Source organism: Mustela erminea, chromosome 13 (genome assembly GCF_009829155.1).
Source record: "Mustela erminea isolate mMusErm1 chromosome 13, mMusErm1.Pri, whole genome shotgun sequence".
Lineage (NCBI taxonomy): Eukaryota > Metazoa > Chordata > Mammalia > Carnivora > Mustelidae > Mustela > Mustela erminea.
This window is the reverse complement of record NC_045626.1, coordinates 32,645,244-32,717,332: the sequence shown is the minus strand read 5'-3', so window position 1 is coordinate 32,717,332 and position 72,089 is coordinate 32,645,244. Positions and strand designations below refer to the sequence as shown.

General features: G+C 37.4%; 1 pseudogene; it reads right to left on the bottom strand.

Moving 5' to 3' along the window:
- Positions 1 to 53,743: 53,743 nt before the first annotated feature.
- Positions 53,744 to 54,522, bottom strand: LOC116571477 (annotated as a pseudogene).
- Between the last annotated feature and the right edge of the window lie 17,567 nt (positions 54,523 to 72,089).

Here is a 72,089-nt window from a genome sequence, read left to right as displayed (position 1 = left end):
CTCCCTCCAGCACATGCTCTCTCTGTCTCTCAAAAAATAAATAAAATCTTAAAAAAAATAGAAAGTTAAAAAAAAAAAAAAAGAAAGTTAAACAGTGTTGTTGTATTTGTGGTATGTGCATGTTTGTGTAGGGAGAGAGAGAGTGAAAAAGAAAGGCTTAAAAACTGGGAAAATAACTTAATTTTCAAAAGGCATTGAAATTTAAAAAAAATTAAAAACTTAACTTTAAGTTAAGTCTCATTCCAAGAGAAAGATGCTAAGAGTAGACATTCTCTCCTCACTATGTTAGGCACATTTCAGAAACAGAAGAGCAGAGGATGCATGTATCAACTTTCTGCCACTGGCTTTCCATGCTGATAAAATCAAATGCTTCTGCGCAATTTTACCCTCAAAGTGGACACTGTTTTCTCTTTTTCTTCCCTTCTTTGTCTCTTCCTTTTCACTTCATTCACTAACACTAAATTCTATAACCCTTATTCAAATTACAGAAGAAATAGTTTAGTTGGTACTGCACTTCTGGCTTTGAACCATTTCTCCCATTTCAGAGTTGCTTTTTTTCCATTAAAAAATAAGTAAATAAATAAACCTTATCCATCTGAAGCTGACACTTTAAATAATTGGGTCTTGGGGATGACATGACCAAACAAAGAGTATATTGATTCTTCTAGATGGGATGGAATGGTATGGAATGTACTTTGGCCTGATTACACCACATAATTTTTCAAGGAGTATATAAACAAATTAGAAGGATCATGCGGGCAGGGTATTAGTATAAATAGGCCTTTCACAAATTAATGTTCTAAGGATAAAACCCATCATCACAGATCTATACATTCCAGCTTAAGAGTTAAATACTTAGGAGACTGGAGAAAGCCTTATATCTGGAATAAGAAATTCTTAAGAGCAGTGTTTTCAGTGTTAAGAAACCCAAATTCCTCCTGTTTAAAACTAATATTTTCTAAAATCCAGTGTAGTAGCCTTAAATGAGATTCAAGAGTATATAACTTACAGCATACAGAGCTTCTTCAAAAAACAATATAATATCCAAACTTCAGTTTTAAGACTAATAAAAGGAATATAATATATAATAAGATAATATTTATTACAGTATTTAAATGTACAGGCAGAACTACACTAGGAAACATAATAAAATGGTTGGATGTTTCCACCTATAGATAGAATCTTTATGAATGAATCAAGTACAAATTATGTTAATACAGCATGTGGCACTGGCATTCAAATACCAGGACCGGTATTGTCATCAGTGAAATGATTTTCTAAAATGACAGAAAACTCTTGATAAAGTTCTGAACAAAACAAAGATGATCTTTCTTTGATTTGCTGGATAGTTGCATTTATGGAAAAGACAGTGTATATTAAAACTGATTTTGTATATGTATAACGCAGGTGTCTACACATGAAAGACTAGCAAGACATTCAAAATTTCTGTGGGATCTAAGATCTGTTTGTTTTCTTTTTTTAAAGATTTTATTTATGTATTTTACAGAAAGAGATCACAAGTAGGCAGAGAGGCAGGCAGAGAGAGAGGAGGAAGCAGGCTCTGCTGAGCAGAGAGCCCAATGCGGGGCTCAATCCCAGGACCCTGAGATCATGACCTGAGCCAAAGACAGAGGCTCAACCCACTGAGACACCCAGGTGCCCCTAGGATCTGTTTTTGCATGTGATTTTCCACACACAGCGATAGATAAGTTTCTTTTGGTTTCCAACAATTAAACTTCAGTAACACTCACCAATATTTTTAACAACAAAAATGTCCCCAGGGAGCTATATTGACTTTATGGAGAATCATTGTTTGGGAGAGTGGAAAACCCATGGAAGGACACTGTACTATAATTTATATGTGGGTAGGAGCATTTCTAGGCTCTCTAGGGTCAATAAAAAACATCAAGGTTTTAGAGAGTTGGAAGAACTAGAAACAGGGTAGATAAGTTCATCAAGACATGGAGGATAGCTGTGAGACTCCTGGTCCCATCTCTTAACCGTACTCACGCCCACACTATCTGACAAAGGGTTTACAGAAACTACATTCTCCAGACAGCGATCTCAAACTATCGCTGAGTAAATTTGGGATGCTCAGCTGATCTAAATAATTCAGATCAAAACATAAGCAATGAATATAATTTTTTCCTAAGAACAGGATTATATTTTTGGTTAACTTCTTTGAGTTTTTATTCAAGCCCTGTACTTCACTTTGTGATAAATGGTAATCATAAGATCTCCCACTAGGGTCAATCCAAAGTGAACTGAAAAATTGTTTCCTCAGGACACTTTCTCATTCCTTTTCTCCATCTTTAAGAGTAAAACCATCTCACTGAAATGTCATCCAGCCCAGACTCTTCTGCAATAGGATTTGCTTTATACCACCAGTCCCAGTACCTCTCAGTTGAATATCTTCTGGACCAGGAAACTCGCTTTTTTGATTCTGATCAGTACAACACACATTTGGGAAAGCCATTTACTCTTTAACCACTTGCTTAATTGAAGTTAACTCTAGTCTCCTGTCTTAGGATCTCAATCAGTAGCATTTTGCCATGAAATTTTCATTATACTCCAAACATCACAGTATCGTGTGCTCTTTCTCTTACCCTAGCCATAACCTTCAAGGTTCAATCTTTGCACTAGCCATGCAGGAATGAAGATGAATGAGTTGTATCCTCTACTTTATTTTCGGATGCCATATGTCAGCAAAGAAAACAAAACAAAACAAAAAAAATTTTTTTTTTAAAGCTAAGACAAAATCAGCTTTCTCTAGTTTCCTTCTTCCTTGGCAAACATAGGCATTACATAGCATAGATATTGGGTAATAACCGTCAGAATCTTTATGGAGCAAATTTTATACTTTTGATGCTTACCCCAGTTCTAATCATATTTTTTTGTCCCTGGAAGAATCTTTTTTAATGACATAGAGAACAGTCCAATGAAAGGTCTTTCACTTGGACATTTGCCTTTGGTAGGCGTTTTCAAAAGATTCATCTGAGGGGCCTCTTGCATGTCCCAAATGTATCTGAGCTTCTACCTGGCATCTGCTTATTATCTCTTTATTTACAGCATACATAGCATAATTCAGTAATTAGTAAAATAAATTGACATTTTATTGACCATGCTTTATGTTATTGAATACTGTAAGATGTAATACATGCTATGCATTCAATTAACCCCAAAATATATATTTGAAAAAAAAATATGTATAATTTGTTTGTTTTAGCTTGCCTCTGTTTATTTTACATATTGATTCTTAGACCCTTTGCAATGGTTTTCCAGCTTTCTCAGCTTTCTCTTTCCATGGCCGCCCTTAAGTCACTCTCAGGAGGGTCATTATGCCATGAAATTCATGAAAACAAGGAAGGTTGAGGAGCAGTCACCATACATGTATTTCCTACTCTCTTTCATTACACACACACAGAAGCTTGGTTTTTGATTCACCGTTCTCTAGCCTCAGGAAAGATTATAACCACTACCACCACAAATGTTTATTGCAAAGTTATAGCATTTCTGGCACTGTGATAAATTATCCAAATAGGTTTATTTTTTCAATTCTTATAACAGATCTATTAGGTAGGTTTAATTATTATTGCCAATAAATAAATTGAAGTGTAGAAAATATAAATAATTTTCCTAAGGTCAACTGCTAATAAGCTCAGGAGCCAAGACTGGAAACCTTGTTCATGCAAGAATCTGGTACTTGACCTCTTTCTTCTGCTTCTAGAATTCTCTAGCAAAGGCAAAGGTTCCACTCATACTAGAAATTTCACTGGGGAACCTCTGCAGGGCTTTTCACTTTTCCTTGTTGATCCAACCAGAAAAAAGATGCAAGAAGAAATAAAATTTAAGTTACCTCTAAGCGGGAGGAGAAAGGAGGCCTGCAAACGGCCAGGAACAATACATCTTTATTAACTAAATGCTCCAGCTTCCACAGGTAGCTGCCTAAAATTTTGGTACGTCCTGGAGAGAGCTTCCATGAGATTTTGACCAAGAGGGAACCATGATATGTCTTCTGGGACTATTATGGAAGGCCTTACATAAGATGTCTCTAAGTTAGAAGTTTCTGCTTATAAAGTTCAACCTGAGATGGAATTGAAATCTAGACAGGATTTAATTTGACACGGTTTGACAAGAAAGTTATTTTGTTTTAACAATGGAAATTGTAATGATAAAAAGAATAACCTGTTTACTCCATTGTCTGTATTCTGAAGTTTTGGTGATTCATTGCTCCAAATCACACTCCTAATTTTGCATATGTCTAAATTTTCACACTTTAAAGTAGGATAGATAGCATGATGTCCTTCGGTAAGTGAACAGGTAAATAAACTGTGGGCATCCAGAAAATAGAATATTTTTCAGGAGTAAAATTAGCTACTAAGACATGAAAAGACATAGAAGAAACCATAAGGAATATTACTGACTGAAAGAAGTCAGTCTTAAAAGGCTACAAACTGTATTGTTCCAACTACATGACCTCCTGGAAAAGGCAAAACAATGAAACCAATTAAAAAAAAAAAATCGGTGGTTGCCCGTGGTGGGGAGATGAATAGAGAGAGTACAGAAGATTTTTCGGGTGGTGAAAATACTCTGTACGATATTGTAATGATGAATATACATCATTATACATTTGCCCAACCCATAGAAAGAGTGTGACACACTGAGAGTGGACCCTAAGGAAAACTACAGTCTTAGAGTCTTAGATGTGTCCAAGTCAGCTTCTCCCTGGTAAACAACATACTGTTCTGGTTAGTAATATTGCTAATGGAGGAGGCTATGCTTATGTGGGGGCAGGGTGTTGTGGGGAAATTGCTATACCCGCCTCTAAATTTTGTCATAAATCTAAAACTTTTTAAAAAAGTTAAGTCTTAAAAAATAAGGTTAGAGGAGTTGTTTCTAACCTCTACGGCAAAGTATAAATAACTGTATTGGGGCAGGTGTTTTGGTGAGCAAGGTACATGCTATGGGAAGGAAGAAAGATAACTTCGTGAAGAAGTGAGACTCTGAGGAGAGGTTGGGCATCAAGAGCAGAGGCATTGAAAATGATTCATAGTTCCCTAACCTTTTCATGAGCTCTCTATAGTTTAGACTAAAGGAAGTCATGAACTTGGCACATCTGAATTATTGTCATCAGCCTCTTTTCCACAAAGATTTGTACTATGTTCATTACTCTCTGATATCTCAATGCTTCCTTATTATACTATCTGGACTCACACACAAGCCTTTGCATATATACTTTGTGATTCTTGGGTTTATATTTTATCTAATGAATTCAGTTTCAAGTAGAGTAAGGACAATGTCCTCTATCTTTTTATATTCTCCACATCATAAAAGACACTACTTTAAAAAAATCAATAAAGTCTTCTTGAATGACTTCCTGATAGAAACAACAAACCAAAACAAAGAATGTGAAAACCAGAAGTGGATTTGAAGCCTAACACAAACCCATCCCACATTTTAAAATTCAGAAAAGTTAAACAACTTGCCCAAGGTCACACCAGCAGTTGGTAGCCATCCAGGACAAGAACTCAGGTGTTCTAACTCCCAATCCAGTATCCTCCATTATATCATGAGCTGTCTCACGGAGCCTAACAAATTAGGCTGCAGGAATGTTATATGTTTTCTATTGTCTTCATTTTTCTTTTAAATTTGGCACACAATTTTTGTTCATTGGACCATCTAAACTTCTACTTTTCATTGTTCAAGGGAATTGTCCCTAGAACTATCAACAAAAATGACAGGGATATCTATCCATCTACTCATTCATCCATCACACTGTTATTTACATAGCACAGTGACACTGTGAGCAAACACATGTGGAGAAAAAGAGAAAGAGGAGAGGACAAAAAAGACATCTGGGATTTTTATGAGCCATTTTCCATACAGTATGCAATACCCAATAAGCATTATGTATACAGTAGGTGTATCTGTCACGGTCTGTATGATGCTTTGGTGATAGTGTATTAGCCATTATCAGTAGAGCCATTACAAAAGCCACTACCCCTACTTCTGCTGAGGTGCATACGTTGGTACATTGCCAAATAGTTGCATGTGATGTAGAAATATGCAACAGTTTATTAGACATTATTACACTTACAGAACATAGTAGAAGCTTCTTGCTAAAGAAGCAAATAGATTTCCAGAGCTAGTGCTTCTAATTCATACTCATAAACTGACATCTTGCACCAAATTATTAATAAAAGAATCTGATAATGTGGTTCTGCCTTTGTTTCTTTAATACCATTCCACCTACACAAACGTACTCACATGTATATATCTGATCACACACTAGCGTGCACACACACACACACACCTACGACATACACTTCCAAAGGCTTAGGACTAGAATTTAAGAAAGTGAAGCTAGTATTAAACTCCAAATGCAGCCCTCAGTAGATGGGGTTTTGTCTCTTGTATTTTCTCAGAACACCCATTAAATAACTGAGCACATAGTCAGTGCTCAGCAAATTGACTGAAATATTGATTGTTCTTTAAACAAAAACAAAACTGTCATAACCTCTGCAGATCTGTTTTATAACCAGGGAGAAATTCTAATACCATTGGATGATAATCAATTTCTTCAAGGAAATGAATTAGATCCTAAAGGAAAGGAAGATGATTGGGCAGTTCCTAGATTTTATATTGCTATTTTGTCTTTTTTTTTTTTTTTTTCCCCAGACAGTGTGTAAGGTGGTAGTTGGAGAGAATGGAGCTTCTATTTCATTAATGATAATTGTATTTCTGTCCTATAAATCTGAGAAGGAACAAGTTAGCGCTCCCTCACATACCTCCTTCTACTCTCTCCCACATCATTTCTTCCACCCAAACGTGAGCACACTGGGGTCCAAGCTGGACTTCAGTCAGAAAGACCCAGGACAAAGACTTTCAAAATCTTCCAACCCTGGATTCCTATGAAGAGTCAGAACAGATGCCCGCTTCTCACCCTAATCCCGCTGAACAAAACAAAAACTGAAAAACCCAAACCCCTTGTTTTTATCTTCATATATCCCCTTCCCTTTCTCTTCCTTCTAAAAAGAAAGAAATCTTTATTACTGGAAGGAGTAAAGGAAGAGGAGAAGGAAAACAAAAGTCATATGTGGCTGGTCCGGAGCAGAAATATCTACGGTTTTTTTATTTTTCACAGTTATGGGGTACAAAAGTATTGGAGAGAGGAAGTGATTTTTTACAGTTTTTTCAGGGGCTCATAAATTAGATCTCCTTAACATTCTTTAAGACATGAAATTAAACAACAGAATTCTTTTTAAAAATTTCTTCTGGCGGGGCGCCTGGGTGGCTCAGTGGGTTAAAGCCTCTGCCTTCGGCTCAGGTCATGATCCCAGGGTCCTGGGATCGAGCCCCACTTCGGGCTCTCTGCTCCACAGGGAGCCTGCTTCCTCCCCTCTCTCTCTCTGCCTGCCTCTCTGCCTACTTGTGATCTCTCTCTCTCTCTGTCAAATAAATAAAAAAAAAATCTTTAAAAAAAAAAATTTCTTCTGGCTCTTGAGCTGCTTCTTGTGTGCAGTATTTTGTAAAGGCTCAAACATGTGATTTCTAAATTAATAGTATTTAGACATATGGACTTAGAGGTTGACCCTTGTAGGCATCTAGTCTTACCTCTCATGCAAAACTCACATCTTGACTACTTGATTGTTGAAGGATTTTTGGCAGACCTCCAGTTGGGTACTTCCAATGTTGATATTTCATAGTCACCTGAAAAAATTGCTTTGCTACAACCTCCATGCAATAGTTGTGGTATTCTCTGGAGATGCATGGAATGATTCCACTTCCTTTTTCTCTGTCTCCCACTAGGCTACATTATCGGTAAGTTTGTTCTTATATCCTTCAGTAAGTATGTTCTCCTCTAATCTGAATATCACTGGTTCTTTTAATATCTCCTATGGCACATTTCCAGACCTTCTAAAATGAATTTCCCTCTCATCTGAACATATTTCATGTGAGTATCATACCTAAGCTGTGCCATATAACTAAATTTAACACTCTAGAAGTTGTCTAAGTATGATTGCAAGGGCTCACCAGATTATTATTTTCTTTTCTATTTTATTATTTTTTCTTGGTCTTATACCTCATTTCTCCTCTCACATGCTGTTCGGCTGGGTCAAATAACCTTCCTTATCCTATGAGAAAGCTTTTACACATGCCCTAATCTGCACCCTTTCAGCGGTAGTTTTCACAGTCAGGATGATAATGAACTCTGCAGTGGGATCTAAATGGGTTTAGATCTCAGCTGGACCATTCATGGGCTAAAAGACTGTGAGATCACTGTATTAATCAGTTTTTTTACTTATGCATTGTTTTAAACAATCCACTACACACCCCTTTATGTATTCTACTCGATTAAATGTTATCTTTCCAGTTTGGGCACTTTACAGCAGATATTTAAGGTGTTTTAAAATTTTAATTAAGCCATTCAAAGCTTTCATAATCGAAATTGTTCTAGCATTCATTCTTTCACCAGCTTTTCATCATCTGCCTGGAAGAATAATATGTCTTCTACAACCTCAGTATGTAGAGTGGTCTGGGGACCAGCAGTTTCAGCACCACATGGAAGCTTATTAGACATGCCACTTACTCTCAGTGTAACTTGGGCCACTTGCTTATGTTCCAAGTCTTGGTCTTCTCATTTGTAAGAGGAGGATAATAATAGTACCTGTCTCTTAGCTTTATTGAGGAGATTAAACAAGGTAATCCATGTAAATAATTTAACAAAATGCTTAAAGTGTAGCAAGTGTCCTGTTCCCCTTTTGAATTCTTAAAATGTTTGCTATTTAGAGAGTTTGCTTTGGTTCATAACTGACTTTTTTGTACATTGTCTCCATATTTATACTCTAAGTGTCTTGATAAAGGATACTATCCTATGCAGGTATTCCTTAAGCCATGAACAAGCTGTTTGTCTAATGTTCATTGGTGAGGCATTTTGGGAGTTGGAATGCATTTTTCAGTAGAATCTTAACCCAACCCACAAATGCCCAACTAAACAATGATCAGGCTGATAACAGTCATACTATAGTACTACTACTAATAATAATCATATTATAGTGTCTAACCACCACCCATAACAATGTATCTGTTGAAAACCCATTTACTGTTCTTATGTGGACTCCTTTTTGTTCAAGTGGATTAGTGCCTTTCTCTAGGGAATTTGGAAGGTAGCAGGCAGTGAGGGTGGGGTTTAGAGGCCCAGAAACCAAGCACATCTTTCTGCTATGATTTCATGTATTTTCTGGTTATATCTATATTCCTCTCAATTCTGAGGAGTAGGTGGCAAATTCCTATATAATAGATGGAAACCCCAGCTTTGGATGATAAAGTCTTGGACTCAAGTCTCAACTTTCATATTTACCAAACTTTGAACTTTATTCAATTTAGATATCTGGGCCTTCATTTCCTCAGAATTGTCAACATTCTCACCAAGTGAGAATAAATATCAAATAAATATCAATGAATATTGTTTAAAAATATCTTTATAAACCCTTAATATCTAGGAAAATGAAAAAATAACAAGTGATGCTGATGATACCGTGACTCTGGTTCCTTTTCTACTCTTACAAAAATAATTATGCACAATCTATGCTTTGGATATGCTTTATGATTGTTCATGGAAATTCCTGAGAGAGGTATTAGAAGTAACTAGTGAAATTGATTTCTGTCAGCACCACAATTGTTATTTATTTCCACCATTGACCCAGTGGCCATATGATATCAAGGATGCTAAAAGCTGCCCTTAAGTAGCTCCCCCACTGGCCTGCTATGGGGTTAAGTTGCTCTAATGGTATTATTCCTTAAGGGCTTCTAGTGAAGCTATAGTTCTTTTTTTCTTTTTCTTTCTTTCTTTCTCTTTTTTTTTTTTTTTTTTTTTTTAAATCTGGGTCAGGGCTAATGTGTTATCCTAGGAGGGTTCATATATTAGCTAGTTAACATATTAGCAGGGGTTATTGTCTCTGATTAAGCCATTACCACCCACTGTCCTACAGCAAAAAGAAGGATCCTGGGGGGATGGGGCACATGATGTGCTCATTTTGATGAAAGAGAGGTAAAATTAAAAGTTTGAGACTAAGTTTGGGGCTAGCTAAATTTTTGGGACCATGGCTTCCAGGTACTAAATCATTGAGAGTGGGTGTCTAGAAGGGGCTTCAAGAAAAGTAAAACTCAATTTATTATCTTTTTCAAGGGTCAGAATTTGCTTACATACTGAATTCCATATGTAGTTCAGCATAGGATTTGTATAAAAATATTAAATAGTAAAACCCTTTATATTCCTTTAAGACTTAAAATTAGTGCCTAAACCTCCTATCAAAGAGATTGCTTCCTTTATCATCAATACTTGGAACTCGTTTTGGGAAATTTGTTTCAGTTCTCACTTAATTTCATACACACACACACACGCACACACATTCATATTCACATACATCTATTCTAGAATAATTTTCAATTTAAAATAAAACATCACTTCTTCATGTTTTCTAATATTTTTGGGCCCTGGAAAAATTTCATCTCATAGACCTAAAGCTGTAAGATGATAATATTGAAATGCAAGTCACAAGCTTCAATTAGGTACAATCAGAAATCATGCGGTGACTTCATTAAGTATCATTAAGAATGATCAAAATATTGCTCTTAGGAAAAATACATCAAAAGCATTGCATTTACACATTGATTAAACAGGATCTGCAATTTCTAAAATCTGGTACGAGAAAAAAGAATGGAGTAAATTAAGTGCTCATATCCCACTTAGCAACAAGGGAGTGCTTAGCAACTGGAAAAGGAAGAAATAAAGGGAGATGGTGGAAAACAAAGTATGATCAGCCCGGAAACTGAGGGAGGAATCAAGAAATGACAATGTAACTAATTGGGGCTGGAGGAGAGGTTGCTGTCCCAGGAGCAGTGGGCAAGTTGACATCAGCCTGTTTTGTATACAGTTTTTATTTTTATTTTTAGCTTCAGGAAATTAAGTTCATAATGAGGAATCAGAAGCACAGGAAGGACTCTTACCAAAACCATGAGTGTGGCTCGAGTCATCTTGGTGACGTGCAGGTACCTGTTGATAAATCCTTTTCCTTTTTACTCAGAGACAGGTGCATAGCCCAGGTCTCAGTTCTATAAGGTCTTAAGCCTTAAGGAGGCTTAAGGTAGATTTGATATTGTACCCCTTTGAGAACCCTTTAACAGTATTACTGTTCTGATTAGTCTCCCTGATCTCTTTGCTTTGCATTCGATCTGCCCTCTCTGGGTAATTTCATGTACCCCATAGCTTCAGTTCCCAAGGTACACTGATAATTCTCAACCCTTCTATTCACTCAGAGACTTCCCTGTGCTTAAACCTGTGCCCATGACTCTTTCACGAGGCACAAGGCTTAATATGACAAACGTTATTCTCTCTGTACTCTTGCTTCCTATCTGCATTCACCATTTTAGGAAGACCTCATGCATGCAGACACCCCATCCAGGAACCTCCCTATATCTGCCTCCTCTCCTCCCACATCTAGTTTTTAGCTAGTTGTTGTTTCTTTTTCTGAAATGTGTGTCAGACCTACTCTCCTTCACAATCAATCTGAGATTAAAAAATAAATAAATAAACTCATCCTCCTTCACCATGAGCAAATCCAAATTCTTAACCTCGCATGAAAGTTCTTCATCATCTGGCCAAATTGATTTTTCCTTTTAACCTTGGCACTGCCACTTCTGTTTATACATAACTCATGTTCAGGCCATATCAAATGTGTCTTCAGTCCTGGAAGGTGCCATGTTTTCTGACAACTTTCATGTAAAACTTACGGCATGCTCTTCTTTTAGCCCATCCTTCCCCTTTTTTGAACCTTAGAACCTTTCAAAGAGTCTTAGTACTTACCTCTTCATATTATTCCTAGACTGGATTTATGGTAAAATCCCAGACTAATTTTTGTTTATCAAAGAAATCCCAAAGGAACAGACATTTGTAGTTTAATTTCAAACATTATGGTATCAGTAAAAATAGCAGACATTTCAACAAATATCTGCTTAATTAAATTAAATTTATGGACAAGGATCCAGCATCCTCCAAATCACAACTTGGAGCTGAGCAGTAGGAAATTTTTTCAACAAGAAATCAAATGGTAATTATTTTAGGCTTTGAAGACAATGTAGTTTCTGTTGCAACAACTAAACTCTTCTACTGTATCATAATAGTAGCCATAGGCCAATAAAAATTAAGCATCTCTGTGATCCAATAAATTTTATTTATGGACACTAAAATTTGAATCTCCTATAACTTTCAGTTGTCACCTAATAGTATTCTTTTGATTATTTTTCAACCATTAGAATTGTTGAAGCAATTAGCTCAAGTAGCATATAAAAACACTCAGCCAGTCGGAATTAGCCCACTGCCTGTGGGTTCCTGATCCCTGCCACGGTTTATCACCTGTTTTATCTCCTTATTTGGTCAACACTTTATATGAACCCTCATTTGGATTTTTGCCACCTACAGTTCCCCTAGTACATGTATTACCTAACATAATTCATGTTCATGACATTGCCTTATCTAGTCATCATTTTAGCTGTTTCCCAAACAGAAAGTTGCCCTGGCCACTGGTTTAGATACACCTTCTTTCTAGTAGTGTAACTACTGACCTCCAACACTTGTTAAGATTATGCATGTTGTGGGTGCCTGGGTGGCTCAGTGGGTTAAGCCTCTGCCTTTGGCCCAGGTCATGATCTCAGGGTCTAGGGATCGAGCCCTGCATTCCGCTTTCCACTCAGCGGGGAACCTGTTCCTCCCCAACCCCTGTCTACCCCTCAGCCTAATTGTGATGTCTGTCAAATAAATAAATAAAATCTTAAGAAAAAAAAAAAAGATTATGCACATTGAACAGGCAAAGATCTTGGCCCATTCATTCTAGCAATTTTAGAATGAACATGGAACTTCTGTCTGATCCAGTATTTGACAACCATTTACTACTTAGGCATATCCCAAATTGTCACAGTTAATTTTTCAGTAATGATCTACTTGCTTCCTGAGAATCTAAATTTTTTCCTGAGTTGCCATCTTCTCATCTGTTAAAGCAATTTCTTCCCTTCTCTAAAGCATTTTAATTTTTTAAAACAGAGAATCACTTCTAATCTTATTAATATTACTAAATTGATCTTACCACTCTTATCAGACTTGCCTCCCCTCTCTCCAGTATGAAAGCACGGACTCGCATAATCTCTATGGTGACTCCCTCTCTGCTCCCTTCCCCAGTGTTGTATACCCACTGAGACACATTATGGTTCTGGTGTAGTCCCTTCAGGCTACTCTAACAAAATGCCATTGACTGAGGAATTAGGAACAGCAGAAATTTATTTCTGAAATATAGAAATATGAACTTGAAGAGTCTAAAATCAACATGCTGGTAGATTCGGTGTCTGAAGGGGGCCTGCTTCTGGTGCACAGACAGCCATCTTCTCTCTGTTCTCACATGTGTTCTCAGAGCTCTCACTCTGGGAACTCTTATAAGGGCAATAATGCCATTCATGAGGGCTCCACCCTCAAGACCTCATCACTTCCCAAGGTCCCACTCCAAACGTCGGTCGTAATGTTGTGAGTTAGATTTCAACAAATAAATGGGGAAGGGGTGGGGGACACAGATATTCCATCCATAACAAATACATGTAATTATATTCAAAAGAAGGGTGATGACAAAAGGAAGAAGAAAAGGGGAAATAAGACTAAAAGAAAGTAATAAGAGGTAATGGAGACCAAAAAAGAAACAAATAGGACAGTAATAATATAGTATATATTTTAAAATGATAATCTATAAACTTCTTTTGCAAATTTTATCTCCTATGAGCCAGGAAATGAGGAAAAGTACTTTTCAAGTGACCTGGAGAATTTAATCAGTCAAAAAGAGAAAAGTAGGCTCAAATCAGATTTTTTTTAACTCTTTTTCTTGAATCATATACTCCTTTTGAAACTCTGATAGAAGATATTTCAGGCTGACAGTTTCTCTTCCTCAAGTTCCATCTGTGTTCAGACTCTGGGCATCCTGGGTCTTTTTATCTGGATAGAAATCAAATCCTAGTACAGCATCAGAATGTTCTAGCCTCTTGCAATGGCATTTAGATTCCTCTGTTGCTATTTCAAAAGACGTCCAAACCTATAAATATTAAGCTATGTTTTGGGGCCCTAACCTTGAGGGAGGGCAGATGCCATTTAATATTGCCAAGGGAATAGGAAAGGTGCTGGTGTAGGCAAGGGGAAGAAACAAAACAAAACAAAAACCCCAAAAATGTCAAATCTGATTGATTAAAAATAGGTAGGCAAATCAGCAAGGGCTGGTCTGGCGTCACTGGAGAGTGAGGTCAGACAGGGCTGTTTTAAAATTATTTGGTATTTTCAGAAATTGATTACTTAGGGAGAGCATTAAGAAGTAGCTGTGCACATTCATTTAATGGGCCAGTGCCTCTTGTACAGGGCTAGAGTCGTCACATTCAATCTCATCTACTCCTTGTTAAGTTGTGCTTTCTTCTGGAGCGTGTTTATTTATTACAGATGCTATAAGCATAAACTACAAACTAGAATAATAAATAATTCCCTAAATGGGATTTTGTGAGCAACACCTCCCCGCCCATCTTTCTACTCCCAACACTCAATGTGCCAGACACCATTGCTTACATGCCTGTGAATGTCTGTGAGACTGAAGAACAAGTCCTTTTCTGTCCTGGGGCACACTGCAGTAAGTAGACGGCAACTTACGTGGAGAGAACTGAGGGACACTGGGATGTCCTTCTGTTCTCCCAAAAAGTGCTTGTCAGCCATCCACTTCTTGAAGGAACATCCTGTTTCTTTGAGTTGCAAACACCCTTTGCAAATAAAATGGGCTTGGGAGAAGGGTTGTGCATTATGGCAGTTGTATATCTACAACCTATAAATTAATTTTGTTGATCACTCTCCTACCCTGGCTGTCGACAGGAAACAGGTCCCAAAGGGAAAGATTGCTGTGCTCGAGAAAGGGACATTTTGGAGTATAGATCATGCACCAAGGGGTTGTAGTTGGGTGAAAATTTGTAAAGCAATGTGAGAAGAGAGCAAGTTTAGTGAAAATGCACACACATGCTCTACTCACATGCAAATGTCAACCTTTATCTTTAATTTCCAATCTGATAACTACCCAAAGATGTCTCCATTTCTCCAGAAGTCATTTTGAAACTTCCATTTTGACGTGGGGAGAGTCTCTGCTAGAAACTCTGCTGGTTTACACTCACACACATTTTCTCTTTTACTTTATCAAAGCTAAGAACACACTGTCCACATCCCTCCTTCACAACTCTGTAACTTTTAGAGTTGATCTTTAACTGCAATTCCATGAGACCAGTTGCCTATTTCTTCCACTAAAATTGTCTTTCTCTGATTTCCCATTGATATTTGTGATGCCCAATTCTATGTTTGTACTTGTGTTCCCAGATGATTTCATTTCCCACATATTAGGTTACAAACTCTTTTACAACAAGAAGTACATTATGTTTCTTGGATCCCCAACATATGGCTGCATCCAGGACCCAATACTAAGTGTAAAATTTTAAAAAAAAATCACTTATCCTTTATTAAAAAAAAAAAAAAGCACTCCATAGTGACAGGCATATATTGGAATCACTGACATTTTCCCCACTCACGGTATGGAACTGAATACTTCTTTCAAGACCATAAATTTATGGGTTTTATATATTTCTCCAACGTGCACCTTTCAGGTATCTTTCTAAAAAAGGTAAGAGAATTCCTTTACAATATTTACTTCCTAAGAGTAAAGATATAAAATGTCTCAATGCATACAATATCCACTTGTGAAAAATGCAGTATTTTCTCGCTTGTGTTTTTCAGCCATCCCACAATGCATTTTTTTTGTTTTGTTTTGTTTTCTATAGGCATTCTAAGAATCTAACGTCCTCTTGTGTTTACCTTGCAACAACTGTAACCCAGCAGCCTGACATCACAGTAGTTCTCCCCAGAAATAATTACTCCATGGCCAAGGCAGCAATGTGAGTGTATCCTAAGACAAAACAGAGCAAGGAGGGGGACCCTGAAGGCAGTACTTCATATTCAGAGACAAACAGGGTTCACAATTAACACATCACCAATTTTAATAAACCTGATGAAAGGTAAGGAGATTTGATATGAAAGTCAAATATACTTGAGATCCCCCCCTACTCTAAGAGCCCCTCTTTAAATTAAGACTTTGCCAGGTGATTAAGAAGAACGCCAGCGCTTCAAAGGGAAGCAGAGCCTTGTTCTCTGCGGCTCCACAGGCTACCAGCTCTCTTTCCCTTCAGTCCAGATGGAGGCTTTGTTCTCCCGAAGTTGGTCAGGTGCTATGCCTGTCCAAAAAAGGGAAGCGAACGAAGCTTTAGGAGCCTGCACCTGTTTAAAAAGCAATGCCGCTCCCTCAGCTCCAAAGCCCCGAACATCAAATGCCTCCCTTTGCCAGGCAGCTTGGCTATTCCCCAGGCGTTTTCAATCTAGTTGGGTAAAACAAAAATTGCATAATTTGTCATTATTTTCAAGGAATGAGATGTGCCTTCCACAATCCCTTTCGAGTTAAATACAACGATGCTGAGCTTCGTGTGAATGCCAATGCCTTTTCTCAGAAAGAATAGAAATAAAGAATGGGAAAAGAAACACCCAATTGATTGCTTGTAATTTGCTCTGGTATTTGTTATTGATGTATTCTTTGTATGCATTTTAAGGATAGGTAGCAGAAGAATTATTTTTTCCCGTTCTTCAATAAAGAGAAGCCAAATCATCTGGAAAACGTTAGGACTGGAAGCCAGGACTTCTGAGTAAATGTCAAGATTCAAAACAAATAAATCAAATCAATTTAGGAAAGTTACAAGTCATAATCATTTCATTTCCTCATCTTTAAAATGCGGATTAAAATTATCTTCTCTAAATATATCCATTTAATTATGAAGCTAAAAAGAAAAAAAAGTGATAAAAATGCTTTAAAATGTTTAATATTCTTTATAAATGTAACATAGTTTGAATGAGAAATAAGGAGAGGGGCAAGATTCTTAGACAGGATCCTATCACTCTTTCTAAGGGGAAAATCTTCAAATCCAAGCAGAACGAGGAGTGAGGAGCAAAAAAAAAAAAAAAAAAAAAAAAAACCAACTTGGAACAATCGCCGGAAAGCAAGGGCATCCTAAATCTCATCTATTAAGAGCAGAGAAAAATACCTAAAAACCTCCACCATATTTTTTTTGTGTACAGTGCCTTTCTGCTGCCACTTGGTTACAACAATAGTGGAGAAAAGTAGGCCCATAAAGCAAGATTGATTGCTGGGAAGATGATCAATTGCTGCTGTGAAAGGGGAAAAAACTGATAAATGTTTTTTTTTCCCTCTCTTCACAACCTTTTGCTAAAGCTGTGCAAAATGTGTCATGCATAAAAAGTATGCAATTTTCATGTAATTAGAGGAACACAAGATGAAAATGAGTTCCATCAGAGCAATCAAGGATGGTAATGTGGTATGTATTTGTCAGTGCCTATTTGTCATGAAAGCAAAACCCAACACGTTATATATTTTATTTCATTTTAACTCTGAAAAACATAAATGCCATTTTGCCATGGCCAAATCTATAAATTTAAATAATCCTTTTTTGGGCGGGGGAGTGGGCGAACGGCAGATTAGACCGTTTTACTCTTTTAAAGAATAGAATACTCTCTTATGAAAAACACTGAGATTACAGGACAGATTTATTCCATGGAGGGTCAGATTTACAACAGGAGGTGATAGGTTTACAGTCTGCTATACAAGAAACACACTATAATTTATTTTCTGTAAAAATACACTTGCATCTTACAGTAGCATGTGGTTCTCATCCCATCTCCATGCCTCCAAAACCAATAATGTCCAATTTTTACACTCTTCTTGGGCAAAAGGAAATAAATATTTCTTCTTTACTCTTACTTTTCCCTCTCTTCCTCCTTCCACTCTTCTTTCCTACCTACTTTCCTTCCTTCCTTCTTTTCCTCTCATTCACCCATTTATTTATTCATTTATTATGTTATTTGAAACCATTTACTGAGCATCAAAATGGTGGCAAGCATGCTAAATTCTGATAATATAAAAGTAAGAAAGACCCATATTCTCAAGCTGATTTCACTTAGTGGGGACAGAGTCAAGCAAGCAATTAAGTAGGATAATGTCATAATAGGGCTAGATTCAGGAGTGTATGGGGAGAGTTGTGTCTGCTGTAATTGGCAAAGCTAATGGGAAAATTGTACTCTAATAGCTCAGTCATGCTTTAGGAATTAGGCAGGCCAGGTGTGGGAAAAGGCAGTCCAGGCAGAGGAACAAGTAAGGGCAGAAGCTATGAGGACATTGAAAGCTTTTGTGAAAAGTACAGCTGGTTAATGATTTCTGTGGTGGACATCGTGAGGAGGCGAGTAATAAGGCCCACGAAGTGAACTAGAGAAGGAAAAATAGGGAAGATCCTGATAGGCCAGGTTGATCTGTGTCCTCCGTGCAACAGGAAGGCTTTTAATGTTCCAAGCAGAAAGACAGTGTAATCAAGCATGCATGTAGAAGAGACACTCCAGCAGCAGCAGGGAAATGGATGTAAGTGGGTTATGACCAGTCAGGCATCTATCGCAGTAACCAGCTGAGAGCTGGTGACATTTGGAGCCAAGGTGAGCAATAGCTGGGTTCAAGATACTTCACAGGAGTGTTTACATGGTTTTGACATTGATTCTAAGAAGGGATGAGGCAGAGAGAGGACTTTAGGTATTTAACACAGGCAACTAGGTGGAGGGAGATACTTCTTAGGGAACACAGGAAAGTGAGCAATCTTGCTTGGAAGAGAAATGATTTACAATTTGGACCTTTTAAATTTGAGGTGATTGTGGAATGTTAGAGATAGAGAATCATGGTGTACACAATCTGGATTGTCGGAATCCAGACATGTTTCCCTTCCTGAAATATTGTGAGTTTGTAAGGTTGTCAGATCAAAGGTTGCCCGGAAAACATTCATTAATGCATTCATTCAAAAATGTATATTGAGCACCTACAAAGTCTAGTTCAAGAAATAGGAGGGGTGCCTGGGTGGCTCAGTGGGTTAAGCCTCTGCCTTTGGCTCAGGTCATGATCTCAGGGTCCTGGGATCGAGCCCCGCATTAGGCTCTCTGCTCAGCAGCGAGCCTGTTTCCCCTCTCTCTCTGCCTACTTGTGATTTCTCTCTGTCAAATAAATAAATAAAATCTTAAAAAAAAAAAGAAAGAAAAAGAAATAGGAAAGCACAAAATCTGTCTTTAAAATTTGACATTTTTAAACCAAACGATTTTATCTACCCTATAGGAATAATTACGAGGCTTAAGGGAGATGAAGCAGAATCACCAGCCCAGTTCCTGTCATATGGTTATATAATTAGCATTATTGAGAGTCAAGTCACTAAAATGTATGTGAAGTCAACAAATGTAAAAATATTATAAAATACCTCTAGAAAATTTGAGTCAAGTTATTATCATTACTATTATTATTTGTATCTAGTGGCAACTAATGCTAAATTGATAATTACTGCTTCTAAAAACACTTAGAAAATTATAACTTGATAGCTCAACATAGCAAATAGTCCTCATTGTACACCCACTACTGGGAAAATTTAAGCTATATTTATGATTATGTCAATGATAGTAGTAATGCTAATAATAATAGCCAATATTTGGATAATGTTTTCCCATTCACTGAACACCATAACGTTATTTGCCTCTAATTTTCTTTTCCTATAATGTCCTTTCCTGGCTTTGATATCAGGATATTGTAAACTCAATTTGAAGTATTGCATCTTCTATTTTTTGAAAAGAGTTTGAGAAGGATTGATATTAATTCATCTTTAAATGTTGGGTAGAACTCAATCATAAAGCCATCTGGTCCTGGACTTTCCTTTTTTGGGAGGTTTTTGATTACTGAGTCAATCTCCTTACTAGTAATCAGTCTGTTCATAGTTTCTGTTTCTTCATGATTCAGTTTTTCTAGGAATTTAACCATTTCTTCTAGATTGCCCAATATGTTGGTACAAAATTGTTCATAATAGTTTCTTAGAATCCTTTGTCTTTCTGTGGTGCCAGCTTTAAGATTCCTCTTTTGTTTATAATTTTATTTGAATCCTTGCTCTTTTCTTGGTTTGTCTATTTTCTCTTTTTAAAAAAAGCTCTTGGTTTCATTGGTCTTTCCTACTTGGTTTTTTTTTTTTTCTGTCTTAATATTATTTATTTCTGTTCTGATGTTTGTTATTGCTTTTCTATAACTAACTGTGGGCATAGTTTGTTCTTTTTCTAGTTCCTTAAGATGCAAAGTTAGGTTGCTTATTTGAGATCTTCCTTTTTTCTTAATGAAGGCATTTATTGCTATAAACTGCCTTTTAGAATTGTTTTTACTGTATCCCATGAGTTTTGGTGTGTTGTATTTCCAGTTTCAGTTGCCTCAAGATATTTTTTATTCCCCTTTTGATTTCTTCTTGGACCCACTAATAGTTCAGGAGTATTTCGTTTAATCACCATATACTTGTGAATTTTCCAGTTTTCATCTTGTAATTGATTGGTGCTTTTATACCATCGTGGTTAAAAAAGATGTTTAATATGATTGTAATTTTCTTAAATTTATGAAGATGTTATTTTGTGGCCTAACACATGATCTAGTCTGGAAAATGTTCTATGTGCACTTAAGAAGAATATCTATTCTACTGTTGTTCAATGTTCTGTGTATGTCTGTCTGTTAGGTACATCTGGTCTGATATGTAGTTTAAATCCAATATTTCCTTATTGATTTTCTGTCTCAGTGATCTATCCACTGTTGAAAGTGGGGTATTGAAATACCCTGCTCTTATTGTATTGCTATTTCTCCCTTCAGATATGTTAATGTTTGCTTTATATATTTAGGAACTCCTATGTTGGGTTCACAAATATTTACAAATATTATATCCCCTTGATTGATTGATGTGTCATTATATAATGAGCTTCTTTGTCTCTTTAACAGTTTTTGGCCAATGGTCTATTTTATCTAACATAAGTATATCTACTCATATGATTTCTTTAAAAGTAGGACAGTGATAAAACTCTGGCCAATAAGATTGAAAATGATGTCTGGTGGACAGTTTCTGAGAAAGTTTTTCTTGCTCTTAAAAGGGGAAAATGTATAAGAAAAAGAAGACAGAAAAGGAAAACCTCTCACTAAAAACCCAGGTATAGGTTTTCGAATGGGCAGGCACCCCAATATGTTACTGGTAAAGGAGATCTCATTTACCAGGACCTGCCATATGCTCATTACAAGAGCATTTCTGGCAGATATTTGTTCAGGGCTAACTGTCCTGGCCATCCCGATGACCATTCTTTCAATAATATCATACCCTCTGCTTTCTATAATACCTTCTGACAAGTACTTTGTGCTTGCTCATCATTTATTTGCTATGGAGGAAGGATTTGGAGAGTGGCTGTTTATAACTGTTTTCTCACTATCCAATAATCCAATGAGTATTTGACAATAGAGAGAGAAATTAATCAAGATATCTAGGGAGATAATAATCTATCAAATTGATATATTTGACAATTACCAATTTGATATGTCAGATTATTATCTCTATATTTTAGCTTCCTGTTTTATTTCTTCTTTTCTATAATGTGTGTAACATTAATGTTCTATACTTCGTGAATGCACTTCTCATCACTCTCAAAGTACTTTTTCTATTTGGCATTTGTTTATTCCTCTAAAAAAATATATCTCTCTCACCCTCTTTCTTTTAATTTAGTTCCATTTTCTTTTACTTCTGTAAAATGGGACAAATCGTCCCCAAATTTATAATGGAGCATCCTGAAACTAAGGATTTTGGTGTTACATCCTCTCTTCTTCAAGATTAATTTTAGTATTTTTGTCAAATTACTTATCGTTTTCATTAGCTACTTACATTAAACAAAATGCATGACACTTTTGATAATTTCATTTTGTTATTTGTCCTTATTTTGTACAGTCACCTAAAGTATGCTTAGAGGACATTTTCTGATACCCTCATTCTCTAACATAGGTGTCAGTAAACTTCTTCTGTCAGGAGCCAAATAGAAAATTATTTAGGCCACACGTCTTAACTACTCCACTCTGCAGCTCTAGCCCAGGAACAGCTAAGACAATACATGAAAGGAAGAATGTGACTGTGCCTCACTACTACCTTATTTATCAAAGCAGGAGATGGGTTAGATTCTATGGACAATAGTTGCTAATGCCTGTAAGTTTAATCCATCAGCTTACTATATTCTAGGTGGGCAGAGCATCCCTTTAAGTTCTCCAGGTGATTTAACTATAAGGAGCTCTGCAGTTCTAACAATTTTGGAAAGATGATTTTAAGGTTAAGTAACCCCAACTGTGGTATCTACATTGTGTACACATTCCTAATATCAAACAGCTCATCTAAAAAGCAAACTAGATAATGTGAAGTTTTAAATATGTAGGCTTATTATAATCAAGGTTTTAATAAATAAGATACAATATCAAATAATATGTGCCATTGTGTCTCTTTTCCTTATCCTGTTAATCAGAACTTCTTCCCCTCTTGTTTATTTTTACCTACAGGTATATAGAAGGCACAACTTTATGGTCATAACTGGATCCCTGGCTTCTCACTACAAAATAAGAAAATACCACTAAAGTTTAGCTGAGCATAATTTTTATAAAACAAAGTGGTTAAGAACTGAAGGATACATTGCACCTGACTGCATTTTCTTGTCAAAATTTATTTGACTATATTCATGTGGGATTATTTCAGGACTCTCTACTCTGTCCCATTGATCTATGTCTCTGTTCTTTTATCACTACTACAGTGTCTTGATTACTATAGCTTTATAATAAATCCTGGAGTCAGGTAGTATCTGTCCTCTGATTTTGCTCTTTTTCAATAATTGGTTGGTTATTATGAGTCTTTTGTTTCTCCATATAAACTTTAGAATTGGTTGTCAGTGTTCACAAAATAATTCTCCAAGATTTTGATTAGAATTACATTTAATCTACTGGTCAAGTTGTGAAGATCTGACATCTTGGCAATATTAAGTCTTTCTATCTAGCAACATGAAATATCCCTCCATTTATTTAATTCTTTTGTTCATAAGAGTTGTTGTTTTGTTTTTAGTTTTCTTTAAATATAGCTTGTACGTATTTTGTTAGATTTATACCTTAGTATTTCATTTTGGGGGTGCTAATGTAAATAATATTGTATCTTTAATTTCACATTCCATTTGTTCATTGCTGATATATAGGAAAGTGATTAACTGTTGTGTATAAACCCTGTAGCCTACAGCCTTGTTATAATTGCTTATTAGTTCCAGGAGTTGCTGTTGTTGTTGTTCTTGTTGTTGATTCTTTCAGATTTTCTGCATAGATGGTCATGTTTTCTGTGAACAAAAATAGTTTTATTTCTTCCATTTCAATCTACATACATGTCATTTCTTTTTCTTGTCTTATTTCCTTAGCTAATACCTCCAGTATATAAAAGAGTGGTGAGAAGAGACATCCTTACCTTGTTCCTAATCTTAGTAGAGATGCTTTGAGTGTCTTACGGTTTAGCCTAGTATTAGGTGTAGATTTTTTAAAAGATATTCTTTATTGAGTCACCTGGGTGGCCCAGTTGGTTAAGTGGCTGCCTTCAGCCCAGGTCATGATCTTTGGATCCTGGGATCAAGCCTCGCATCAGGCTCCTTGTTCAGGAGAAGCAGGAGACTGCTTCTCCCTCTCCCTCTGCTTGCCTCTCCCCCTGCTTATTCTCTCTCTGTCAAATAAACAAATAAAATCTTTTAAAAATATATTCTTTATCAAGTTGAGGAAGTTATTCTCTATTCTTAGTTTACTGAGCCTAACTACACTCTTCTCTCTGACTTGTAGATACAGAGCCATAGAAACAGTAACTAGATTATTCTTAAAGCTAAAGTAATTTGCATGGACTCGGAAACTCCCAGTGATTTGAGCCATGTGAAAATCCCCTTTATTTCTAACTTCACAGCAAGTTAACGAGGTACCCTGCTCTGATCCCTTTACCTTTCTTTAATTATCATAGGATAGGACCTTAATTACTGGCCTCTTGTTTATTCTGAAATGCGAGAGCCTCTTGCTCCTTAGAAGCCCAACTATTCACATAGTTAATGGACACAGGCTCTTCCTATTTCTCTTAACTTTCTTGAGTTACCTTTACTCTTTGCTCAGGCCTGTTCACAACCTCTAGAGATGGAAAATTTCCTGGTCTGAGTGTATACCCAAAGCTCCACTTTATTGAAGCTCATCCCTTACTTGGAATTCTCTTGCTGATGTGGTATGAGGGAAGTAGACTGCATCTAAACTGTTCACCTTTCCACTTCTACCATGTAAAGAAAGGCAATTGTCAATGCAACAACAGAAGTTCCAAATAATGAAAGCTGACTCGACAAAAAGTAACCAGAGAAATGAAGAATAGACTCCATTGGCATGCGTAGTGTGATTTGTGTAGTCTGTGTGCATGACAATGTGTGTATGTGTGTGAGTGTGTGTGTGTGTGTGTGTATACAAATGAGTATTTGACTTGAATTTTCAGGATTAAAAGCTCAGTCTTAGATTTTATGGTAATATAACAGTCTTAGATTTTATGGTAAATTATTGGTGAATAATTTATCTTGATGAGCCCTGGAAATACCTTACCAAATGGGAAAGAGGGAGGGTTCTAAAGAACTTAACACAAGGGATGGAAACTAAGACAAAGAATGGTAGGTGAGGGAAAAAAAAAAAAGTAGGTAAAATTTGGGCTTCTGCCAGCAAGTCTTGACTAGGATAATCCCATCTCTTTTGCTATAAATTACAAGCAAATTCATGTCATTCCTCATTTATGCTTAGATGAAACTAGATGGTGTTATATTTGACTTGGAAAGGAGATCAAATGGAGTAGTATAAAGTATAATTTGGGATTTTGAGAGTTGTACCCAGATACAGACAAAAGTCATTAGAGGGCCCTTGCTAACTCATTGTCAGTACCCTAAGTTCTGGTCTTTGGTCCATGCAGGGATTTTAGAGCCATGAAAAGCATGGTTAGCAGGGGTTTTTGTCCAAGACCCAGATGTAAGGTATTAGCAAAATAAACTTGTCCCCCTCCTCTTATCTTTACCCCCTATTGATAAACAAACCTTTACCACCGGGTTTGTTTATTCCAAAGTGAATAAGCATGTGCTCACCACCAACAAAACATTGCCAGTTTCACACTCTAGTGACTCTAAGGCCATCTGTCCAGGTATTAAGTATTTTGATTCTTCCTATAAAATGGTTATCAAGTATGAAATCTTGCAATCTCCATCCACAAAGACTCCTGACTGAGGTAATACAAATAGGCTCAAAGTTTTGTGTAGGAGAATCTAAGGACCAGGAGTGACATAAAGCAATGACATATGACCACGTAGGAGGTAGACTGAAGTGGAGAATGAAAATCTGAGTTCTCGCAGGACTATGCTCCAACATATGTAAACTAAGGTACTTCTTTTAGCTTTAATATTGGTTAAAAGAGGGTAATTGAACACCCGTGTAAACAGAGTCCCTGATTATTCAGTGTACTGTGCTAGGTGTTACAGTACACTTAGAGACAGGTAAAAGTCCTTACTTTAGAGGGTATTCAAGAAAATTGGGGGTGTCAGACAAGTACATGAGATGGGATATAAACGAAGTCCTCGCGAAAAGAGAAACTATGCAGAGAGGATGAGAGAGAGGGGATGAAGAAAATCTGACATTATTGAGGAGGGACTCAAAAGCCAGCTATCCTTCATAGAGTAGGTCCACAATTCTCAGGCTTTTGCCAAGACTTGATATGTAACTTTCATGTATGTTCCACAATGCTACAGGCTATGACTTAAGTAAAGCAGCTTTGGATTTTACCAGAAAACAATATTTTCTTTCCTATTCAAGAATTCATATGAGAATTGCAACTGAGTAAAAATTATAACATATTTGCAACAGAGATAAATTATTTAACATTTTGAGGATTTAAAAATTCTTAATATGACTTGCTGCCCAACTCGAAGTCAAAGAATCCACACCAATTGAAAAAGTTGAGAGTTTTGAATCTTTGAGGGTTTTTTTAGATTAAAAATAAAAAAGGGTAAAACACCAAATAATCATGAAATAATATTACTAGCAATTTTTATTCAGAAAAAAGAGGGTAGAAGATATAATCAGTCATAAATATTCAGCAGTTGATTATCAAAAATGTGTACTAGGCTTCTGGATATAATCTGAAATGTAGTTTTAAGTATTCATATAAAAATGGATTTATAATGTAATGGAATAAGCAGTTTGCAATCTATCTGATGTGATTACATATTGATATTTATTCTCTCTCCTATCTTCTTTATCTTCTTGATGACATTGTCTCAGCTAGACATTAGGGAAATAGAGAACGAGTGAATTCTAGGTCAAGGCTGGTAACTCAAGACACAGTTGGTATCACAACTTGAATATATTGAGTCATATTGGGGCAGTTGGACATAGCTGAGATTCCCTCTACTGAATCCAGCTCACCTGCCCCAGTTTGGCCTCAGTGCCTGGGAAGTCACTTGGGGTAATGAAAACGGCATGCGTCTGTGAGACAGACAGACCTGAGCTAACCATAGTTCATGCCTGGGTCATCTTGAAAAGTTAATTATCCTCTCTGAGCCTCATTTTTTGCTTGAAACAGTAATAGCAACTACCTTTTGGTGAGTATGAGACATTTTGTCTTACATTTGACTATTGGAGCTTTAGACCAGCTAACTCACTGCATCCTAACAACACTGTTTGAAAATTAAATGATACAATGTATAAACACCTATGTAATAAACACTGCTTTTCTCTTACCTTAATTTTGCACTCATATGATATTAACCCATCAATTTGATATGTTCTACTTAGAGAGCTCTGGGAGTTTATATAGGAGTTTTATGTCCAGGACTGGAAATAGTAACCTCACCTTATGATCAATGTATCTGTGGGGCACTAGCAAATATTTAGATTCACTTTGCCTTTACTTTGCTTAATGCACTTAAAACTCTCTTCACCCATACCTTCTATGATAAACAGGCCTACAGCACCATTCATAGATAAATAAATACGTAAATAAATAAATAAGTAGATTCCCAGAGCCAGCTTGGAAGAACGTTTGATAATCTGAACCATTACGGAGGTGAAATTTCATTACACAGATGGTGACATCCCGATGTCTATCATCAAAACACAGCAGGTAGAAACTATCAGCCAGGCCCATTCCCTTCTATAAAATTACACTTATATTAATGTCACTCCAGATTTCATTATGCGGAAAATGATATTGCGCAGGTCTCCAGCACTAGGAGGACAGCGGGTGGTGGGGGTGTAGGGGTGGTGAGGGAAGAATAAGGGGGTAGTGATGGGAGGGTAGCAAAAGAGACTGTCTGTGGAGAGCCCATAGAAACAAATTCAGATGAGGGATGCCCAGGACTGGCAGATAGACAAAAAAGTGTATCAATGTATATATAAATGTATATTTTAAAAAATTCTTGTTGATTCTGCTGCCAGTTCATGCTGCCTCTTGATTGACTCGCCGCCAGACGTCCTCTGCAAGCCCCTGATGGAATGTTTAAAAGGCCCTCCTGTGGGAAGCAAGGAGATTTGCAGTTAATTTTTATTAATGAAGGATGACAGGCATCTCTGTTAAGCCAACAAGATGTTACATCAGTCCAAGATAAATGTCCTGTGTTTGGAGCAGGCATTCGCACCCCCATTTCATGTCTCTTTCTCTCTCTCATCTCTCTCTGCCTTTCTGTCTCTGTCTCTGTCTCTCTCTTTCACACACACATACAAGCATACACATGGGCACTAGGGAATTAAGAAACAAAGGAAAACATCTACTTATTTATAGATGCATACTCTGCTCTCAAAAGAGGGAGGAAATAGGATTACAAGAGAGCCTCCTGGGTGGAGTGGAGATGAATGACAGCAAACCCTACTCATTTCTACTGCTGTTTCCCATTACTCCCCTCTATTCCCACACATTCTCCTTTCTGTTCAATTCCCCTAGAGAAATCACTGCCAGTTCTGATAGGAACTAGGGTATCACATTGCTTTTCTAACTGGTACCACCACCTCCACTTGGGTCTTTCTATTTTCCCTTCCACACTGTGGCAAGTCTAGTCTCTGTATAATATAAATCTATTGTGTTCGTGTCTGATGAAAAGACTTCAGGGCCTCTTCTGACTTATCAGATAAGTAAAAACTCCCTGTAACTCCTGGGACACCTTACAGTATAGGCCCTGCCCACATCTCCAGGTGTAGTTTCTTTCACTGTCTATTTGGTTCACCCTCCCTCATTTTGTTGTTGTTGTTGGAGGTGGTGATGGTGGTTTCTTTTTCCTACTCACATGGATTTCTCACCTTTCTAAGCTTAGTTACAGACATGATAACATTTCCTCCCTAAGTTGTACCTTTCCCTCTACAAATGATCCCTGACCGTTCACTAGCTTTGGGGATGTATAGGACTTGTGTCTCCCTAGAATAATACTTTTAGCAGTTTGGTTTCATGTCCTATTTTAATCCCATTATGTTGCTTTTTGGTGTATGCCCCCTTTACCCCCTAAACCCACAACAGAGGTATTATATCCTGCACTCTGTGACTTGTTTATACTGTCCCTTCCCAAGAAATAGTCATCCCACGTATCTTGGTTTGAATCCTACTCAACCTTAAAGAATAGGTCATTTTTTATCTTCTCTATGAAAATTTCTTCTCAAGTACTTTGACCTCTACTCATCTCTAATTGTATAATATTTATTTAGAGTATACTTTTGCATATAACTTTTGTTGCTTTCTAAGAGATGTATATTAGTCTGGTCTCATCAAATGGAGTATAATCTCTGCTTATGGCATCTTCTTAAAAATTTCTCACAATACTAATCTTAGAGTGTCAGTAATGCCTGAGACTAGGCAGTAAATATATAATGAAAAATGGCTGAAACAAGGAATGAATTAACTAACAGGGCTACTCATGAAGGAATTGTTGGATGAGTGTTATTTTTTATTTTTGATGAACATATATATACTATATTTAAAATATACACATCTATTTATATTATATATTTATTACATATATATTCCTAGTTTCCCACTCATAATGTTTTGTCATTTCAGGAACCATAATACTCTCAGTCACCCCCTTTCCTGAGGTCATTTCATGTCTCAAAATAAAATGATTATAATGTCATTCTCTTACCCTGTGGACTCCTCAGGCATTCTTGCTGGGCTTCCTTAATCACTTTTTCACACTTCTTTGAGAGGACATTGTATAAATAAATGACCAAAACTGGGACTTCACTTTTGTAACATGGGCTGCAAAACTTTAATAAATATTCTCAGTATTGAAATGATGCAATCTTCACTGGGGTTTTTCAAACTTTTGGGTACCCATAAACCAATAACTGAAGCTTGTTGACTGTCCAACAGAAAACTCACAAAGATTTCAGGGAGGTATGCTTGAGGGACTCTCTGGAATCACAATATTGTAATTCACAATGTAATTCTGCAGGTGTAATACAGAGCACATTTTAACCCCACTGAGCCATTCAGGTACCCCAGAGCATATTTTGAGAAATATTAATTAGAGATCCATTAAAAAGAAATGTATGAGTACGTATGTGAAGTTATTAGTAGGCAAAACTAAACACCACCAAGCTGACAATCTAATTTCTTCTACTGTTTTTTGTAACTTATTTTCCTACCTTCACTCAACAAGAAATTCTAGTTTCAAAGCATGTGTCATTCCATTCATATCCGCACTCTTCACCAAAAACCACAGTTATAAAATTACCCACCACTCTAATCAGACTTTTATTTACTAAGTCAAATAACATTCAGGCCTTGTTTTCATTAGGTAGTTTGAACATTAATATTACAATTAGAATGGCTACAGAATGGGTAAAATTGGTATGTTCAAATTGTCCTCTTTAATCCAAATTAATATTCAACTGGCACAGCACACACTAGTCCTTTTTTCGTCTGTAATTCCCCTAACTTCTTCCATTACCCAGTTTCTGATATGACTAGTAAACATGTACATGTACACACATGCACACATACACAGACATGTGTGCATGCATACCCCTGAATTTAAAAGACAAATATATTGTACTCTGCCCTAGTTTTAAGTCTTATCAAACCCCTTGTTCTTGACTAAATTCATAAATAGCTTTAAACTTTCCTTAAGGTCAGTATGATATAGTTACCTGTGAGTAGAATATTAAGTTGACACAATGTATGCTTTACATAAAACAAAACAAAACAAATTGACTTGGACTTATAGTCAATTAACTCAATTAATTTGAATACTACTTCTCTATCACAGAAAATCCAGTTTAACTTATTTGAGGTAAAATGTAGACACAGTAAATTTCATGCATGTTAAGTGTACATTTTGGAGACTTTCACGTATATTTAACTACCAGCACAATTAATTTATTGAACATTTCCATCAACTCTAAAATATTTCTGTCCACCTTTAAATTCACTCACCCCTCCTCCTGGAACACTCTGCACCAGGCAAATACAGACCTAACTGCACTCAATTTTCATTTTCTAGAAAGTTGTATAAATATATATATATATATATATATAAAAGCATAAACACATACACATTTTCATACCTGGCTTCTTTAACTCAGCATGGTATTTTAAAGATACAACTATGTTGTTTTATGTATCAGTGGTTTGTTGTGTTATTACTATACTCCATTATATGAAGGCACAATGTCTTGTTTATGTATTTACCTGTTGATGGAAATTTAGGATGGAAGTTTACTGTAAATAAAACTACTATGAAAACTTAAGAACAATTCTTTGCTTGGAGACGTTTTTGTTTCTCTTAAGTAGATACCTAACAGTGAAATTACTGGGTTATATGCTAAATGTGTATTTAAATTTATGGGAAATTGTCAGTTTTCCTTACTGGTTGCACCATTTGAATTCCTACCAACAGGGCCATCTGAGTGGTGCAATCAGTTAAGCATCTGACTCTTGGTTTCAGCTCAGGTTGTGACCTCAGAGTCATGAGATTGAGCCCTGTGTAGGGCTCTGCACTCAACATGGAGTGTGGTTGAGTTTCTCTCTCCCTCTGCCCAATGCCTTGCACACATATTCTCTCTCAATCTCTAAATAAATAAATCTAAAAAAAAAAAAAATTCCCACCAACAAATATAAAAGTTCATTTGCTCCATAACCTAACCATCATATAGACAATCGTTTTAATTTTAGCAATTCTAATAGTTGTGTAGTTGTATCTCATTCTGGTTTTAATTTGTATTTCTTTGATGACTAATAATGATATTTCGATGCTTGTTGGCTATTCATACATCTCTTCTGAAGTATTTATTCACATATTTTGCACAATATTTTATGGGTTTGTTTTTGGGGGGGGGTTGGAAAAGTGTAACTGACACAGTTTTATAGCTATTTCTTTCATTTTAGTAACTGAGTTTTTTTAAAGAACAGAAGTCTTTAATTTGTATGAAGTCTGCTTTATTCACTGTTTCTTTTATAGCTCATGGTTTTTGCATCCTCAGAAATATTTGCATATCCAAAGATTGTAATAATTTTCTCTTATGCTTTATTTTAGAAATTTTATAGTTTTAACTTTTACATTTAGATCTTGCAACCATTTTAAGTTAAATTTTTAATGTCATGTAAGGCAGGGTCTAGGTTTAGTTTCTTCCTCATGGAAATGTTCCAACACCATTTTTTGAATAAAGCTCTCATTTACCTATTGAGTTACTCTGTCAACTGTGTCAAAAATCATTTGATCATATATGGCTTGTCCTACCTCTGGACTCTCAATTCAATTATTTGTATAATCCTATATTTGCTAATTTGAGTTGAAGAGTTTACAGTTATTTTGACTTTAGGAGTCTAAGGGAATAAAAACTTCCAGAAATCACAAAGCAGTTGTAAGTAATTATCAGCCCAATGATTAGTACAAGAAGACCCTTCTGAAGACAGAGACAGTCAACAGCATTGACTCAGGGCCCTAGAGAACTTGAACCACAGATAAATGTATCTAGTCTCTTCAGAGGAGGTAGAACTGTCTCTTGGGTCAAAATTGGAGAGGTCTGTGTTTGAATATTGTTGATCACTCAGAATCTTCCTTTTCTGAATATCCATAAAGCAACATTCTTAAATATGGGCTCATCCCACCCAACAGGATCCAAGTCAGAGTATGGAGACATGCAAGAATGACAAGATCAAGTGTATTTGGGTTAATGAGATTTCAATATTACCTAATTATCTCAGTCAATATAAATGGGATCAGCTACACTTATGTGTAAGGTCCAGTACAAAATTAAAATGCAAAATTACTTGTTCAAGTATCATCATGAACCTCAAGACTGCAAAAGTAGAACATTAAACAGGGTATAGGCCCTTCTAAATGTGAGATCCTGTGTGACTGCAGAGGTTGGATCCATGTAGCTGACCCTAAACTGAGAGGATGACCTAAATTATCCCCATGATACAAATGACAAAATTGCAGAATAGAGGTGTTAACTGGCTTCCATACGTTTGTGAAGCTGAAGTCATGAAGCTAGAGAGGAAAGGCTTTCTAATTCCAAAGCCTGTCTATACTAAAACTTCCAAACACCATTCCACATGATAAAATAAGTTGAGGAAAGTAGAGAGGACATAGGGAGAAAAAGAAGGTGGGAAAACAGCTCTGAACCTCTTTGGTACAGTTGAACATTTTAAGAACTGGCCTTGCATTTGACAGCCACTTGTGAAGGACCTTGGGTGACTTACTAAGGAATATGAAGTATTCTACTCTAGATCAACATTCTTGATGTATGAATCATCTATATCAGAATTATTTAGGGTACATGTTAAAAATCAGATTTCTGAGGGCTCAAATACATATACAGGACCAGAACCCCAGGGATCTGTCCTCAGAACATGTCTATTTAACACACCTCCTGAGAGATAATAGGTAATTGTCAAATCTGGACTCAAAATCAGCCCCAGTGTCTACAACCAGAGCTCTACATCACAGATTCAACCTCATTCTAGTTCATGTAAGGAACCCAGAGTGCAGAAAACAGTAAGGACCATGACACTTTTAGGCACGGTTCATATTTCAAATACTGAAAATAAAAGTAGATGTTGAGGAGAAAGCAAACCCATGGGAAAATAAAGGAAAGAAATAAACCAATACAAGAGAATTCAAAATTTCCTGAGATGGTATCTGGTCAAAGATCACAATAGGATAACCAGGCTTTAGTATAAGACTCAGATACAAGTGAAAGAAACAAAATTCTACTAAAACTGATGTCAGCAGGGGCAAAATTCGACCCACTGAAGATTGCAGAATTTCCTCTACAACAAGGCTTCAAGCACTAAATAATTCTTTCATCATTTTCTTCAAGACATTCATTTTACATTCAATATTCTCATAATGGAAAATAAAAGTAGAGAAGGAAAAACAAAATCAAGTAAGAAAATAAAATCACAATAGAATCTTTTGCTTCGTTGCTACAGAACATTTTGCTTTATCACTGTGCCTGCCTTTGGAGGTTCCCCCACTCACTGGAGAGAACACAGGGGAACATGTTTTTCTGCCCAATGTGGAATCAAACACTCAGCCTCTCCTCTGAGAGGCTTTGTTGGCAGTCACACATGGATCCGCTCCAGGACGGCAGATTTCAGGCCCCTGGAGAGATGTGAGATTGCAAAGGGCAGGGAAGATTGGCAAAAATATTGACTTTGATATTTCATCACTTCACATTTCCAAAGAGTAGAAATGCACTGACAACTGCACCTTTCTAATCAGATGCTACCAGAGGTCCCCAGCATAGCACACACACTAGAGACTGCAATACCAACAAAGCCCCAAATGCAATGATTTGTATTAGAGCAAAGTCATCAGCAGCATTTCTGCTTCTCTCTCTGCTTGATTTCTCTGTTCATCTGTTTGGGTAGGATTTTACAGCTTCCTATTATGGGCCATCTCAACTTCTGGCTGTTTTCAGATGCTCTTTTGACCTCAGTCATCCTTCTAGGGTATATATAGCTTCCCTGACTCTTAGGATCCGAATGGTAACAAGCAGCACCCCAACTTCTTTTCCCACCACTTGTTTTGCTATTAGAGAATTCACCTGAGCAGAAATAGTGACTATTACTCAGTGCTTGGGAGGATGTATTTATCTGGGACAACCATCAGCTTATGTGAGGTTGTATATTCCAAGGGAAGAGGGCTGTGAATCATGAGGAAAAGGGTATTTGAAGGAACAGTTGGAGGAAACCAAAATCAATTTTCCACTACTTCATATTGTTTTAAAAGAATATAAAATTTTGAGAGAGTTTGATTCATAAAATACTATAGCTGATAAATTGAAGAATAAACATCTTATTCTACTAAAAAGTTATTTTTCCGATAAGATATGAAAGAACAATGTAATTTTTATCTAATCATTTTCTTTAAGATTTTATTTTTTAAGTAATTACTACACCCAGTGTGTGTCTTGAACTCACAACCCTGAGATCAAAAGCTCCATACTCCACTGACTGACCAGCCAGGCAGCCCTAATCCTTTTTAAAATAAGTGCTCTTTCCTGTTTTTGGTTAGGTATTATAAAAGCTTCCTTTTTTAAATGTAGCTTATGCCACCAATAATTTCTGTAACTACCCTTCTATGATGTGTGCCTATGATCCTATACACCCCTCAAAATCCAGACCTATTGTCATCTCCCCTCTGAAGCTGTCCCTAATCCCCATACGCTGAGTTACTCAGCCCCTTCCTTGCACATCCCACTGTTGGGCCCTTACTACACCTTATTACAATATGTGTCTGAACATCTGCCTTTCATAGAGGAAGCTTAAAATTGTGTTTATTTTATATTTTGACCTCCTGTAAAGACTGTAGGCTTTGTCTTGGCACATATTAAGTGTTGAATGTTTTGTTGTTATTTTTTCACTAGAAATATGACTCTTGGTTAGAATTAAAATGGCATGCCTTGGCTTTGACAGTTTGCTTTGCTGACATCTTTCCAAACAGCCTCCCAAACTACTTATTCCTCATTTAAGCATTACTTCTAACTGCATTTTCTCCTTCCACACCAAAATCATTCTTTCTTGGGATCTGTTTTCCTGCCTGATCCTTACTAATAAATGAGAATAGAAATTTTACTTAATTCTTGGTATTGTTATAAAACCAAAAGGAGATAATGCTTTTGTTTAATACATGTCTGGCACACGCTAAGTCCTCAGTATGCTTTCCTAATATGTATGGAATAAACATTCAACCATGATATTAATTATAAGCATTATTTGGGATATTCATCCCATCCCTTAAATCTTCTCTGGCCCTGAAACCACCCATCACCTTAGAGCTATTTCTAACTTCCAGCTAATTAGGAAAGTAGGATTAGGGTCCTGTCTTTTGATGAACTCCTTTAAATCTGTTTCTTGGGAAATGGTGAAACTTGGGAATGGTGGAAGTAGGTGGCCCAGGTTGTCACTTCTTGAGTCAAACCACAGCAATTACAGTTACTTAACCTATTGGTTTATAGTGCTCTTGTCACACCTGCTTTACCATGATTAGTAATCCAAGGCTGCTTCGCGCACACACACACACGCACACATGCGCACATACACACTCACACACTACAATAATGAGGAAAGGGAGACAAAATCAGACACAAAAGAATGTTAACAGTCTATTTATGTACAATATATTTTCTTTTATAAAACTCTCTAAATTCATTCTTACCTAAATTTCAGAAAAGCAAAAGAAAACAAACAAACAGACTGGTCAAATTACTAAAAAAGTACTTTATGAGTGACATTTGTTAGGAAAGCTTATCTCCATCATAGGAGAAGAGGAAATGGGAGGCAAGGATCTATTTCATTTCTAAGGCCCTGACACCTGCCATCAGAGATGGCACTGGGTGCAGCACTCCTTGGCTCATCTGCTTCACCTTACCATGAATCCCAAGAAAACACTAGCTCTGGAGCAAGCCCCAGAAGAATGTGTCAAAGTACATGTGGGGCTTAATGGTTTGGGTTGGTGATATTATGGAGTTGAACTTGTTAAACCTCTGGTAACCAGACACTTAGGGCATTCACTAAACTGTGCTAAGTCACTCTGTGTGTTCTCTTGATCATCCCTTCCTCTACAGTTTCTCCAAATTCTTCTCAGACCCACATGGTTAATGTCTATTTCCATCTTCCAGTTATTAAAATTTGTTCTTCAAGCCTGATCTGGAAAGAATTTGGAAATGCCAATCCCACAGAAATGATACTCTCAGGTCAACCTGCATTTGAACAAGGAATAGTGATGGTGGGATCTCAGAGGTAGCAACTGGCTATAAAGGAGCATTTTCAAACAAGGAAGCTATCTAGGATCCATCATCAGTTCATACCTCATCAGCTGATCTTCCTGGTGTGTGTAGTTGCTGGGACAAGAGTACATGGTCTTCCTAGTGTGTGCAGTTCCTGAGGCAAGAGTACAGCTGGAGAAACATGTAACATATGTTTAAATATTTACATTTTTATAAGTCAACCAATAAACTATTATATTTGATCTTCCTACTTTAAAATACATACTTTCATAACAACGTGGAAGGGCACATTTGAATTTGGAATTCTTTGGCTCTTCAGTGTACTGGACCAGAAGCATGGTAGTGTGGAAAAAGCTGACTATTCCTTTCTCTTCCTATCACTGGCTCTGTCCAGCAATGCAGGTATACACACGTATGATCACTTGAGACTGCATATCTAGATCTATCTACACCTGTTGTAAAGAGTTTCCTTTTGGCTAACCCTTGACCCTAAGAATGAGTATACTGGCCACTTGTTCAGAGGTGAGACTTAGGAAGAGGCCTGCACAGCCCTTATAAAGGAGTGTGGGGCTGGTTTGGCAGAGAATGCCAAAGTCCCAGATACATAGAGCATGGTCTAGAAGAGGAATAAGGGCTCTAAGTAAGCACATTTATAGAGCTCCATGGGCACCTCCCACTGTGCAGAGGCACAGGAGAGAGGAGCGTCCAAAAGATCCTCTCTAAAGCCAGGTCCAGGCTTATGGTTCCTCCTGCCTGAGGCTAATGTGTCACTGTTCATCCACACTTGCTGATCAGCCGGTATCAAGAGCAAGTTTCATGCGTGGTTCAGGATTAAGAAGATATGGTAGTTATTTTGAGAGTCTAAAGATTAAGTTATACCAAACTTGAATGAAATATTGATGTGATGAGATGTCCTTTTCATCTACCAGCTCTAAATCTCATCCATGTTTTAGAGAGTGAGACCCAAAAGGTTGGGGAAGAATTCAAGAGTCTCTCAAAGACTCTACTGGGGGAATTTAGAAGCAACATTGACTGCTGGAGAGGGAGAAAAATATGTTCATGGTCTTCAGGGAAGGTGGCACTTCTGCAACAGATGGGCCGACTGAATTTTTTTTTAATGATGATTTTATGCCTTTGGCAGAAGTTTTCCATGTAATTTAGGAAAGAGGGAAAACAACATAAAGACAATTGATGCTGTTCTATAAGACTGGGGAAAGGATATCAAAAATTAGAGTTGTCAGTGGTACTAGGCTGAAAACATAACATATTTGTGAGCATTTTATAAAAAGACTTGCCTTGGAAATTGGCAGAATGAAGCCAGTTTTCAATTACACATTGTATTGGGTCAACTGTAGTATCTGAAGTTCACTGAAAAGAAAGGGTCAGCACAATAAGGGAAACCTATGTCTTTTATTAGCTCTATCACTTCTCTGCCTTATTTTACTACTTTAACTTCCTGTTTATTGTTTTCCCTGCAACCTAAATCTACACTTTTCTATCCATCCTCTCAAAGACCTTTCTAAATTTGAGTTTGAATGTGTAATCTTTAAGCACCTCTTGCTGCTCCTTGCATTTGAATTTCATACTCCTTAAAGCAACTTGGAAAATGACCCCCAGTCTCTGGTCTTAATCAATTTTTTTTCTAGCATTATTTCCCGTTTCCCCTAAATAATCCCTGGAAAGTTTCCCTCTAACATGATGCTCTTTTACATCTCGTGCCTCTGCATATTCTATTCCTTCTACCTGGACCACCTCTTTTTGCCACACTTGCTCTTGGTGAACTCCTATTTGTCTATTAATTCTTATTTTTAAAAATCACCTTTGCTTGAATATTTTACAACTCTCCAAGGGAGAGTTAGTTACTTCTTTCTCTGAGTTTGCCCACACTTTGGGCACATCCCCAGTAGGCAGTGTCCTTGTTATATAGGTCTGCTGGCTCACCTTCAGTTTTTCTTTTCTTTTCTTTTCTTTTCCTTTTTTTAAGATTTTGTTTATTTATTAGACAGAGAGAGATAGTGAGAGAGGAAACACAAGCAGGGGAAGAGGGGGAGGGAGAAGCAGACACTCCACTGAGTGGGGAACCTGATGAGAGTCTCATCCCAGGATCCTGAGATCATGACCTGAGCTGAAGGCAGACACTTAAAGACTGAGACACCCAGGTGCCCCTTCAACATTTCTTCTAAGCCAGCTACTTTCCTTTAAATTTCGAAGGTCTGCTAAATTTATATAAGGACAAGAAAATAACATCTAGCAGAAGAAAACCTCATCTCTTTCTTGTCACTTTTTTTTTTTTTTTTTAAGAGTACAGATTTTTTTCCTCCTTCAGAAACTTCTCAACAGAGCTACCTATTAGGTCATATGCACAACCCTAAACCAATCACTGGCAACTGTAATGAAATTACCATGCTTAAAGAACTTGGGATAGTGTTATCTTCCCTGAGGAGCAGGTATTTGCACAAAAGCAGCATTTTTCTGAGAAAGCAGGAGAGGAAAATAAGCATTGGGATTGGCAGCAAAAGTATGTGTTCCAGAAGTGAAGTGGCTTGATCCATATACAATTCACTAGTTTTGGCCTGTCATACACAGGTATTGTCATTATAAAACAAAAAAATTAAAACAAAGCACAGCAAAACAAAAATTACTGGAGGATTCCTTAGTGAGAAGATGAGCACTTCTTCTCAGAAGAACTTGTCTTACAAGTTGTGATCTGAGCTCTGAAACATCATCTAATATTTACTGTTGTTTTTTCCTCCTGTAATAACAGGAAATTCCTGAGGCCATGGTTTGGACCTGACCACTTGAATCTTGTGATTACTCTTATAGAATAACTTAAAATCTTTGTTTTCTGGTTTTCTATTAGGGATAAAAGCCCAAAGAAGGATAATTCAACTCAAGAAAAAGACAAATATTTCAATAAGTTGGAAATTGAAACTTCATGTTAGTCATCTCAAAACACTTTAATTTCATAGAAACAGGTTTTTTAAAAAGGGCTATAGTGCTATGCAGAAATGGATTTTGGTGCCAGATTAATTTGGAACTTACTGAAACCCCTATGGAGGTTCTTATATAACCATGATCAATAATGAAAATTAATAGCAGTCTACTGCTACATTCAAAGGCAAGACCTACACAGGCCTTGGATTCCTGATGACCAAGTGTTTCACACCATTGGACAAAAACTTCTGGCCAACTGGAGTTCTGGACTGAGACAAAAGACTATAATATGCCCTGGCAAAAAGAATACCAGCTAAGGTGTTTTGGCACTCATTATAAATGACAAATATTTCTTTCATTGTATCTATTATTACTATTATTGTTCACATGTGTTTGCATGGGTTCTAATTATTCTCTTTTTTACGACACAAAAGATGTATTGGTAGCTAGATTTACTATGTAGTTCATAGCTTATAGATGATCTGGTAACATCTGGGTGGGATTATGACGGAATTAGAGGAGAAATATACAACATATGGAGACTGTGGATTCCAACACAAACAGCATTTAAAGGAGCCTGTGATATTCCCTGTGGATAAAGTAAACCAAGATGTCTTTGAATTGCATCCCTGCTGGAAGGCAATGATTGCGTTTACGTTTGTTCTCATGGATCATGTTAGACAGGAGCATCCTTGAATCTGTGTATGTACCAAGATGGCAGCCAATGGCATGAAGGGTGGAATGTCTCTACATTACTACTCTAGAGAATCAGTGAGCTTGACGGCTGGGAGACCAGAACAGCAAATGCAAGATGGAGCTATCTGAGGCAAATTAGCACCTGTGGCCAGCCAAACTATGCCTGGTATCTCTTTCTTTATGAACTTGCCCTATCCACAGACTAGTGCTTGGGAAATAGGTACTGAAGTGTTCTCTAGGCAGAAATGCTATTGACTGAATCAGGATCAGATCCCGCTGTGAGTCAAAGGGAATTAGGCAGATACTGCATGATGAACAATAGTGTATTCAGTCATAAATGACTCTGTCAAATAAGGTTAATAGTTTCCAAATAGGCCAGCCAGACTAACTTGTTCTGTAATTTGGACTGAAGTATGGAGAATTTTAAAAGTGAGGAAATGGACACAAATAAAACAGAAATGAATACACAAAGAGAAAAGTAAAGTTCCAATGCTCAGCTTGCCTCAGGGATGGTAATTGTGTTGGAGCTAAGATCAAGAATGGATTGGTAATCAGAGACTTCATTTATTTACCTTCTCTAGTAAATAAAAACAAAGAGATATACAGGACAGTGAATTTACATTTTGAGGGGGCTAAATTTAAAAAAGAAAAAAAGGAAAGCTCTGCAAATAATGCCTTGAATAAAAATGGTCACATTAGAACAGCTATATTAAATTGTGCATATCAAATGCCCTGGATGATACTTGATTCCATAGTTTATCAAGAGACTGCTTGGGATAAGTAACTGAATCTAGGACAAAATACAAAAATTGGAGAGATACTGACCCTTCATTTAAAGGACATATATACTTATGTATATCTGTTTGTGTGTATGCTTATGTACACGATTATATTTTTCTCATTTAGTGAGTAGCTTTGGAGAGAAAACTATTTGTTCTCATAACGTGCTGCCAGTTTTAGGGGATATACAAAGAGAGATTATGTCCTCTGACCTCTTAAGGTTGTCTGGATCACACATATCACAAAGAAAATCAAGGCAAAACTAGACCAGTGCATGGATATGAAAGTCATCAAATTATATAATCAGAGATGCTTAGATTTAGAAGGAAATGTAGAGGTCATATCAGTAGATATACATGGAATGAATAATTGGTCTAATGCGTGAAAGATCAAATGAATCTAATAAAAGCCCTACTGAATTGCCTACTATATTGCCTTGAATTGTCATTTACTTTTCATGTATATTAATTAACACATCTGTACCACTTGCTCAGTGTTTGCATCATGCCTTATGTATGGGACATAGTTAAGAAGTCCTTGGTACATCTTTATTGAATTTATACTGTCAGAAGATATCTGTGCTAAATGGGGAGGAACAGATATTCATCTTGTTTTCATCAATCAATCAAAAAAGACTTGTTGAATATTTGGTGAACAGTAAACATGCAAGATAGTATAGGATAAAATGCATTTCACGAATAGATGCCAAGGGAATTCAGAAAAACAAATCTGTAAATTCAGAAAAATTATCTAGAGAATGGTTGATTCTCTATGGATAGAGATTTCTTATGGATAGCTATTATTGTTATCAATAAGTTTCTTCTCCTATAGACAAAAAAAAAAGTATTTCCACAAAACAAAGTATTTCTTTCTAATTTCACTGACTTCAATATCTTTCTCTTAATATTCCCCTTCCTAAAACACCGTATCTAACTTGAATACAGATGAAAATTATTTCTTCATCATATTCCTTCCTATGGATTCCATGTCACTTCTCTCTCTCTCTCTCTTTCTCTCTCTCTCCTTTTTTTTTTTCACCCTGTCCCTCTGACTCTTTCTCCTTTAGCTCCCTCCATAGGGATGGCTTAAAATTCTTTTACCTGTGTTACTCTACCCAAACTCCCTGAGGTCAAGAACTGTTTTTTATGGTTTTTGTTTTTTCACTCTTGGGTCCTCTAGCTCATTTAGGAGCTTGATATGTATATTTTAGTAAAATATAGGGAAGGACTATGTTTTTACTCTTCATCTCCTTCGTGAGCTCCAGACTTGATGTGTGGACCAATGTTTAGCATGGACATCATCAGGCTTCTCTATCAAGATTCCCCAAACCCAAAATTCATCTTTCATTCAAAACAAATCCATACAATTTCCATCACTGTATGTACCCTGATAGTGGAGTCTCTGGATTGTTGATACTTCTGACCAGAGACCCAGAACATCAGACTAGAATCATCTGAAGAGGACTCCTAGTGACCTATCATAACACCACAGAGTTTTCTAAAAGGAGACCTAACAATGGGTATCCTCTTTAGAGTCAGTATATTTTTATGATCTTATGTTCTCTCCACTTCATAAGTGACTTCTGAAAATTGTTCTTACAAAATACTCCATAAACTTTTTGAAGTCAAAATCTATTGCAACTTAATGTAGTTTTTACTGACCTGGAATTGAAAATCATTTAAAAATCATTTGAAGAATTCACTATTTCAAGCAAGTAATCATACACTATTTTTCTGATATGGCACAGAACATCAGAAAATATTTTTGAACAAAAGTTTGAATTTTTTGGCCCCAAGAAGAGAAAACACCCCAGAAACAAGTAAGATGTGTCACAATAATCCATGATTTAAAATCCCTTTCCTGGATCGTCTGTTGCCCTTAGCAATCCCTAAAGCAGAAACAAACAAAACAAATCCTTTCAGCATATCTTCATGAAACTGTCTGGGATGTGACAAAACTTTGAGAAACAGTTTTGTGATAATGGTTTTGCACTTTATTGGTACTTCTCCAGAGGAGGTGGTGAATGGCTGCTTTCAAATACATAGAGCTATCAAAGGCTAAAGTCAATAAAAACCTCTATAGAATAATTGGGGAAGGAAGAAAAAGGGGAAAAAAAGAGCATCAAAGGAATGAAAAGGAAAGAAGGACCTATAAATATAAAAATCTAAGGAGTATATTTTGGGAGAATAGATGATGCAAAACAAAATTGGGAATAGTTATTGGAGGACCAAGGAAGGCAAATAAAACAATGAGATATATGATGCCTGTCCTCCTGCCTCAAGTTTAGCTCATCAAACAGTTTTTCATTCCATTTTGTATATATGAGTTTCATCTGACTACTGCCAACAGAAAATGCTTTGATTTTCTGACTTTTTTTCACTGTCAAAGGAAATAACAGATTGATAAGATTCAAAAGCAAGTAATATAGCATCCTCTTCAAGAATGAGAAAAAGTACAAATTGAGTTGTGTTAATGACTAGATCTATTTTTCATATTCTTGAAAATAATATCACCGATGATAATAAAGTACAGTATTATGTTAAAAAAAAACTTGTCTGGGAGTCAGAAGGTCAGAATTTATTGAAAAAATTGTACTTAATTTTACTGATTCAAATACCATGGACTATACCATGCAATTAAAAGAACTTGGAACTAATCTTCCAGCTCTGGGAATACCTGAGTGACAAATTACCAAAGAATATCCCAGAGAATTACCTTTGGTGTACAAATGCACACATAGGTAGGAGAAACCCACTACCTAGAAAGAATAACTCAAATGAAGTGAGAGGTTAAGTTATCAAATCAGAAAAGTCAAGGAGCCTGCTCTGATCTTCAAAGTAGGCTGGCTTACTATGGACAGGCTAGAAGATGCCAGCCAATGTGGGCACATAGCCACTCAGAGACCTGGCCAGGACTCCAGTTAAAAATTTTAGAAGCCTAGAATCACAGAAGGGTAAAAGAGCCTATATAAATGCCAAACACAGTGATTCTGACCTCTTCAAGGGATCGAAGAAAATAATCATGAACCACAAAAAGTGAATGCATTGGGAACAGAGGATAGAAACAATTTGACAGTCTAAAGAGATCAGGTGAGCTGGAGATCTAGGAGTAGAATTTTAACAGAAATAGAAATTGATGATTCAATCTTCAGGTTCATTTTTTGGCTCTGGCATCAACCAGTTCAGTGACTTTGAACAAGTTCTATAACCTTCTAGTATTCAGTTTACTCATCACTAACGTAAGAGGACAGGACTAAATGTTTTCAAAGTACTGCCCTACTCAGAGACACTATTATTTTCTATTCATGATAGTGTTTGCAATTATATGGTGTTCTGCACCTCCAAAATGTATTTATGTATTAGTGTTTGTTCTTTGAAACAGTCCTGTGTGGTAGCTCATATAGAAAACACTATAGCTCATTTTAAAGATAAGAAAATGAAGGCTTAGAAAGGTAAGATGACTTTCTCAAGGTTGCCTAGCTAATTAGGATCAGAGCAAAGACTAGAAATGTTGGTCTGCTATACTTGTAACTACTTCACATTATACCTTTCAGCAAAACTGTTAAAGCTTTGTGTAAGGAAAACAATTTTCTAACTTGCATTTTCTTCAATCGCCTTATGTCAACAGGGGTTAAGAACTTCCTGAGAAAGAATAGGGGAAAAAAAAAAAAAAGGTCAGGATTGGAAAAAAAGAGAGAGCCTGTACATTTGTGTATTGAAAGAAAATGTAAACAAAGTTAAACAAGCAATTATTTAGCAAATTTACTCTGAGAACAGGCTATGTGCAAGGTCCTGTGTTGGGTGCTGTGGATTTTCAAAAGGCAACATACTTGCCCAGATAGGGTTTCTGTGATCTAGTAGAAATATCAGACATGTCTAAAGGGAATCCTTTTATAAAGCATGGAACATGATGAATGGCTTAAGATATATGCTGCTCAGAAATTTCAGAAAAGGTTTAAATAAAGTCCAGTTACAGACAAGTCAGGGGAAATATGAAAACTTGGTATTTGAATTTGGAAATACAGTGGAACATCTTGAGAACTTCTGAAGATTAGAAATCTGACAAACTAAAGCAATGCATGTTGGTTAGGGATGGAAACTAGGAATGAGTTAAAAAAAAAAAAACAGAGTTTAGTTGGCAGCTAATTATCCAGTGGTGGCCACATAAGAACGTATCCCATCACATCACTCCCATCTTTCCTGGTCTCCCTTCCTCTATTCTTCACCTTTATTCTTTGTCTTAAGTTCTGCTTTCAGCGGACCCAAGATAAGATAATAACCTGTGTTTAATGATCTGGAACATCATAAAGGAAAAAGTGTGAGAGTGAAATGTTTAGTGAAATAAGGTACACTCCACTATAAAAGATTCTCAAAGAATTCTTGTATTAATATAAAATAGTATGGGTTTGTAGAACTAGGTAAATCCATCAGGATAAGTATAATTTTTCCTCAGTTGATAAAGTGTAGGGAAGTCTCATCAACACTGTAGATGTTTTAGGCATGCATAAACGTGTTAACAAACATGTGTAAAACAAGTTGTGAACCTAAATGTGACATAAGAAAAATACATGACGAGCATAGCATAGTTATTCTTATGGTAATGTATATATATTTTGATTTTAAAGAAATAATTGAATGAAATAGAAATATTGCAATGTGGGAATGCACTGGAATTGATATGTTGATTTTATTATCCGACATGTATTGAAAAGAACAGTGAATTGGGGTCAGCAGTCTTAGCTTCAGATTCCAGCACTGTCAAGATTTAGCTCTCTAAACTGGAATGAGTCATTTCACTTTCTGGACCTCAGTCAAATGAACAAGTTGGAGGAGTCACAATTTGCAAATTATGTGCTATGGAGCAAGAGTCCAAAAGATGATCTTTGAAAAAAAGTTCTCTTGTAAAATATATTGAAAAAACACTTATACATCATCTCCAATTTGCAGATTCTTAAGACATAATGCATGTTAAAAGCTCAGAAAAGCCCTATAGTAAAGAAATCTTTTGAATTCCATCATAGCATTTTCCAAATGTAATGTATTTTGAAATTTCTCATTCTGTTTGCATATGAATATCTTACTGACATAGTTTTCCATGGAGCTAATTTTTGGAAATGCAGGAATATGAGATTTTAAAATCCTGGGATTCTATAATTAATTAAAAATAAATAAATGAAATCCTCTGATTCTAATGAATCATGATCTTATTATAAGGATTGAACTGGAATTTGAAATCCCATACACCCTCCTTTACCCAGAGCCAAAGAAAGTAGACAGACTTAAGCAGGGAGCCCCTGAGATATTGAGGGCTTGGGAAGAAAGAAACAAAAGTGTGACTCCTCCTGTGGAAGAGGTGAAATCAAGTTTTGATTGACCAAAAGACTTGAAGTATGGTAGGGCGTCCCAGATATAAACTTGAAAAAGAGCTAGTGATGCATTTTCTAATCATGTAGAACGGGGTTCTTCCACTTCAGCAGTGTTGACATTTGGGGCTAGATATTTCCTTGTTGCAGGGAGGTGGGCCTGTGCATTTTGAGATACTTATTGGCATCTCTGGCCACTACCCACAAGAAGTTGTAGCAATGAGGAGGCAAACTGGAGGAAATTCCCATGTCCCTCCTGTGGGTATGAAGAAAATTCACAATAGATATCAAGGGGAAATGGGAAGGTGGGAAGTGGGAGAGGTGAAATGGGGTGAGAGAGGAAAGGGTTAAGGACAAGAGAAGAGGAAGAGATGAAGGAACAAAGGGTGCTGCGAAGCAAAGGAAGATAGAGGAGGAAAGGAAAGATGCTTGTAATCATTTCAACTCTGTAGTGGAGGAGTTGAAGGATAAGGCTATCTGAGGTCCTTTCTAGCCCATCTATAGGCAGTGTGAGCTTTGAAGACAGTAAGACCTGATTTTATTCATAGTTCTGTATCTTTTGTGTCATCTTAAGTAGTTCAGTTAACCTGAGCTTCTGTTTCTTGTCTGTAAAATGTGGGTTACGGGTGTTGTAGGTTTGTTTTATGAACTAGAGAGAATGCATGTGATGAGCTTAGCACATTGCTAAGAATTTAATAAATGGTAGCTGCTTTTATTATTGCTATTTTTCCTTGGGACTTAATCATGTGCTATCTTTTTTTGTCAATTAACTTCATATGTCTCTTGTTCTTACTCTTATGTTTCATTAGCCAGTCTGTACTAGATTATGTGGCCATAATAAACAACTTCAAAATCTCAGAGGCTTAAATGATACCCTACTTCACGTTTATTTTAAGTCAGTGAAGTCCCTGCTCTCATTCATCCTTGCTCACAGACCCAGGCTGATGGAGTCTCCATTATCTGGGAGGTCAGTGAGTACCACGATAGCAGGGGAATCTTGTGGCAGCTTTTAAATACTTCCCCAAATAGTAACACACATCACTGATGCTCACATTTCTGTGGCTAAAGCTAGACACATTCCATGTGGCCAACTCCAAGGCAGTAGTGAATGCAACTCTGGCATATGCTCAAAAAAGGGGACATTATGAAAACTAGCAAAAACATCGTACCTCTCCGACCAAGTCTCCTCATTGATGAAACAGGGAAATCAGAGCACCCATCTCATAGACTTGTTAAAAACATTACAGTGATTAATACAGGTAGAATGTTTAGAACAATGGCTGGCATATGGTAACCATGCAATCATTGCTAGATATTGAGATCTATTGTTATTGGAAACCCTTACAAGACCCGAGCATGGTTTGTGCTCCCTTGACACCCCATCAGCATTCTAGTTATTCAATAAGTATTTGTTGAATTGAATTGAATAGTGTTCCAGCAACATGGCTAGGACCACCCACCAGCTGGTAGACCAACCACATGTAGGTTTATCAGTACCATTTCCCTGCCAAACACTAACAGACTTGGCTAAGCATCCCTCAGCTGTGAGTCTCCATTTTAACCATGGAATTGACCTTAACATTAATGTTCCAGCCACATAAAACATGTTGTGAAGTGCACAGCAGCAGGTGTAGTTGACTGCTAGATGACATCATACTACGTGCATGCAGTGTGCTCCACCATAATGCCTTTCTTAAACACATCCCAACACTCAGCACACAGGCTATCAGTGATATACTTTAATGACCCTTTCAAAAGAAAAATAAAAAGATACACAGGCTTTAAAAACAAGGGCCTGCCTACTGGTATACAAATTCTTTTTGATTTGAGCTTAGTAGAGGGTCCCTACCTATCTAAAGCCTAATGAAATTCTGTTTCTTTGCATTACTTGCACAATTAAATATAAGAACCCAGGGGGCAAATTAACTAGAAAAAAAATGTAACTGAGTTCTAGTGTTCTCTATGCCACCCTCATGAGAAACCCTGAGCATTCGTCTTAATTTTTCTGGTTATTAGTTGATGTACTTATCAAATAGGAAAAAATAGTGTTTGCAGAATCTCCTTCTAAAAGCTGATAAAAGAGGGCGCCTGGGTGGCTCAGTGGGTTAAAGCCGCTGCCTTCGGTTCAGGTCATGTTCTCAGGGTCCTGAGATCGAGTCCCACATCGGGCTCTCTGCTCAGCAGGGAGCCTGCTTCCTCCTCTCTCTCTCTCTCTCTCTCTCTCTCTCTGCCTGCCTCTCCATCTACTTGTGATCTCTCTCTGTCAAATAAATAAATAAAATCTTTAAAAATAAATAAATAAAATAAAAGCTGATAAAAGAAATTGGGAGAAAAAAAAATGCCAAAAGTCTATGAATAGGTAAAAATTATTATAAAATAACAGGAACTATCAGTACAAATATTTTATTTTGCTTTTTAGTATCCTCTTTATTTCTTGACTTTTCCATGTTCGATCTTAGTCAATATTCTCCTGTTGGGTTACTCACTGTTCCCTTTAAGTCATGGGTAATGAGTAGCAAGTTAAAGCAAAAAAAGAGCAAGTTGAACTCAGCCATGTTCTGGGTAGATGCTCTTCATGAGTTTGTGCTGAACCCTGAGATCTTGATAATAACAGAGAGGAACATCTCGATCCATTTAGATTTCTCTAACCTGGAATTTGGAAAGATGATAAAAAAAAAAATTGACTGAGAACAACTAAACTCAACAGCTAAATGGAGAACTAAGTTGGGTGTATGGGGCACTGAGAAGTATGTGCATTTAAATGCAGAGGCTCTGCAGAGGGGCTCTGGGATAGAAACTAGTTATGCTTTACAGGCAACTTTCATGTAAAATTCCCATTTAGAACAATAAACTTGTGGAAGTGGCAGATACAACAATATTCCTTATTGAAGATCTTGTCCATTTGCTGTTTTTGGGGGGGGGTTCTTCTTTCTTATCTAATAAAGGAAGGAAAAAAAGGAGAAAAGAAAAGAGGGAAAGACAAAATAAGAAAGATTCAAGAACATTGATTAAAGGCCTGCTTAGTTTCAAGCAAGAGGTCAAATAATTTCCACATCATGCCTTTAATCACCTGACAATACTGGAAGAACCATGATTATTCCCATTTACCAGATGAAATACATGGTTAACTGGTTAACCATTTTAGCTTGTATGGCTATCACATGGCTATCAAGGATCAGGTGTCTATCTGATTTCAGACTGTCATTTGTTAATTTGTTGATACATTAACAACATGAATGATGCTGAATTGCGCTGTTCAATATGGTAATCACTCATGTGGTCATTTAAATTTGAGCTAGTTAAAATTAAGTAAAATTGAGAATGCAGTCTCACAGTTGCTTTAGCCACATTTCAAGGGCTCAATCACTACATGGGCTGAGGGGCTACTATCATGGATGGTGCAAATTTAGAACATTTCTATCATTGCAAAAAATTCCATTGGCCATAGCTGGTTTAGAATGTAAGCTTTTCATGGGTCAGAAATAATCTATTTCTGCTAGTTTTTTAGAGGCTTATTATTGCACCTGCATTGTGATTTCTGACTCTTCTTTGAGGAAAATATTTTACTAGACAGAAAAATGCCAATCAATCTTTGATTATTTAACACAGAGGAAAATAAATTCCATGAGGTTCAAGTCTAAATTCTCTGTAGACCTCTGCAAAGTGATTGGTGAAATTTATGGGCACAGCTGGTTTGCAGTTGTAAAACCCTATATTTTTTAATGCAAAATGGCATCTGTGCCTGCTAATTGGATACTTAGGCATACACACAATAAATTGCCTGGGAATTAGAAAGGTGTATTTCTTAAGTCCTGCCCACATCTTGCCATTTTGAGAATCATTGCTGGGATTCATTTTTCCTCCTTGTTATTCTTGTAGAGGAGGTGGAAAAAAGCCTCCTCCTTGTTATAAATATTGCCCGTTGGGAATACATCCTTCCTCCTCCTAATCCAGCTTTAATCCTTTCAAGCTCTGAACCACTGTCTGTTGTGGTAGCTGCCATTCTAAATAAGTTTGAGCTCTGTGATCATTGCCACCTGTCTGGTGAGAAAGGAAAAATCAAACTTGTAAATGCTCCAGGCAACCCTGTCTTAGGAGTTGGATTCGAATGTTACACAGAGGCCATGGAAAAACAGTCGAGATAAAGCCTTGCCTAGCTGTGTTTGAACACGTGAGCTCTTTGCTGGTATTCTCAAGTTTGCAATGCTATGGCAACAATAGAATCTACGCATATTCTGTTACAAGTTTCATGCAAAAGTTTATTAAATTTGCTCTCATAATTATTGTAAGCCCTAGAAAAGATGACTTGAGCTCCGGAGCCTATATGTCTCCCACCTGAGCAGATTGCTTTATCATTCTTCCGTGCACTGGTAATTTCCATTAGAAAGCTTGCTAACCTGGTATTGACAATTACAAGCCATAATCAGAAGGTGAAAAAGGCTCACCCACTCTGATCTGTGGTAAAGCCGATACCAGCTATCTGGGAAGAAAAGAAACACAAGAAAGTAAACACCGAACTGCTGGTATATCTGCCCTTTTTATGTGAGCACGGCAAAGTGTGAAACATGAATGCAGAGAAAGAGAATGATTTTCAGAGATTTAATCCCTTTAGAATAGAAAGCTTTGGTTGCCTTTTAAGGAGCCTTTTCACCTCAAGGTCACAGCTCGAATCTCATCTGGATTTATGTACAGTATTCGCATTCAATTATTTTTGCACTCTTTCTGCAGTATTGGCTCCTTGCATTGCATATATTGTTTATGCCCATTGGGCCTTTTGCACATTTGTCCTGCTCATTCTTGTCTGGTTAATAGGCCCTGATCTTTTAAATTGGCTGATTGGGGTATGATGGATGGGTTATCCTCCTTCCTCCTTCCTCCACCTAGATATAATCAAGTTGGAATCAGACTTCCTGGTCCTTGATGCTCAACAGGGTGGGTGGCGGGGCTGGGGTGGGGGGAAGTGGGCAGCTCTGGAATAGGGTAGTGCTTCATGGCCCTTGGCCCTTGGAAATACAGGCTCTGCTCAGCTATTTTCAGCCAGGGTCGAAACTTCAAAATAAAGAAAAATCAACTGACTATGGAGAAAGTTACTTACATAGAAAAATCACTATATACACACACATATGCCCATATATGTATACATATGCCTAAGTATTTATGTGCATATATATAAATATGTACACACATAAAAACAAATGGCCTACATAGGCTTATTTTTAGGATAACCCAGTAATTTTTGCTAATAAATATTAATTAGGAACTTATGATGTAAAAGGCACTACCTGCAACTGTAGGTGAGAAAAAGCACCATGCCTTCCCCTAATGAAACTACCGAACAGGAAGAAACATGTATTTGTGCTAAATAAAAATTAAGGCACAGAGCAACATGATGACAAGCAAGAAATATATAATAAATCCTTCAACTCACAGTGACAGAGGAATATTGTAGTCTGGGTTGATTAAGGAAGACTTTGTATTGGAGGTAGGACACAGAAGGCATAGCACGAGAATGAGATAGGCAGAAAAATTAAATCGTAGGGCATTCTATAAAGTTAGAAGCTGAAAGTGTGCATACAGCGGGCTGCGGAGAGGATGAAATGATTGGCATGGAGCATGATCCCTTAGAAGACGTATTTGAGAGGTTTGGAGACAAACTGAAGCATCACTTTCTTCTTTCCTACAGGCCTCATCAATTCTTCCCTCTTTTGTTCTCATTTCCTTGCTCCTCCTACTAATAAGAGGCAGCAGACCTAAGGCTGCCGCCCTGTCCTGGAGAACCTGCAATCCCTGAGCTCCGAAATGCTGAGATGACCTTTAAAGGCTGCAAGATGAGGAGCCCAGTGGTGGATTCCAGCAGGAGAAGAAAACCAAGCTTAACAGTGCTCAAATAGTGGTTTGGGGCTTTAACATTTTTCTTTCCTTTTCTTTTAGAGCCATCAATTGCCTTCTACAGACATTGAATTCACTTACAAAGTTAGAACAGAGAAATAAAGTGGAATGCAATGATCAGGAAATTCCATTTGTTTTTTTCTCCCTTTCATCATTTTGTTGAATGTGTGCAGAACTATATGAGGTTATTCATTTGTACCCAAGCAGGAATATAGGATTTGCCATATTGGATCAGGCCATTGGTCCATCAATGTTGTATTCTCATAGCCTCTGGCACCAGATGATACATGAAGCACCAGAGGAGAGCAAACTCCCCCTTCCACCCCCCACCACACACAAGGCAGAGAGTCAATTGTGCAATATATGGGGTGAAAGTCTTAGCTGCTCCAGCTGGGACTATATGAATGGAATATGGATTTTAAGATGTCTACACAGGGCAGACGCTGCATCAGTTGAGGACCAATTTAGGCAGTTCCTATCTTTCGAAATTGTGTCCCATGTCTTCCTACTCACTTTCAATTATAAGAACTATTATTTATCTCACAATAATAAATTGAAATAGTGGAATCAAATAGCCTCCATCCAGAAAGATGAAGACAACACTGTATAATAACTGACACATGGCAGCTTTCTCTCTGGTGAAACTGTAAATGCAGTCCAAACTAGAATTTAACATAATGCCTCAGAATCTGACCCCTCTTCCTTTGGAAATTATTAAAATGGGCTCACAGTCTTCTGCATAACAGCCTATTTGCTCATTCACGCATCAGGAAAAGACTACACTGTGTGGAAATCTATCCAGTGTGGAGGGTGCTATAAGGAAGGCCTCCAAGGCTCAGTATAGTTGGGGAGTTGAGGTACGATGTGTAATCCCAATGGAAGTGAGAGCGTGGTCTGTGTCACTGGTGTGGCCAACTGAAATAGTGCACGCATCCAGAAAAGAGAGGGACAAGTTCTTGATGACACAAGATGGAACAAGCACTGTCCTGATACTTTCTTTCCAAAGGGGAATCTGAACACCACATAAAATAATCAGACATTCCTCAGAAAACAGCATTTGTGCAAAGTAAAAAAATATATATATATTGTTAGTTTTGCCAATAAATTATAGGTGGAGAATTTTGTGCAACTACAGATAAGTTTCCTGACCTGTATAATTTTGCAAATGTGCTTCTAGTTTTCCTTAGGGATTTTCAACTTGAAGCCCCCGTGGCCTCCTCAGACCTAGTGATTAGATAGTGATTAGAATAACAATGGCAGAGCCAGCTATATAATCTCTGGTGCTGAGTACAAAGTGAGACTAGAGGGACCCCTGTTCAAAAAGCAGAGGGAAAAAGAACCCATAAAAGATACTGAAGCATAAAACTTTTCCCTTTATTTCGTGGTCTCTTGTTTAACCTGTCATGGTGTGTTTTCTTTGCTATTTACTGTGATTCTAATTAGTGAAAAGTCAAATTTAAATTATTTGCATGACTTTCACTGTTCATTTTTATATTGCACAATGCCAGTTTTAAATGCACACATAAAGACACTTATGTACAGAATCACCAAAATTGCACAAGTCACAATCTGAGCTTATATATCCATGTATATTTTGCTTTTACCAGAACAGGAGACCCTACACAAAATTAACTTAACTGTATGCATTTCACTTTTGTTTTCTCCAGGAAACTACCTTTTTTTTTTTTTTTTTTTTTTTTTAGAAGGGGCTTATGATGGGGTATGCTTGCAGTGCTCACAGACCCATATGAAATTATGACCTCTTTGGTGCAGTACTGCCTTCCTGTTGGACATTCAGCTGTTGATTTTTCTGTTTGAGGAACTGAGTCTCCTCATTGTGCTGCTTCTCCTCCATCTGTCTTCTTCTCATTCTCCCTCTTTTCGGTGGCCTCACACATGACCTTCTGCTCCTTCACTTGGCTCTCCAAACCTCTCTTTCCTGTTTCTAATTCTGCAATTGTCCTCCCCATGTCTGACTTCCCTGTTCGGGCAACAGTACCTTCCTGGAGCCAAATGCCACACTGTTCTCATGTGAGGTCTGATAGGTGGTGATGGTCATATAGATCAAGTCCTGGACTTGCAGCAAAAGCAGACCCCTCTCCACACAGTTGATGGTGACCTCCGAGATCTGCTCAGCAAAATACTGTGAGTACAGCTCTCTGCACACAGGGAAGATGCCAGTTCTCCCTGGCCTGTTGCTATTGCAGATTCAGATTCAGCTGCTGCAGGGATGCACCATGATCCATTCCAGTGTTGGCAGTGCTGGACACCTGCAGGATCTGCGACTGTGTGTCTTTCACCCATTCCTTTGGAGACAGGATGACATTCAAGATTTCTTCTACCTTCTTTGTAGCATCCAGAACACAGGAAGTTGAAGAAATCTTGATCTTTGGTGGCTGTGGGACTGGACCCAAGGGTCCAGGCTGCTGGGGGCTAATTTTCAGTGGCCCTGTTTTGGGGCTCCATGTCTCCGTGTCCAGCTCACCAACACCGGGTGTGTCATACTTGAGCAGTGTCTGCAGGAGGAATCATGGCAGTGAAGCATTTCACTTTTTGATATGCATACATTCTGTACCAATACTCTCCACCTTCAACTTAATGTTAAATAAGAAATAATTGAAAAGGAAAGAACTATGGGTTGCCCTATCTATTTCTTTCCTCCTAAAGCATATTTTCAGTGTAAGTGGCTAGCTAATCTATAGGGAAGTAACTTGAGTAGGAGAGGATATAATAGAGATCCTGGAATGTTCATAATTCTTAGAGTGCAATTGTCTTCATTCCTCATTAAAATCAAGTTCTGGTTCAAATAGAAAGCATGGTTTCTTGGGGAAAATGTGGCCTTACTTAGTCATGTAACACATTTACCATGTACTTTTGAGACTTACTGGACTCAAATTCACTGTGAGTCCATCAGAATTCTGTGCTGCTGGTAACTTGTAAGTTTTAAATGCAAATGGTTGGCAAGTAATGTTGGTAATAATGCATATTTCAAGTGTCTACTCTGCTCACATGCCTTCCTCATTGCCCCCACTAAACTTCACTTATAAAATACATGTTCAGAGATAAAATTATAAAGAATTCAAGATGGTGATAAGAGAATTAAACCAAATACAAAACCCCTTTAAGACAGAGCTCTGTGCAAGTATACTGGCCCGAGCCCATGAAGCTGGCCTTAATAATTATATTAATAAAATCTTTAACATTTATTGAGCATGGCCATGTGGTAAAGCTATTTATATACCCTTTAATTTTTACAACAGCTCTATTTGACATATGAGGAATTTGAGATTTTGATATATTAAACAATGAGCTTTTAGGTCCTTAATACTCAAAGTATTGTTCTCTGGACCATCAATAACTGAAGTCTGTTGGGAATGCCAAATTCTGGGCCTCTTGCAGACCTGCTGAATCTGAACCTGCACTTTCAAGAGTGCCCCCAGTGATTTGTGTGCACATTAAAGTTTGACAAGCACTGTTGGAGTCACTTGATGACAAACAAAAGGGACCATACTATGTATCAAATCTTATCTGACTTCAGATCTTAAACTTGAAGCCAATACCCTACTGTCTTAGATAATCCAAATTTCTGATGGTGGGCCCCAGTCATGTGTATTAAAAGACAAATCTAAATTCCGTGTGGACTATGATCTGCACCATTGGCAATAATCACTGGCCTGGAAATTTCTACCATGCCTTCCAGTTTTACAAACTATGGTAACTTTATAAATCATATTATTACAGAACACAAAAAATAATGTTGAGGAATACAGAGGAAGAGATATATTTCTGAGTTTAATGTAAAAGATTCCAAGAGAAGATAAGTTTTGAGCTGGGTTATTTAGCTTGGACAAGAGAAGTTGGAAAAGATACTTGCAAAAGATCTTTTCAAAATGTTCAGTGCTATGCTCAATGAGCACAGATCAGTTACTTTCTAACTTCATAGAGCTCTGTAAACCTCCAAGAAGGACAGACATCCCTTTTCCCCCAAGTAAAATCAGTCCACATGTAGAGACAAGAATTTTGCTAGGGGAACTTAATTTACCTCAATTCAAATACATATTGTGCAAATAGATATTGGGTTGCATATATATTAAGTGCAGAACACTGTCTGGTGCCATAGAAAATAATAGAGATGCAAGACACGGATCCATCATCAGCAAGCCTCTGTTCTAGCAGACGTTTAGTTATTTAACAAATACTCTATAATGCATAAGAGCTTTAGAGATATTAACTCATTTAATCCTCATAATGTTCTTAGAAAGAATGTGCTCTTTTCACCATCCACGTCTTGTAAATAGGGAAACTAAGGCACAAAGAGGTCAAGTACCTGATGCAAATTCATATACTGTTGGGGACTGGAGTTGAATGCAATCCATCTGGTTCCAGAATCAATGTTCTTAATTACTACCCTAGGATGCCTCTAAGCCATATTCACCAATTATTTTATTATGGGACAAAATAAAACTACAAGGGCATGGTGGGGTGGGAGGAAGGACAGGCTTGATACAAAATTTTAACTAGATTGACAGAAAATCTGTTCTGACAAGAATGCAGAGGGATACAAGGGACTAAAGAGCAAACATGTTTGTTTTTAAAACAGGTATAAAACTGTAATTTGAAAATAAAACATATTCTCTTGAAAAAAAATGCAAACTGTGGAAATGACCCTATTTTCTTGGGGGGGAGTGTGGTGTTTAATATTTATGTTTTTATAATTTACCACCATGTAGAATGATTTTCTTTTCATCAATTTGAATCAGTATGCCTTATTTTTAACTTGGTCTACTTAGTAGAGCTTCTAGTAAAGAAGAACTAAAGAAGAACTAAAGAAGCTTTACTAGATTCTTTACTAGAAGCTCTACTAAGTAGACCAAGTTAAAGAGATATTTAGTTCTCTAAAAGTCATTTTAGAAGTTGTTCAGTCTAGAATGGCTACAATTAACAAGTCGGGAAATGACAGATGTTGGCAAGGATGCCTAGAAAAGGGAACACTCTCATAGAGTTAGTTGGTGGGAATGCAAGCCGGCACAGCCGCTCTGGAAAACAGTATGGAAGGTCCTCAAAAACCTGAAAATAGAGCTATCCTATGACCTAGCAATTGCAGGATACAAATATAGTGAATCGAAGGGGCACATGCATCTTAATGTTTATAGCAGCCATGACCACAGTAGGCAAACTATTGGAAAAGCTGAGATATCCATTGACAGATGAATGGCCATATATATATGGCATCTTCTTTATTCATTCACACACACACACACACACACACACACACACACACACACACAGGAATATTACTTGGCCATCAAAAAGAATGAAATCTTGTCATTTGCAACCACATGGATGGAACTAAAAAATATTATTCTAAGAGAAAGAAGCCAATCAGAGAAAGACAATTATCATATTGTCTCACTCATATGTGGAATTTAAGAAACAAAATAGAGAATCATAAGAGAAGGTGGGGAAAAATAAAACAAGACAAAATCAGAGAGGGAGATAAACCATAAGAGAATCTTAATCATAGGAAATAAACTGAGGGTGGCTGGAGGGGTGGGGTGGGAGGATAGGGTAACTGGATGGGCATTAAGGAAGGTATGTGGTGGAAAGAGCACTGGGTGTTATATGCAACTGATGAATCACTGAACTCTAACTCTGAAACTAATAATATACTATATGTTAATTAATTGAATTTAAATTAAAGCAAATTTTTAAAAAGTTGTTTTGTCTAGTCATGTGAATTACAAACACAAAGCTTTAAATCAATACAAAGAGTACATTTTATTGTCAGAACCTCAGGTACTGGGCATGTGACTCTGACTTCTTATGCTGATTTTCAAGGAAGGACCTAGATATGGTAAAGTAGCTGTCAGTGTGACTTCCTTCACCTTGGAAGTACATGTAAACCTCACTGTTCTGCAGAAGAGTAAAATATAGACTAAGCAGATAATGGAATAAAGACAAGGACACCATCTTGTTTTAGTTTGCCTTTCAGTAAGTAGAATGGTCCTTGTTTACTGTCTGTTGTAGGTTGAATAGTGTACCAGAAAATTCATCTTTGTCTGAAACCCCAATGTGACCTTGTTTGGAAATAAGATCTTTGCAGATGTAATTAGTTAAGGCAAGTTCATACTGGATTAAAGTGGGTCCTAAATTCAATATGATTAGTGTTCTTACTAATGTGACAAACATGCATAGAGGAAACGCCATGTTCTAATGTGTACTGATGGAACACGTGTGCAAACTTGGCACAGACCCATCGAGAAAACATCAGGTGAAGACAGGGGAGGCAGAGATTGGAGTGATGAATCTATAAATCAAAGAATGCTGAGGATTGAGAGCCACCCAAGAAGATGGGAGACAGGCATGTTGAAAATCCTCAATTTCACACCAAGAAGAAACAAACCACACTGACACCTTATTTCAAATGTCTAGCCTCCAGAAATGTGAGAGAATAAATTTCTCTTGTTTTAATTAAGCCATCCAGTTCGTGGTGTTTTGTCATGGCAATCCTAGGAAATTAAGAGACCATCTCCTAGTTGGTTACTATTGAGCACTGGTGATATTGCTGAATTTGTCCTTGCCTACAGTCCAAGGAAGGTATGTTTTATGAAGTCAGTAATTGATTTTATACTACTCAGCCTATTTCATATGGACAAATGTATTGTGCCTACTTATAATTTAAAAAAGACAAGTAAACAAAACGAGATTCTAAATGATGGGCTGATTGAACTATGGAGCCCAATGTTAAGAAAATATTTATGACAAAATCAAAATTATTCCATTGGGAACATGACTTATTTTATAAAAAAGGTATGGAAGGGTATCATTTCATTGCATGGGTGGGCAAATTATAGGATTTTATAAAAAATGTATTAGAGAGTTTGATCATAAATAAAATCTGAAAATGTTTGTAACTGTTTCTAGTTTGTTGTTGTTATTATCTATTTTTCTATCCTGGTTAGCACAGAAATTCTCCAAATGTAAGTACCTGCAAGCTTTTTTTTCAGGAAGAATAGTACAAGAGGACAGGAGGAGGGCAGGTAGCTATAGAGGTTGTTGTCTATCCCAAAATTATGCAAGAAGTTATGCAAGAGGCTATGTGAATGCTTCAATAACCAAGACAGGACAGAGACAAAGGCTCTGGGGCTGGTGGCCCAGAAAGGAAGTGTGTTGTGTGTATGTGTTGTGCACCTAACAAAGGACCCAAGGTCTTGATATTTAAATTCCACTGGGATTCTCTCATATCCAGGTCACCAGAAAGCATGTTGCTTGGCCAGGAGGGACTAATTTTTCTCTCAACCTTGTCTTCATCTTCTGTGCTCTTCTCACTTCCTTTCTTATTCACCGTGCTATTGCCAAAATAATTTTTCTTCTATTTATCTTTTCTCTCTAGCTCTGTCTTAACCCATGTTAAGTTCATAAATCTTGTCTTTGGCAAATAAATAAATAAAGTAATAAAATAAAATGAATAAAATTAAAAAAAATAGAGTTCCCAGAACAGAGATGAAGCTGACTGCTGAATTTTGAAGGACAGATATGGAATTTACTTGTTTATCTTCGAAGAGTTCACCTTGATTGTGTGTGTGTGTGTGTGTGTGTGTGCAGAGAGAGAGAGAGGGAGACTGAGTGAGAAAGAAGTGTGGAAACAGAATGAGGCTGAGAGAGAGAGAGAGGAGAAGATTCAGGAGCCAAAGAAAGTTAGAGTCAAATGCACATTTAAACTGGCAAATGGCAGAGTGAGCCATAATGCACATGTAAACTGCCAGGAATCGCCATATACTGGATATCTTGTAAATATCTTTGCAAAGTTTCACTTCTTTAAACTAATCTACTGAAACATTTTTTATCATCTTATTCCTATTGAAGAAAGCAAAGAAAAACTTAATCATCGAGAGTCTTTTTCTGGCAAAAATAATTGTAAATGCACAAAAAATGTCTAACTGCTCTAGGAAAATCATGAAACCCCACCACACAACAAAAAAATTTGCCTGTGAAAACAGCATTCTTCTCTCCTCTCCTTACACGAAGGCCTGCAGTCAGCTTCCCAGCTATAATTCTCTCCGACACTGGGGATATTAAGAATGTGAAGAAAATGCTCGAGTAGATTATCAATAATAGTGTGAGACACAGTGAATTATATTTTCTAATAATTGGCATTACATTATTGGGCCAAGGGAAAAAAATGAAAGCACAGAGAACGTGAATGTAGGGAATCAAGGATTTCTCATCACTTCTTTGGAGTGGGAGTGGGAACAAAGAAATAGAAAGTAGAGATAGAAACAAGGAAAGAGAGAGAGAGAGGAAGGAAGGAAGGTAAGAAGGAAAGAAGGAAGAAAGGGAGGGAACAGGGAAGGAGGAAGGAAGAGAGGGAGATAAAAAAGTAGGAAAAAGAAAGAACAAAGAGAGGAAGGAGGAATAAACCAATGCTCATTTGGGGACTGGTCCTGATGCACATCAAGCATCTGAATAAAATGAACTAAAGGACAGAGAAACGCAGCTGGACCTGTAGAGATAAGGGTGTGTCTGTCACCCAGGGGAAGCAATTCCAGTTTCTATGGGGTGAGTAATTGCAATTGTTACTTCTCCTTGAAAATAAAGATGAGAAAATTGTATGCATTTACTGCATAGTCATGTCTTTTTATGTGCTTGTTTTATACACAGTTATTCTAATATAAATTCATAGGTATCAGTAGTGTAAAGACTGAGGAGGTCTAGGTTCTGTGCTCAATTAGTCTATTATATTGTTGCCCAAACTTCTCTGGAGCAGCTTTGCCTCCCTGCCTACCTCACATGATTTGGGGGGTTATCTAACAAGATAACACACAGGAAGGCATTTTTTTTTTTTTTAATGTAAAACATGATTCCTCTTGAGATTTCAGCACATCTTGAGAGATAGCTCCTTGGGAGGATATTCCTCTTTTAACAAAAGAGAAAAGCATTACTTTTTTATGGAGGCATTGTGAAGTGAAGTGTTAAAGCAGGAACATAAAAAATTTAAGGCCTGAAAACACACTACAAAGGAGAAAAAGGGTGTTTTTGTGAGCCAAGGTTGGGAATTATTTATCTAGATTGTTTGTCTACATAGTCAAACCTGACCAAACAAGGACTTTGCTTATTGCAGTTTACCTTGATGCTACCAGAAGCTGAAATGCAGACTAAACAGGAAGGGACCCCTAATCGTGTGAATTGGTCCAGTGAGGACAAACAGTCACTCCAGTTCACTCCTAAGGTTGAAGGAAACGGGGAGAGAGAAAAAAAAAACAAACAAACAAACAAACGAAGGAATCTGAACAAGAGTCAAGAAGGAAAGAATGAAGGAGAAAGAGAAGTCCCATTATAAGGACAAGGAGGAGGATATGAAGAAATGAGTGGAAAGGCCAAAAGGGGAGAGGGAAGATGAGGTTATGTCAGAAAAGGACTGAGAATAAAAACTGAAAGAAAAATGATATTGAATTGGCAAACCTATGTAAACATGTTCTTCAGAATAGTAAATCATCAAACTTGACTTATATTCAAAATTTGCCTCCAAAAGGTCTCACTGTGAGATCCCTCTTAAATTTTCCAGCTGTCCATAATATCACTGAAAAGTCATTATAAGTCCTCAGCCTGAAGCAACACAGGTATGAAGAGAGACCCATCTCTGTATGTTGTCAAAGGGTTTCTTTATAATCACAGCTGTGTAAAACTCGAAAGGATTATGAATTCGAGTATGGTTGAATGGTTATTCCAGCCTGAATTCCAACCTGATCCTTTGTCTTAATATCTTCTATTTCTGGACCAATAGACATATGGCTATTCAAATGGTAGATTTCCCAACATGCATAAGAAGCAGTCAAGCGTTTTAAATAATTAAGAATTCAAGTCAAAAACACAGTCATGCATTTATGCATTTTATTGGATTTTCTCTACTCTTCTCATTTCTCTTTTCCATCTGCAAACATACACATACCAATACCTACTTATTTTCTCTTTAATCCAAAGACCAACTAAAAAAAATAACAAAATGTCCTATTGGAGACCTTAGTGGAGTCAGGCTGTGTAAACAGCACAGCAAAACTGTACCCAACAGTGATGCTTAGGCCTGGCATTTGGATGATTGAATGCAGAGTTTAAAGAACACTTTGGCACCCACCCTCCACCCTGCCTCTTCCTTGTGTGCAGAACCCTAGTTTGAATATCGAGTGGCCATAAACTTTAGGGGCTCTCAGCATATAACTCAGCCCCAGGGATGAATCCTGCACAGTGGTGATCTTGACTGGTGAGATATGAGAAGAGACATGCCACATGGCTTCTGTGGAAGTTTTAAATGAGATATATATAGAAAGTATCATGTGTTTTCCTCTTCTTCTAGCCTTTGGATGGAGTCACCTAAGTGATTTCTGGAGTTGCAGCAGCCATCTTGTAACCAAGAGGGATAAACCTAAGTATGAAAGCTGACATCTGGGTTACTACCCCTGGAACCTCCAACTTCCAAACGTCCAGAATTTTAGGCATGTAAAATAATAAAACACTTTTATGTTTCTGTTCTAACCCTAGTTGTATTTCTGCTATTGCATCTAAAATACTCTGAAACAAACATCTGCCACAGAACACACACACACACACACACACACACACACACACACACAATTTTACTTGATGCTTTAGGTAAACTTATTGGGAGCTAGAAGGAAACATGCAGTCAAAGACAGAATGAAGATGGGATACTCTTGAACAGATGTATAGATTGAAAAGGTTCAGGAGCATGGGAGAGAAGTAAATTTTTGACTGATTGATGCCTTAGAGAAAATTTGAGTGCAGATGAGAGGAAGTGACACTGAAGAGAATTTTATCTTCTGAACTTAAAGAAAGCAGGTATGAATTGTTACTGAGCTATGTTCAAAACTGTAGAAGAAGGAAATTGATGGGATTTATCAATAACCACTTGAGTTTTCTTATAGTGGATAAAGCCTTTTGATGACAGGATTTGAGGTCAAGCTTGGTGGTTGGTGTACCTGCGAGGCTGGTGACTTTTTAGGAAATTGCTGAGAGAAATGAGAGAAACTGAGAAGGATTGGTAGAATAGAGCCAAAATTCCAATTAAAGAATATTTCTTGTTGGTGGCCCTCAAAGTTACAGGAATAGTATTTCTCAAAGACCATTCCCCAGTTTGAGCAGAGGGATTGAGAAGATGAACTCTGACTGGTTCAGTTTGGAGGATTTCCTGGGAAGAGTAGCTACAAGTTTCTGAGTAGAAAGTGCGGGCTTAAGTACTGGTGTCTTTTTACCCTGAAGGGAAGGTACATTCACCAATCGAGGCTTTTTCGTCCAACTTAAAGGTCTTGAGCTAAAGACGTATAAAACCTGAAAGAGATGTTTATTAATCACCAGGTTCATTTCTGTGTTTATAAAGACTGTTAAGAACTTTCTCATTGATAAACCTCTGCACTTTTTTCTCTAAATGAAGAACTTTCATATTGGCAAGAGAACAATATTTTAAGTAAGGGAAAACATCATGCAAAATGCTATTATCCAAAACAAAGCTTGAAAGTCAAGCTACTTTGAATAAAGAGGACGACAGAGGCCATGTGCCCCATCCTGCCTGATTACTAGTTATATTCCTCCTCGTGACCTCTGCATTAACCCTCAGGCATCTCCTTCGAATACTACTAAGGCTCCTATGAACACAGCTTCAAGGAAAACTAAAGAACAAACTTAGATTCTTTGGCTTGGCCCTAAATTGACAATCTGAGATCTTTTTAAACAAGATCAGCCATATAAATAGAATGGGTGACTGCTTACCTGATATAAATCAGGAACTTCCATGCATTCCACGTGCTAACTGTATTGTTTAATACCACTGATAACCTAGGAATAGCAGATGCCAAGGGTAGCTCCTATTCACTATTGTACTGCCCTTGGATTATGACTTTTCATTTTTCCTCATTCTCTTAAAGGAAATCTCCTTTAAAAACTAGTAAAAAAAAGAAAAAAAAGGTGTTTTACTAAACATTTCAAATGAAAATATGAAGAAATTTAGACTGCCCATGGCATAAAACTTATCAGAATCAAGGAATCTTCTGTTAAGGGTGATCTGTATTTTGTCAAAATAGATTTTTCAGATATCAGGTCAATTAAAAAAATGTGGAGACATTGCACTGGATCTACTTTATTTGCAACAACCAGTTCCACTGCCATCTGACAGCAAGATATCAAGAAATGAAGATCCCATGTAAGTATGCCCTGGTTTAAATATTCTGATTGTCAGTGTCAAACCATAGTTTCTAGTTTAAGTTTTAGAAAACATGACCACAAAAGTAATGAGTCTATTTTAGATCCAAAGACCTAGACAAGAGGATAAGATGGAAAATGTGGGACTTTAACCTCTCCCTCCCTCATTAAAACACAACAAAAGCATTGTCTATTTTCTATTCTTTCTCGGGCTCTCTTTTACAAACTGTTGACTTAAGCACCTACCTATACTTTCTCATACCTCAAAGCCACTTCAGGTCACTATTCCATGTTTTATTTAATCATGTGACTATTACTCACTATAGTTTACCCCCATTTCCTCTCCATTTCTTTGTCTTTTGCTAAAACTCCTGTATTTTCCAGGTTCAAGAATTAGGCAAATGCAGAACTCTTAATTGATATGCTTAAGTGTGTTCAGCAAAGCCTTCTACCACTTCTGTTATTGTTAAGATGGTTGTCTATCATATGATCTCCCTGATATGAGAAAGTGGAGATGCAATGTGGGGGGTTGGGGGGTAGGTAAAGAAAAAATGCAAGAAGGTGGGATTGGGAGGGAGACAAACCATAAAACACTCAATCTCAAAAAACAGACTGAGGGTTGCTGGGGGGAGGGGGGACAGGAGAGGGTGGTGGGATATGGACACTGGGGAGGGTCTGTGCTATGATGAGTGCTGTGAAATGTGTAAACCTGGTGATTCACAGACCTGTACCCCTGGGGATAAAAATTAATTAATTAATTAATTAATTAACTAAAAAAAAAAAAAAAAGAGTTCTGTGGAGAGCACTCATGGCTAAAGAGACACACAACATTTTCTGGAAGTTCTGGTTTCATTAGTTAACCCAACGCCATGCAACTGAGCTTCAACAAGTTCACTGGATCTGGCTCAATTTTACTGGAATCTCTGAAACCTAACCCAATCTATGTTTCAATTCCAAGTCTCAAGATGAACCAGACTGACTTGAATACAAACAACCAACCAGCATCATCTTACCTTTCCTTATTAATCTCCCCAGGAATTTGGCCTGAACTACATGTAAGTTTCTCACATCTATGTGTACTCAGAGTATTGTCCCAATCTGGAATACTACATATTATAAAATAAAAATGCCAATGACCCTTCCTCTGATCTATTCTTCAGAGAAGTTCTATAATTCTGACCTGCTTCCTGAAAGGTCTAAAGGAGAGAAGGGGGCTCCTATCTGATATCCCGTAACAGAGCATATACCACAGAAAGTCATTTTTTCCCTGAGGATGAAAAGAAAGGGCATCTCTTGCCGATACTGCCAATCATCTCTTGATAAGGGAAGTAGTAATGACTTGTCATTAAAGATAGATGGTTAACAATAGCCACACCCTCCTCTGTTGGTTCTGAGACTTCAGTGGCACAGACTTTAATGGGATCTGTCTCAGAGATAGCAGCATCAAGAAAATGGAGGAAGATATGGATTGTGGTGATGAGGCTCAACTGAACAATAGTTTTCTAGCTAATGAAATCGATAGAGATTCCAAGATGGAAGGAATTTTGATTGAGGAATCCCTTGTGGTTCTGGCAGGACACCAAAGTTGTCTTTTTTTGCTGGTTACTTGGAAGAAACACCCGGCAAGTGGTATTCCTTTGTGCCCAAAGTTCCATTAAAGGGGATTGAAATCACTTGTTATTGTGTTCTGGCTTTCATTTCTTCTACAGTTCTGCATTGGTATCAGTTCTCCACTTCTGTTTAATCTTGGGCTCTTGAACTGATCCAGTTTTCAGGGTGAGGGAATTGAGGGAGCCTAGTCAGTAACTTAGAACTCAGCAGCTCAAAGCCAAGTACATCTTATTCATGATCCTTCTACCCATAAAAATCAAATTCTTGCAATCTAATTATAACTAAATTGTTACACTATACCTCAGTTCCACTAGTGCAAACCTTTGCCTAATCCTTTGCAGAGCCATCCTGTTTGTGAACCACAGTCTTCCCAATTGGGTATAAGTTATTTGCTACCATATGTTCCTATTTGCAAATGCTAGTCCTTTTAGGCATACTTCTATTGTTCACTGCCTGTATTCATTCACTTACTCATTCAACAATATTGACTGGGCTTCCACTATTTGCCAAATGCTCTGCTGGGGTCACGGAGAAGGTAAGAGCAGGGCACAAATTGGCCAGATCTCACAGAACCTTCACCTATCCACTGACCATTTATTCTTTGATCTCCAACCCCAAGATAGGTCAGCTAACATGCCTCTGATGGCAAACTTTCCCTGGAGTCTCTGACTCAACTTTCTACAATACTGTCTAAACCTAATGGATCATAAAATGAACTTAACAGCACCAACCCTGCTGCTGATCCCCCTGCACCCTCACTGTTTTTGTCAGCCCACAGAATCATTTCCTCCACTGCCTCTCTCCCATACACAATTGTTTTTGTTTTGTTTTGTTTTGTTTTGCTTTAACCTAACAAAGCCACAATCCAACTTCCACCTTTTTCAAAACAAGCCATTTGTGAGGACACTGGTGCTAAATTGCTTGCCATCATTTTCCCTACAGCTTTTGGCGTTTAACAGAGAGGGCAAAAATTAAAAAAAAAAAAAAAAAAGAGAAAAGAGAAAAAGAAACAAACCACCCAACAACAACTTTGTTACTAGGCAGTAAAACTCTCCACAACTAAATATTCACATTGTTCATGGATCAGCAAACACCCCAGTTTGTCTGTAATTGAAAAAAACATTTGGCACATTTCTATTAAAAACCTTCCCCTTCATGAATGTTTAAACAAATTAACTCGAACAAGAGGCAGTGATATGCATATCAAAAACAATTCTTAAACCTGTAGTCAACTAAAGCAGGGGGAAATCAGTGTGCTGGCAGGTATTCTTTCTGAATTTCACACTAACAATTTTTTTAGCACCCTTTTACCCCATTCAGGCAAGGACTTATGCTTTTATCTTGGAAGCTCTTAGAGTTCTGGGCATTGCTAAAGCATTCTTAGTTTACTAAAAGTCCAGAGTGACTTTGCATGACCACAGTCAAATCAAGCTGGTACATTCTGCTCCACTAATTAGTCTAAGGCTCTCTCCCTGGTAATTAATGGTGTTACATAGATGTCTACTAGAGGACTCATCTGAAGTGTATACCCAGTGAAATCAGTTCTACTTACATAACTAGAGTGTTACTCATCTTAACATGCAGACAGAAAGATTCCAGTGTTAGTTCTGTATCCAACTAAGTCTGTGGCATTGGGCAAGTTGCCTTAGTCTCCTCATCTATAAAACGGAGCAAGATAGCATTTAAATTCAACAATTCTATGAAGCAGTCTCGTGCTTTGCTTTTAACCCCACTATCTAATTTGTGCATAGTCCAAAAGACTCAGAGGTTACACATCGAAGAAAGATATACATGCAGAACGCAGGATTTCCTCAGTAACTCTGCTCATAGAAGAATTCTAAATAGTCTCAATTCCAGGACATGCATGTCTTTTGGGATCATAGTGAAAGCCTTTCCATTCTTACCTTCTTTAAAAACCAAGAAAGCTTTGGATAGACTTTTATTCATCCCCTGAGATTTGAATGCTAGATAAACCGTCTTACCACACTGCAGCCTGGGGCTCATTAGTCTAGGACCTCCAAACTCAAATGGGTCTTTTTCTCCAGGAAATGTATGCTGAGGTCACTGCCCTTTCGTGGGGATTTTCAAATCTAGTTTAGATAAAGAAAAAGAAAAGAAGGAGAGAAAGGTAAGGAAACAGAGACCAAGAGGGAGAGACAGAGAGAGAAGAGAAAGAACTAGGTACGGAAAGGAAGATGGGGGAAATGGTAGAAAGAAAGATGGAAAAGAAGAAAGGAAAAACCTTCTCGCTCTCTGGAACTTTAGGGAAGGCGGGTGAGTTAACAGTTTATAACCACAAGTACAGCAACTATTATCCCTTCTATGAACAGAAAAAAACAACTTTTGACACCCTCTAACTTTCTCTATTTCTCCTCCTTGCCCTGATTTCCAACTATGCTTTTGTTTTGTAATTAATTAAAGTTATTTCCCCTAATACCTCTTGAGTGCCTTCTTACTAGGTAGGGGAGAGAATCTTGACTCACTTTGATCCTCCAAATAATCCTTGGGGGTAGACAGAGGAGGATAAGAAATAGTTGGCATCTGGCAAAGTCAAGACTCTTATCCTCTCCATCTGCACACACCACTACACCTACTCCACCAAGTTCCCATCTTTGAATGCCTGCTGTTTCTTATGAAATGTAAGCAAGAGTCCAATCATAGTATGTCTGGCAAAAAAAAGTGGTGTTCAGGTGAAGGAAGGAACCCATCGACCCTCATCACAGAGCCATAGGCCAACAAGGAAAGCCACGCTATAAAGTTGGAGCAGAGGTAAGAATGGAGAACAGATATGACATAAACATTCTAAATTTAGAGGAAATAATCTAAAGGGCGTTTTCTATACATTTATCACAAACTCCATGCCTTCAAAATTAGCTGACTACAGAAACTTTTGTATTAAGGCAGACATGTTTGGATGAAGTTGCCCTGTCTCTAGAAATTCCACTTCTGCTTTGAAATCTGCACACCCCTTCCCTCCTTCCATTCGCTCCCTCCCTCCATCCTTCCCTCTTTCTCTCCTTTCTTCCTTCCCTCCCTTTTCCCCATATTGTACAAAGTATACAATTTCTGAGAGAACAATTACACCAACTACTCTGATTTCATTAAAATCAGGAACATGAAGAGCAAGTTCTCATACTGTTACCTTTAAAAAGTTACAAAAATTGATTGCTTGTTTTTCTCTTCATTTCTGTTTCATTACCCCCCTCCCAGAGATAAGTATTATAAATAAATATAGATGTAATCTTTGTAATTCACCACCAAGGGGAAATGTGCAGTTCAGATGAATGGAAGAAAAGATAGACATTAAAAAAAAAAAAATAGACCCCTCTGCCCATCAAACCTTTCATTTCCAAGCAGAAATAATTACAGTGATGGTCAGTGGGGAGATTTGAGCAATTTACAGAGGTATAACAGCGGTTCCTATCAACACGGTTTTATATTCAGGGCAAGGCATAGAACTCTAGGTCCTGAAGCATTGCCTATAATCTTTATTTCATTTTTAGATGTTATGCTGTAATAAAATGTAAAAAGGGAATACATAAAAAGTTATAGAGGTGGGAAAAAACATGGTTTGAAGTTGTATGGCATTTCTTGACAGGGCATGTTCCTAAGGATATGCAGAGAATAACAAATGCCATTTGAAATAAGTACACTAGAGATCTGAAACTAGATTGAAAACCCAAGTCAATTTTCCTGAGTGTCATTTGATTAGCTTTCTTATATAGAATGGAGGTTTAAACAATGCTGGGATTCTGAGTGCAGAGGTGCTGGGGAGCACAGTGAGAAATGGGTTCCTCCCACCAATTTCATTCCGATGGCTTTACAACATTATCTTTTCACATTCTTCCTGTGTTTTTGCAATAATCCACAAATGAAGCAATGTCAGAGAAAATGTGATTGATTGTGGGGAAGCACGCACACACTCACGTGCAGCAAGTTATTTTTCTATTCCCTTTCCAATTTGTCCCAGAGTTGCTCCAGGCAAATACCTGTAGCCAATTGCCAGTTTGGGGTAGGAAGATAGAAACAAAGTTCTCAAGCTTGAGGGGGAGTTTTTGCACAGGTTACAAACAACTCAATTGTGCCTAGTGGCTGTTTTCATATAGAGAGACATTTCTCATGTTTTTGCCATGATGTTTATTCCGGTTCCCTGAGACAGATTAGAAAGTCAACCTAAATAGTACCTAACAATTATGTTTAGGATAGAATTCCTACATCATTGCCCAACGCTAGCCGTTCCTTTTGTTCTGTCTACGCTAAACAGAGAAGAAATTTGTGGGTGATACTGACCATACTAGCCTTTAATCCAAGTACAAACTTCTGATTTCATCATTAATTTAGTAGATCTTACCTTCTATAATACATACCCTGAAAGTATTATTCCCATTACTCTGTTTTCTTCCCCAAGGGGTTGGCGTGGTGGGGGGAGATTTACCTCTACTTACATGTACTCTTTTGCTCCCTAAAGTTTTTTGTGTATCCTTGCCTTGTAGCAATTACATTCCTCTCCTGCCTTCAAAACCTCTTGTACCTTTTGTAAATTTCGTCAGCATTTGATTAATTTGTTCCTGTCCCTAGGAATCCTGTTCTGATGGGACTGCTCTTGGTTTCGTAATCTGGCAGAATGCACAAGCTGGTGGTGTGTGTCCAAGTCTCAATACTTGAGTTCTGACAGTGTAGGGATATAAAATGTAGACCAGCTTTAACTGTGTAATGACCAACAGGCTATTTGCCATCTCAGTCTTCTGCAAGGCATTTCAACTGCCAGTCATTGTGGCAGTTGGACAAGATACTTTCTGAAACATCTGGTTTTAGTCCAGTGAATGGCTGGAGTTTCCTCTTTGTTCTAGTGTCACTGCCCCCCACGGCATCTAAAAAAGCCTGAGAATTTAGAACACCCAAGTTCTTCCTAGACCCATAGTAAATTTTAGGCACTCCTTTCCCTTCCTTCCCTCTTTTGCCCTAGGTTTGGCAGATGCCCTTGAATTCTGACTAGTAATGGTAGTCTTGACCAAAACGCTGTTGCCTCACTAACACTGAATAAACATTTCAAAGGGATGAGAGATGGCTACTTTAGCCCGATGTGTAGATGGGAAACCAGTGATATAGTACAAACATAGACAGGTCTATTAGAAAATGAATGTGTTAGGAACTCAAATGCAGCCTTTGTGGGGAGGGTGGATTTCTGAGCCTGCAGTGGCAAACTGAAGTGTATTTGGATTATTTTGGAGAAAAACCTCAATAGCAAAATAATTTATTTGATGAATTTGGCTACTTCTGCTGAGTAGATTCCAAAATAATCTTTCAGTTTTCCATTTTATTTTGATTATGTATAAAACCAAAATGTAATGAGAGGGCATTTATCCAGCTATCCAATAGAGTTGCCATGAACATTTTTTACAATTAGCACAACCTGCCTTATTCATGAGGACCATGCCATGATTCCCAATCAAACCCTAAAGATACAGAAATCAAGTGTCCATACTGTTTGTTTAGAGATGCTGAAGTCCATTGATATTTCTTGTAAAGACTACGTCTGCATTTCTGTTTTCTTCCTTGCAATGCCTGAATTTCATTTCATTGATGAAATTCGTAGATTAATCTCTCTATTACTATCACCAGATTATACTTTATGAAAACCTGGGGGAAAAATAAACACTTTCATAAACACACATACACACAGTTCTCTAACATCCACTGATAGCTTTTCAGACAGGGAGGATTTTTTATTGGAAATCAGTGTCAGGCTGCTCTCCCTAAGCTACCCTTCAGCCAACACCTCTCAGTCTGTTCATTGTCCAATATAGATTGTAAGACCCTGGGGAAGTGAATGTTGCTGAGTTCTAGAGATTTCTGGAGTTTGGTTAAGCTATCGATAAACTCTTCATGGATTAACTCTAGCCCATAGACAACCCCTTTTGCTTTTGTTGTTTTGTTTATAACAAAATAATGCCACCTCCCTAGTTTTTACCCTAGCAAGTAGGAAGGATAAGAATTGTTAGGGATTTCTTCACTAAACATTCTGCCTTTTGGCAGCAATTCTGAATTGTTCTTCTGGAATTCACATCCACTGGGGTGGCCTCTAACCCCTTGCCTGAGCGTGTGCAGTGACAACAGAATCAGAGATGGTGCTAGATGGCAGCTTGGAAGGGGAAACGACACGTCTAATAACCAACAGGAATGGCTGGTAATTAGCTGAAATGACAATAATTAACAGAAATGACAAGTCTAATAAATTTTTACTTAAGTGTTGTCACATGGCACTTTGGGTTTTTAGC